The sequence below is a fragment of the Budorcas taxicolor genome, chromosome 1 (genome assembly GCF_023091745.1).
Source record: "Budorcas taxicolor isolate Tak-1 chromosome 1, Takin1.1, whole genome shotgun sequence".
Classification (NCBI taxonomy): domain Eukaryota; kingdom Metazoa; phylum Chordata; class Mammalia; order Artiodactyla; family Bovidae; genus Budorcas; species Budorcas taxicolor.
This window is the reverse complement of record NC_068910.1, coordinates 71,753,668-71,814,504: the sequence shown is the minus strand read 5'-3', so window position 1 is coordinate 71,814,504 and position 60,837 is coordinate 71,753,668. Positions and strand designations below refer to the sequence as shown.

Here is a 60,837-nt window from a genome sequence, read left to right as displayed (position 1 = left end):
ATAAAATTTGGCAAAGCCAAAAGAGCCTCCTGGTCCCACCAGTTAAAGCCTAGGATGGACACCTACCAGATTCTTCCATAAGACAACTCATTATAATAAGGGCAAATTGGTCATGAGAGAACACAGCAGGGGAAAAGAGAGTTAAGAGAGTTCTTGGACAGCAGAGGACATGTCTATCTAAGAAAAGTCTTAAAGAAGAATAAGACTAGAAGACTACTCACCTACTCTGCAAGATTAATTGTAAACCTATTTTTTAAAGAAAGAAATATATATGTAGAATTAACACAGATAAATAGACCAATGGAATAGAATACAGAGACTGGAAACCAATACACATACAACCAGCTTTGGTAATGTCAGTGAGGGGGCACTGCGAAGTCAATGGGTAATGGACAGACTGTTTAATAAATAATATTATGAAAACTGGCTACCAATATGGTGTAGGATTTCTACCTAACACTCACAAAATTGCGTTTCAGGTAAATTAGGTATATGTTGAAATTTGTAACTTTTAGAACAAAATATGTAATATATACATATATATTTTTAAATCTGAGGGAAGGGACCAGTTTTTAAAAACAAACACAGAAAAGCCTCAGTCATAAAGGAAAAGAATGATCAATTTGACTAAATTTAACAGAAAAATTCTGTATAATTACAGACAGTCAAAGACCATGTTAATGTCAAGCCACCTGCCAGAAGAATCCCTGTCCATAACGTGCAATCTGCAGGGAAAACACGCATATAGATAATATATTCACAAATAAAGACCAATAAATATATGGAATAAAGCTAAGATTCATGGTAGCCAGGGAAATACAAATGAAAACAAAGAGCTACTATCTCACAGCTCCGACTGGAAAACTTGAAAAGTGGTAAGACTAAGTGTTTTGGTGATGACGTGGGAAAACCAGAATCCTCTTGTATCACCATTGAGAGCACAAACTTACACGCCACTCTGGAGAGCAATCTGTCAACATGTAAGAGTCAGACACAACTTAGCGACTGAGCAACAACAACACAGTCACAGAGCACATATCTAAAATCAGAATATCTGTTACCTGAAATCCCATTTGGGGGCGTGTGTTCAGAATACCTAGCACGTTTCATCTGCGTAAGAAAATATTATCAAGAGTGTACACTGGCAGCGCTGTTCAAAATGGCCAAGAGTAACAACCGAAATGACCATTAGTGAGGGAAACGATAAGCAAACTGGTATAATGATACCAAACAGCAGTAATGTTGAACGGAAAGGGAAACTTACAAAAGAACACATCACAAAATTTTGAAAAACTGCTGTATTATTTATGGACACAAACATGTGGTAAAATATAAAATCTTAAGCAGGAAGGAGTCATACCAACTTCAGGAGGGTGGGCGAGCTCCAGTGAGGGAAGGGAGGAGATGGTCTCAGGGAAGAGTACAAAAGAGTAACATTTTATTTCTTTAAAAATCAGAAGCAAGTGTGGCAAAATAGTTTATGAAGAGTACAAGGGCATTTATATTATTATTATTGTTATGTATATTTGAAATATTTTGCAATTAAAAAGAATTTTAATGGGCACATATGGTATAACAATCAAATAATTATTCACACCATACAAACTCAAGTAATGACATTGCTTTAAGCCACAGAAACTTATATACATACATTACAGCATGTGATAAATAAGAGTTAAAAATAAATTCTAAAATTTGCAATTTACACCAGGGCTTTAAATTAACAATTTTGCTAATAGGCTCTGAATCTCATGCAATTTTAAAATGTCCTTAATGCTAGAATTTTTAGGGATGCTCTCGAGTTGTCAAAGCTATATAAACAAATTTAATTATAATGTGATATTCTGAATTTCAGTTTTATTTTGGAAAGCTTCTTCTTTAGTGTATAAACAATAACAAGCTTTACATTTGTATTTACAAGTCTCAAAGAAATGTGCCAAGAGTCCTAAGTATGACGAGTAGGCATTTCACTTAATTATACTGTTTCACGGGAGAACCTGATGCCCTGAAGAATAATGTGGAAAAACAAAGCTCCATTATTCCCTTTTCTTTTCTACTTGGGGTCTGGGTCAGAAGCAAGATGTACCACTACTGGAAAAGTTATAAACAAAGCCTTACTATAAAACAATTTTAAAGGAAAAGTGTGTAATTTTCACAAAGGAGTAACACAATCTTTTGGGTTTACTATGTCAGAGAGAGACATAGGAAAAAGAGAGAATATTTTAAGAAAGGGGTTAAGAAGAGGTAGTAGAATTTTGCTATCTGTATTCCTTGAGCCTAAGGCTATAAGATAATAAATACTACAGAGAAAATTTTAGGAGACAGATAAAACTGGGCAGGACACTGCATCTACAATACAACTCAAGATCTTTAACTCACACGGAATTCTTCAGTCTCCACTACAATGCTCTGACCACATTCATACTATTTCAATAATAACCATTTTACCCAGTAGATAGTAAGCAGTAATTTTATTTAACACGAGTTGCTTTTTGCCAATTAAACATGTGCAACAGAGATGATTAGCTGAGTCTTCATGTTACCTTCCTATGAGATAGGCTAATTATTTCCCATGTGATGGAAGACTGCAAAAAATTTATTCCAAGTTCCAAACTTTCACACTTTTATATTTTGGGCACAGTTTTTAAGGGCAGTAATGCTGTAGCAGACCTCACGTCTTCACCTACCCCATTTCAGCCTGTTATACTGAATTATACTTAGTATTAAAATGTCTAACTCGCACTTATGAAGGCTAGAAAAAATTAGCTCCCCTCAACTCTCTCTAATTTAGTGTAATTCTGACCAGTAAGAATAGCAAAATTTGCTTACAAAATTTAAAGCCTCCTACAATGTTTTTATATTTTTTGCTTTTTCTACCATTCTTAAGTTTCAGAAATAGCTCACTATTTCTTTGCTCTTGACAGAGAATAGAAACCACTCTGCTTCATGAATGAAATAAGGTGACTTCTGTTTCTCTCAAATTCTCACCCTCCGGAGACTCACTGCAACTGAGTAATAAATTCACTGACACGTCTGCAATCCAAATTTCACTAGCACAAGGAAATTCTCTTACAGTAAAAAGGTCAGTGTTCTGAATTTAATTTTCTGAATTTCAAAACCCTTAATAAATGGAGGCACCTTAAAGTTCAGTTTATACTCTTTTACATAGGCTTTCAGAGCATGCTTTAAATAGCTTAAGATAAGCTATATTAATAGCTTATGTCATTTTATCATTAAAATAATCTACAAATATCAGAATACTAATTAATTTTTTTGTTGTAACTAATAAATAAGTCTCAAAATATCTGTGGATGTATATCAACCCTCTCAATTCATTTACCTCACTCGGACTGTTCTAAACATAGATAAACTAACTGAATAAGTTTATCAATACAATATACTTGTGCAATGCTTTCACTAATTCCAACTCTGTACTTTAGGGTTTTTCCATATTTATTGTACAAAGTGATTAAACTATTAATATAAATATTTTTCTCTCCAATATGTAATATTTTTATGTAAAAGAAAAGGTTTCCAAACATTTACAAAGCAATCGAAAGATAAGTAAACCTGATTTTAGGATCGTTACATGAACCAAAATAATTTTCCAGAGAAGGCCCTATTTGAAAGTAATGCTCAGTGGCCTCCTCACATCAGCACTTCAAGATGAATCCAAATCCACTGCCTTTGCTTGAATTTCTTCAGGGATCAATTCCAATGAGGGGAAAAAAAAAATCTCAGAAAAAGGTCTCGCGACAGAGTGGACAAGTGGATTTGTTGCTGGATGTAAACCATTTGTACTGAAAAAGAAAAGTCTAAGTGTTAAAAACTTTTTACACTGCCATTTTACATATACGTCTAAAGTAACAATTTTTTAATATAAAAATTTACTTTATTAATTACACAAAATGGAAATTAAAGCAGACATTTCTTATCAAACTGGCCAAGTTGAAAAGACAGTATTATCTTTTTTAAAAAATAAAACAAGATGAATACAGCAATCCTTTATTGAACAATGATGCTCAGCTTTGCATATTCCATTTAAATAGTGGTAGGTTTTACATAAATCATCTTCTTTTAATCCTTTCAACAACCTTTAGAAAAGTATTACTATCTCCATTTTACAGATGAGAAAACTGGAACTCAGGTCAGTAAGTTGGTGCTTTGCAGACTAAAGTAACTTTAAAATGATTAAAGTAAGAAAAGGGAGACTACTGAAGTGTTTGTTCTTTGCATTCATCTCCAAATCAACACGGTTCAGTGTTCCTTCCAGAGGCCAGAGGTTCTCCGCACTCAGGCTCACGCTCACAAACACGGCGGTGTATAAAGAAACCTGCTGTGACGGGACTGAGCATAGTGAGACTTTCTTTATGATGTCTGAAAAGGGAAAAAAGCTCTGATGCCAGATGGCTCTCAGTTCCAATTTGTTCAGTCTCCTTTACGGTATACATCTTACAAAGCCATCCATTTTTTAAGTGTCAAGAGCTATTTTAGAAACTTCCATTTATTAAAGTGCTTTGATGCCACCAGTCTCAGTAAATTACTAATTTTCTTTTACAGATTTTGAAAAATCATTTTTAATATGTCTCCCATTAACCACAATTAAGAGTTTAACATCCACGGTTTTCCAAGGTTAGATATCATCCATATATAATATTAATATATGTATGATATAAATAAGCTAGTTTCTCTTTAGACTTACCAAACAAGCTGAATGGAACTTTTTTTTGCACGTTCTACAGGCTTTTTTGGGAAGAGAATAGTTGAAACCGTGAATGACTGAGAAACAAATCATGCAATCTTCAACACCCTCAAAACGTTTGTCTACATTATTTTTCCATAATGCTAAGCCTTCCATAATACTTCCATTCTGTAAACAAGGAAAAAAAAACCAATAAAGTTAATACACCCTTTAAATCACCAGTATCATCTTTATTCAATTTCACAAATGTTAAAATTGTATTATAATCTGGAGAGAAGAGAATCCGCTTGGCTATATTCACAATTCTAAGTTTTATGAATACTGGTTTTCAAAATGACCTCCCACGTTTTAGGAACCAGGTACGTTTCTTCATTAAGGGTCGACTTGAAAGAAAGGCTTCTGACCCAGTTTTCAATTTTTATAGTCTTAGCTTGTTATTTGATGAAACTTTTTAAATAATTAAGTTGTTTGGATCAGTTCTCCTAACTTTTAATTAAAAATGATGAAATTAACTATCTCACCTACTCAAATGCTGATTTGTTCCAGCTCTATAATACTAGTGAACAGACTTGTTTTAAAATACTTTTCCTCTACTGTAGAATGCCTGAGAAGCATCACCAGGTGCGAACAAAACTAGAGAAGACTTAACAATTTGTTTAAAATGCAAAAAGGTCTTTGAAAGTACTGGGATTTCTCTAACCACAGGAGGAGAGGTGAAACGTTAAAGTAAAAGTAGCTCAGAAGACATTCAGCTGTCCCGAGACTTACAGAAAGATTCCCTCTCAAACTTTAATACCAGGTATTGTTCTATAACATCTACAGGGTCAATGAAGAAGAGTCGATTCTTTTCAAACACAAGGGAAAAATGCTATAGAGCATTTTTAATTTTAAAAAATTAAAATAAGCTTGGCAGGGTCAAATCATTTAGACATATATCTGTTTCAGTTTCTGTTCAGTCACTCAGTCGTGTCTGACTCCTTGTGAAACTGTGGACTGGAGCACGCCAGGCTTCCCTGTCCATCACCAACTCCTGGAGCTTGCGCAAACTCATGTCCATTGAGTCGGTGATGCCATCCAACCATCTCATCCTCTGTCATACCCTTCTCCTCCTGCCCTCAATCCTTCCCAGCATCAGGGTCTTTTCAAATGAGTTGGTTCTTCGCATCAGGTGGCCAAGGGATTGAAGAGTCAGCTTCAGCATCAGTCCTTCCAATGAATATTTAGGACTGATTTCCTTTAGGATGGACTGTTTGGATCTCCTTGCAGTCCAAGGGACTCTCAAGAGTCTTCTCCAGGACCACAGTTCAAAAGCATCAACTCTTCAGTTCCCAACCTTTAGTTTTGGTCCAACTCTCACATCCTTAATGACTACTGGAAAAGCCGTAGCTTTGACTATATGGACTTTTGTCAGATTCAACAAAATATAGTAGCCATTTCTACTGAAGCAGAAGAGAGAAAGTTTCACTGCCCTTTCACACAGTAAAGCAGCGACTTCTCTCTAGTTCAGAAAGCCTAACAAGCATGTACATGGACACTTACTTGATGGGTGAGGTAAGTGCTTAGCTGAAGCATCCAGTTTCGCCACTGCTGCACAGCCACTCCAACTCTTTTCCCACTCTCCACTGTTATTGAGCCCAGTGGATAATTTGAAGGCAGCTGTATTATAAGTTCAATCACTATATCCTCAATGCTGTAAGTGGCCATGACTTCTCGAGTAGTAGCTCGAGCTTTAACCTGCAACATATGAAAGGTAATTTTTTTTTGGCCAATTTTCTTTTCCTCTCTTTTATTCAAAAACCATCTTGACAGGTTGACAGATAGCAGCCAGTCCTCATTCAAACAAAACACGGGTAAACATATTCACTTATCTAGTGTGAGATATTTAAGAAATAGGTTCAAATATCTGACGTGTTTCATAGTGATGTTATGACAAAGATGTTTTTAAAAGAAATGCACTGAAAAAGTATGTTTTGATTATATTAGGCTTGTCATATTGTAGTTTTTGAATAGAAGAGTATAGAATGGGTTATTATTAATTATCCCTTCTCTTCCAAAGTCAGTGTATCAAATATCACTTCTATTTAGATGTCTTTCAAGTTTTCCCTCGGAGAAGGCAATGGCACCCCACTCCAGTACTCTTGCCTGAAAAATCCCATGGGTGGAGAAGCCTGGAAGGCTGCAGTCCATGGGGTTGCGAACAGTCAGACACGACTAAGCAACCTCACTTTCACTTTTCACTTTCATGCATTGGAGAAGGAAATGGCAACCCACTCCAGTGTTCTTGCCTGGAGAATCCCAGGGATGGGGGAGCCTGGTAGGCTGCCGTCTATGGGGTCGCACAGAGTTGGACACGACTGAAGTGACTTAGCAGCAGCAGCAGCAGCAGCAGCAGCAGCAGCAGCAGCAGCAGCAGCAGCAAGTCTTTCCCTACCACAGAATTCCCCTGAGCTTTAGAACCAATCATCAACTGCCAGAATATTTATACCTGATCTTGATTTTCTTACTAGGATTGCAAACTCAATAGAGAATACAAATCACCATCCTTTAAAAATTTATTCTTCTGACTTTCATATTCTATGCTAAAAAGTGTAGCATCATCTTAAATTTCTTTCAGATATTAATTAGCTGTAAGTTTGGTTAAATCACCACAGAATTTCTCACATCCCTCCCCTTTTAAGTCTCACTGATACTGTTTCCCACAGGCCCTCCTCATAATGTCTACACATTATGAGCCTCCCTAACTGCTCACATGAACCCACGGCCCATGCCAACAGCCCATGCTAAGACTTCAGTCACAGCAATTTCACTGCTTTAACTGTGACACCGTCACTGCCTCAGAAGAAAAAATTTAGTGGCTACGCAGTACTAAATATTTTAGACTGTTAGTTGGTGCCTTTTCCAGTATGGATTCAATTCATCACAGAAGCAGTCTGTTCTCTATTTACCTTCATGAAAACTACTTTATATGAATACTGGGCTACTCATTATTTCTTAAGCAATCACATAAATTATTAATAGATTCTCATCTTCAAACTTTTTGCTTTTGCTGTGCTGTTTTCTCTATATTAAATGCTGTAACCCATAGGAGCATCCTGCCGACCTCAAAATAAACTGCCCCTATCAAGTCTTACGCAGGCCCCTAAGCCGGATGACCTTTTCCCACCCTAACTGCAGAACACTCTTCCTCTTAATGTGCCACTTTCCAGTTTCCAATGCAAAGAAACATTACCAGTATTACCCCTCTATCCTTTATCGGACTGCATGTTATTACACAACAGGAATGTGACCCTCTGAACTGTCTATTTTGCAGGTGACTGCACAAAGCACCTGGCATCTATACGTATTCCGATATATAATTCAAACTAATGAATGTTCAAAAACTAGCATAGGTAAAAGAAATTATAACATCACTTCAATCGATGCATTAATTTGAGATCTGATGTCCAAGAATCAGAAAATAAAGTAGACAATTTCTGTAATTTCTGAACCAAGAGCTACAATTGTGATCATACTCACTACAATGGATAGGCATAATCAATACTGAGACAACTTTTCCAGAAAAAAATTCAAGATAATACTAACCGTCATGCCATTAAACAGCTGTGTACTTGTTTGTACAGAAGATATTTCTTGAAACGAAAGAACACTGCTAACATACTTGCTGGTAAATCTATCTACGATATTGAAAACACGCTTCTCACTACTGTTCCACCACAGCCTAACCATGGCTGGCAAGTCTTTTAATGTCATGTGATAGACTGAACAAGCCAAGTGTGGAATATGGTAGGGAAGAGCTGAGGTATCTGAGGAAAAAACAAATTCTTAGTTAGTAACATGTATCTCTTACACAGAACAGACTAATATGAGTACTTTCCTTGGAAAATCACTTTCAATTCTTAACACTAGCACTAGAGCTCATAAAACAAATATACCAAGGAAACCAGAACTCTGTAGAATATTAGCTTTTTCTCCCACATTCAAAATGAACAATTAGAATGGTAGAAAGAAGATCCTGAAGGATACTGAAAAATCTGCCCCCAAATAGCACTATTTTGCAGGAAAGATCACAAATAAAATGAAGCACACACACTTCAAAGAGGAAAAATTAAAGATTCTTTTTCTTATGAAAGTGAAGTCGCTCAGTCATGTCCGACTCTTTGGGACCACATGCACTGCAGCCTATCAGGCTCTTCCATCCATGGGATCCAGGCAAGAGTACTGGAGTGGGTTGCCATTCCCTTCTCCAGGGGATCTTCCCAACCCAGGGATTGAACCCGGGTCTCCTGCATTGCAGGCAGACGCTTTACCGTCTGAACTACCAGGGAAGCCCCGAATTATGAAAAAAATATTGGTGGCCTTTAGTTTCCCCAGAGTTCACTGATGTGTTATACAGAAGTTCTAGAGTCCTACTGTACTACTCACAAGACAAAGTTCCAACCTCAGATCTCCAAGGCATTTAAAACAATTCCGATTCTCAGGATATCCTTTTTAACACTGAGGCATAGCTAGATGCATGCATTTCTACCCCTTCAGCTAAAATGTGAGCTCCCGGAGTGAAAAAATAATAAATTTTACTCATCTTCGTTTCCCCAACAGAAGACGATCCACAGGCCTACAAAACATTATTGTCTACAGAGTAAAAGATAATAGTAATCAAGAAACTGAGCTCCAAAAATTAATTAAATTCCTAAAAACTTTAACCGTAAGATCTAATTATTTATTCTATGTAGAGAAATAGGGAAAATCTGGCACTTCAACAATCTCATACAGGGGACCCACGTTTGGGGTTACTCTCCACGTCCTCATGGTAGAGAGTCATACAACCTGACTTGAGCCTCGTCCCCAGGAAGAAATACACACACACATCATACTGACCTCTAATACCCAACTGGAGCTCCTCTGTAAAGAAAGTTCGAGGGTCCTTATTGGAGAGCTCAACAGCTGTCTCTGCAAAGGCTGGATTTTCTGGCATAAGCCTGAACAGGTGATAAAGCAATTTATTCAAACTTTTTGTTTTTCGAAGGTACATTGAATACAGAGCTCGAAGCTGGTAGAAATGAGAGAATTTTTATTAGTAAACCCAATTAAATAGGACATTCAGCAAACCTGGAACGAATTAAAGTATAAAGTATAAACTTCCCTGGGGGTGGTCCAGTGGCTGAGACTCCATCCTCCCCATGCAGGGCGCCCAGGTGCAATCCCTGGTCGTGGAAACTAGATCCCACATGCTGCAACTAAGATCCAGCACAGCCAAATAAATAAGTAAATATTTTAAAATATATATATATTACCTATATATATAGTACAATGTATATATATGTGTGTGTGTATATACATATATAGTACAAGAACACAATGAAAAAATGCATTTATCTGAATACTGAGAATGACATGGAAGAGTCCTACAAAATACATCACACAGTGTTACTTTCCAGTCGAGTTGTCTGATGACACTGCTTCCCCTTCTCATATACTAGCAGAAGTTCTCACTACCCCTTTGTTATCAGACATATGCCTCTAACATCTTAACCAAACTGTCTCCTATTGATAAGTTCACCGCCACTTGGGAGTCTGAGCTGAGAAAAATCTATTTGCCACTGCCCACAGATGCTTCACTCCTTCTCCTCCCAAATCTTCCACACCACAATCTCTAATCTTTCAAAATTCTGCTCAAAACGAATCCCACTGCTATGGCTGCCCTCACCCTACACCAAACATTCCAGCATCCCTTTATGACAGCACAATCTGGCAGCTCAAAATGTCCTGGAGTTGTTTTATAAATCAAGAAATTTCACAGAATAATATGGCTTTTTTTTTCTGATTTTTTTCTTAAAAATAGGAAAAATCTGGCACCATGGGGTATACGACAGGTATCTACATGAGACATGTGCTTTAGAAACTCATTCCTCAATAATGTAGTTTTCATTTGTTCACATTTACCTTGCAGTTCTTTGGTATTTGTACCTGTTTTAAAATTCCTTTTTCCACTATGCCATATTGTCTCCTCAGAGTACACAGACACCGTTTTCTGGACACAATGAATGCTCAGATACAAAGATCAAGCCACAGGATCTGGCATTTGGGATTCTTAAAAAACCAACCAAAAGACCTTTACCATGAAGAAATCTGGAGGACACTACCTTTACCAAGTAACCAAACTTAACATCGCCAAATAAGAGGACACACGATATTTTGTGCTCCTAAGGTGACAGCGAGAACACAGCACCACCGTGCAGCAAATCCTCTTGCTGAAAAATAACCAGAATGTAACTAGGAGGAAACTACACACAAACCCCAACTGGAAGACAGTTTACAAAATAACTGACTTGGTGAATGACAAGTAAGAAAAGGAGAGGAATTATAAGCTAAAGAAATATGATAGACAAATACAAACATAATCCTTGACTGAATCCTCAATAGAAAAGGAACTAAAACTATAAAGGACATTACTGGGAAAACTGGGAAATTGTTATTTTTTTAGGGGGCACATTTTAAATACTAATAGATAGTATTATTGCATCAAAATTAGAGTATAATATCTGTATTACATTTATGATGAAACATGTTCTTATCTTAGGAGTTTAGGTGTATGTACATGGGTGCTTGGTTGTGCCTGACTCTTTGTGACCCCATGGACTGTAGCTGGCCAGGCTCCTCTGTCCATGGGATTTCCCAGGCAAGAATACTGGAATGGACTGCCATTTCCTACTCCACTAGATCTTCCTGACCCAAGGATCAAACCGAGTCTCTTGTGTCTCCTGTGTTGGCAGGCAGATTCTTTACCACTGCACCATCTGGGAAGGCCATTTCTAGGACATACATGTTTAAATACTTTTAGCAAAGCATCATGATGTCTGCTGCCTACCATCTCTGCAAATCTGAATATTTTTCAAAATAACAAGTTGGAAGGAAAGTAGAATTTTTTAAAAAATTTATTGCATATATCAATGGGTTTTTAAAAAACACATGTCTACTAGCCAGCAGTCCCACTCATAGTATACAACACAAGAGAAATTAAAATAAATGAACACACAAAAACTAAGGCATAAACCTTCACAGCAGCTTTATTCACAATCGGCAAAAAGTGGAAATAACCTAAACGCCCACTGGATGACTGGATAAGCAAAATGTGTTATAGTCATACAATGAACTATGTTTCGGACATAAAAAATGATGCCATACTAACACACGCTGCATTATGAACGAACCTTGAAACCATTGTGCTATAAGAAATAAGCCAGACACAAAAGGCCATATATGTGAAAAGTCCACAGTAGGCAAATCATAGAGACAGAAAATAGGCCAGTGGTTGCAGTGGCCAGGGGGTTTGAAAGGAAAAGGGACAGCAGGTGGGTAAGGGTGTCTTTTTTGGGGGGGGGGGGTGTTGGGAGGAGGGCTGGGTGTTGATGTGTGTGGATATTGAAAATGTTCTAAAATTAGATGGTAGTGATGGTGTACAATTCTGTAAGTACACTAGAAACACCAAACTGTACTCTTTATCATTTTTTTTTTGGCCACACTGGGATCTGAAGTTCCCCAACCAGGGATCGAATCTGCGCCTCCTGCAGCAGAGGCGCCTCCTTAGCCACTGAACCACCAGAAGAGCCCCCAAAGCTGCATCCTTTAAATAAGCAAATTTCTTTTTGATGGTATGTGAAATGCATCTCAGCAAAACTGTAAGACGCAGACACACAGACGTTTCCAATTCAATTTAATTCACTAATTCTTTTGAGACGAATGTTAAAACCAACCCAGATTAAGGACCAAAAATTTATTTAAAAAACGGTCTGTTTTAGGATTCTCCTAATTACTGTTATTTACTGAGTTATGATGGTTTACTTGTTGACAGCTCAGCTCAACTTCTAGGCTCAATAAATGCTCATCTAATTGTGCCCCTCCCCCACCCTGGCTTAATGAAAAAGATGATGTACTCATAATTTCTGAGTATAAGAATTATATAATTATTCCTAATTTCTGAGTATAACAAGAAACAAAAAAGATGATGTATTCCTAATTTCTGTATATAAGAATTATATAATTATTCCTAATATCTGAGAATAAGATAACAAGAACAAAATTCTTAGATATAAGGCCTCAATATGCTGCAATTTTTTAGAGATCAACAATATTCTAAGAAACAAATGCAGAAGCCCAACAAGTAGTTCTTGAAATATATAATCAGTGAATTAAGTCAAGCTCAAATCACAAATCTAAGTGGTAAGACTGAAAATAAGTAAAACAATCTGAACATCTAGATCAGTGTTGCCTCTGTGCTTTCATTTTCTCCTTAGATAAACAAATGCAAAAATGTATATGTTGATATATTTGTACCAAGAAATAGATTATTGAGCTTCCCTGGTGGCTCCGGGATAAAGAACCCGCCTGCCATTGCAGGATACATGGGTTTGATCTCCAGTCCGGGAAGATCTCCTGGAGAAGGAAAGCAAAACCCACTCCAGTATTCTTGCCTGGAGAATCCCATGGGCTACAGTCCATGGGGTCGCAAAGAGTCAGGACTAAGTGACTAAACAACAACATGGGTTATTAGCAACAACCTAAGTTATAACTTAAGGATTCTGAAAATCACATTGAAAATGAATGCCATGATATTTAGTCACACTTTAAATATGTAGTGATTTAAGTCTTGTTGTATTAACCTAACACAGAAGTGACCTACTTTATTAAACTGATTCAATGTTTGAAACTTATTAAAAGCAGGCATCTGTCTAAAAGAATTTTTTTAACTGGAACAGAGCTTTCCAGCTTCCTTCTTAAACGTGAGACAACAGAGACATCTAGTGGCTGCTAAAATAATTTGGGCAAAATAATTACTATAGGATATTTTCATTATTTAGTGATAACAGCTTGAATTACATATGGTAATATTTCATAGGTCTTTCTCTAAACAGTGATTTTCAAATAAGGTGAATTTCCTTTGATATTCCCACAAGAGTCAGTAGTTGACCAAAGGGAAAAAGAAAATAGCAAGATCTGGTTCTTTAGAAACTGTTATTATGATAGCACAAAAGTAAATTATAGAAACCTGGTTTCCTGAAATAAACAGACTTGGTGGATACATTCAGTCAGAAAAAAACTGATCCAAGCATAAAACTGTGGGAGGATGACAAAGTAGAGACAGAAATAAATTTAGCAGAATGTCTGTCATGAGCCAGATAAGATCAGATTAAAATGTGAGGCAAACCAATACAGTATTGTAAAGTAAAATAAAGTAAAAATAAATAAATAAATAAAGCTCTTCAACAGTAATAATGGGTAAATGGAATCTTTGGGAGAAAACATTCATTTATTGTCTTGGCAGTAATGATTTCATGAATGTATCCTTTTCCCCAAAGTCTTTGAGTTGTGTACATTACATACGTACAGCTTTTCACAAGTCAATCATCAATAAAATGGTTTTTAAATATCAAAAAATAAAATAAAATGTGAGGCATATCCTCATTTTTCTCCAAAAGGAGGGGAAGGAAAGGGTTTAAGACAGTAAGAGAGAAATACATATAGGACAGAACTGTCAAAAGTTGTCTCATTTTATTTACCTGAGATGAAGCAGCTTTGAAGAAAGTAAGTATTAATTTCCACGTGAGGAGGTACCCCAGAACATAACAGAAGTCTTCACTCAGTGGCTTGATAGTAACTATCTGTCCAACAGGAATACATCCCAAAACATTCTCTAGTAAGTCCTCTTGAGTGCTAAGAAGAGACATCAGTGCAGCTGGTGGCGACCTAAGAATCAACAATTAAACACCAGTTTTCTTCATGATTTGTCTCTTAACAAACTGACAGCATGTATAAATTTGAAGCATTTTAGAAATATCTTCCTCTTCCTCTATTTTCCAAAAACCATTTTAAAAGTTCCCCTTTATAGGTTTAATCTTGACCCCTAATTTTGTATAAAGGCAATTATAGAGTCTGAAAGGCATAAAGTGATATAGAAATATATACATATATTTTCATATTTCTAAATATGTAAGATATGCTATAAAATTTACTCTAGAAGTTAGTACTTAAAGGAAAAACTCTTCAGTTCAGTGCAGTCGCTCAGTCGTGTCCAATTCTTTGCAACCCCATGGACCACGGCACACCAGGCCTCCCTGTCCATCACCAGCTCCTGGAGTTTACCCAAACTCATGTCCATTAAGTCAGTGATGCCATCCAACCATCTCATCCTCTATCATCCCCTTCTCCTCACGCCTTCAATCTTTCCCAGCATCAGGATCTTTTCAAATGAGTCAGCTCTTCACATCAGGTAGCCAAAATATTGCAGTTTCAGCTTCAACATCAGTCCGGGACTGATTTCTTTTAGGATGGACTGGTTGGATCTCCTTGCAGTCCAAGGGACTCTCAAGAGTCTTCTCCAACACCACAGTTCAAAGGCATCAATTCTTCTGCGCTCAACTTTCTTTATAGTCCAATTCTCACATCCATACATGACTACTGGAAAAATCATAGCCTTGACTAGACAGACCTTTGTGGCAAAGTAATGTCTCTGCTTTTTAATATGCTGTCTAGGTTGGTCATAAGTTTCCTTCCAGGGAGTAAGCGTCTTTTCATTTCATGGCTGCAGTCACCATCTACAGTGATTTGGGAGCCCAGAAAAACAAAGTCAGCCACTGTTTCCCCATCTATTTGCCATGAAGTGATGGGACCAAATGCCACGATGTTAGTTCTCTGAATGTTGAGCTTGAAGCCAACTTTTTCACTTTCCTCTTTCACTTTCATCAAGAGGCTCTTCAGTTCTTCGCTTTCTGCCATAAAGGTGGTGTCATCTGCATATCTGAGGTTATTGATATTTCTCACAGCAATCTTGATTCCAGCTTGTGCTTCATCCATACCAGCGTTTCTCACGATGTACTCTGCATATAAGTTAAATAAGCAGGGTGACAATATACAGCCTTGACGTACTCCTTTTCCTATTTGGAACCAGTCTGTTGCTCCATGTCCAGTTCTAACCATTGCTTCCTGACCTGCATACAGATTTCTCAAGAGGCAGGTCAGGTGGTCTGGTATTCCCATCTCTTTCAGAATTTTCCAGTTTATTGTGATCCACACAGTCAAAGGCTTTGGCATAGTCAATAAAGCAGAAATAGATGTTTTTCTGGAACTCTCTTGCCTTTTCAATGATCCAGCAGAAAATGTATATTTCAACCTTTTGTTTTATAGATGAATAAAAAGCATATACCCAGAGAGGCTAACTGATTAGTCTGAAGTCCCTGCCTAGCCAGGGGAACAATTAGGGCTAACAAATCCTATCAGGTCCTTTATCAACCAACAAAGGGTTAGAAGATCATAAGACTATATTGTCTTTTAGCACAGTTAAAGAAATGTTACAGGAAACTTAACATTCATATTCACTCATGGCAATGTAAGGTGATTTTCTTCTTTATGGAAGTAGTGTACTTATTAACATTTTTAAACAAGCTTGTAAGAGTCTCAAGAAGTGAAATACTTGTGTGTGTTGTTGTTGTTCAGTTGCCAAGTCATGTCTGACTCTGCAACCCCATGAACCGCAGCACACCAGGCTTCCCTGTCCCTCATCATCTCCTGGAGTTTGCCCAAGTTCATGTCCACTGAATCAGTGATGCTGTCCAACCATCTCATCCTCTGTCACCCTCTTCTCTTGCCTTCAGTCTTACCCAGCATCAGGGTCTTTTCCACAGACTTGTGTATATCTCCAGTCAAATTCTCTCTGACATTCTGACTTCAGTCTCTTGTTTTACCTCTGTGATCTTTCTTTCCTTGTGGCCTCCTACTACCAGCCCATAAGTCAAAGTTCTCTTCAAGCTTCTGCCCTTAAGTTTTTACCTTCAGCACCACCATCTCATGTACCAACCCTTCTCCATTCCATACCAACCATCAGCAGATTTTACAAAGAACAACTCTCCACTTTACACACTAACCTCTATGCACTTTGGAACTTCTGGAATGGCCTCCAGCTCTGCTTGCTACCTGTTCAGTTTATGAATCAGCTGATGGTATCCCATCTTCTACCACACAATGCCCCACTCTCCAGAAAATGTCATTTTGAAGGCCCTTCATCACCCTCCAGCTTTATCTTTCACTCTACGCTCCCCGCCTACTCCACACATACTCCTTTATTTGGCTGCACTGGGTCTTAGTTGCAGCACGTGGAACGTCACTGCATTGCAGCACAGGGACTCTCTAGTTGTGGCACGTGGGCTCAGTTGTTTCAGTACGCAGGTTTAGTTGCTCCCCGGAATGTGAGATCTTAGTTCCCAAACCAGGGATCAAACTCACGTCTCCTTCATTGCAAGGCAGATTCTTAACCACTGGACCACCAGCGGAGTCCATCATTTATTCTTTTACTCAACAAATGAGGATTATTCATAATTACTTAAGGCCAACAACTGGGTGCTGGGGGTGGGGCGGGGGGGGAGTCAGGAATAAGAGACTAAAAGCCTCACAGAGCTTATATTCCAGTGGAAGATCTAAAAATTAAAAAATATGTCACATGGTAACAACTTGATATTCCCCAAGCATATCATGAGCAGTCATGCCTCAACGCCTTTGCACATGGTGTTCCTGTAACTTTCCCCTGCCTGCTGAAATGCTCCCTAATCTGAAAGGTCTTCCCTTTCATCAGTGTCTTCCCTTCTTGGCACAGCAGTTGTGTCTCAGTAACATCATCCTTTTTCTTAGCACTTGTCATACACTGTCTTCTATTATAGGGTGGTTGTTTAGTCACTCAATCGTGTCCAACTCTTTTGTGACCCAATGGACCATAACCCACCAGGCACCTCTGTCCATGAAATTTCCCAGACAAGAATTATGGAGCAGGCTGCCATTTCCTTCTCCAAGGGATCTTCCCGACGTGGAGATCAAACCCACATCTCCTACACTGGCAGGTGGATTCTCTACTGCTGAGCCACCAGAGAAGCCCACTCAGTTTTAGGATAATACGTCGAAATTAGATTATAAGCTCCTTAAGAAAACAGCTTACTTAGCACTATATTCTCCCCTCACCATTTAATTAACACTTGCACAAAGGAGTGCTCAATACCTTTTTGAAGGGGTATACTCTTTCCCCAGTTACTATGTGGCCAAAGAAAGTTTTACTGAACAGTAGCAAACTGAAAATGACTTAGAAACAATTAGAAGAAAGAGTAACTATCTCTTCAAGTGAGCTCTAAAATTCATTTATATCTTACAGATAAATGTACAAGATTTGTGGAATGAATGTATTCACTAAATTTAGAGCTTCTGCATTGCCTCAGTCTTCTAAAGTCATCATGATGGATTATGAGAATTTAACGAAGCAATCCAACTTACGATGGTTTGACTTCTAATTTTTCAACACTACAATAGTGTCAAAGCGATGAGTGTTCAGTAGAAACTATACTACAAATTGTGACCTTTTTTCAGACTGGCTATATGCAGAATGATACTCTCTCACAATGCTGGGCAGTGGTGGTGAACTGTAGCTCCCAGTCAGCCACGCAATCACAAAAGTTTAACAACCAAACCACTCACAACCCAGACAACCATTCTGCTTTTCACATTCAGTACAGTACTCAATAAATTACAGGAGATATCTAAGACTTTATCATAAAACAGACTTTGAGTTGGATGACTGTGCCCAACTGTAGGCTGATGGGAATGTTCTGAACATGCTTCAATAGGCTAGGATAAACTGATGTTCAGCAGGTTACATCTATCAAATGTATCTTTGACTCAACATGTGTTCAACTTACAATGAGGATGTAACCCTGTAAATTGAGGAAGACTTGTATTAAAAATAACTTACAAGGCTGGTTCTTCTTCTTCATCTCCATATGATTTTAGATTATCCTGATCATATTGTGGGAATTCAGGCATCAATCTGGAAGTCAGAATATTAAGTTACATGTTTCAATGCCATTCTCCCAAAGTAATTAACCTCCAATTAAAATAAATAAATAAATAAGAATATTAAGTTACATGAAATGGTTCATTGTTAAGTCATGCTTAACAATAGAAAGTCCAATACTTATTCTATAATGAGTATATCTTTTTACTGAGCTTATTCTGAAATAATCCACTATGGCCAGGACTATATAAATGTAAACTGTGCGTGGAGAACAGTGACCATTCCTGTTACTGAAACACTTAGTCAAGCTTACTCTGTTGCTGTTTTTACTTTGACTTTTTTTTTTTTAATTTTTGGTAACTTCTTTCTACTTTGACTTTTTTTCCATATGTGAAAGTCACTCAGTCTTGTCCGATTCTTTGGGACCCCAGGGACTATACAGTCCATGGAATTCTCCAGGCTAGAATACTGGAGTGCATAGTCTTTCCCTTCTCCAGGGGATCTTCCCAACCCAGGGATTGAACCCAGGTCTCCCGCATTGCAGGCAGATTCTTTACCAACTTAGCTATCAGGGAAAGCCAAAACTATATTTCATTTTTTAAAAAAACCACCACAATACTGATTCAACTGAAAGAATTCTTACTTGTATAGCATATGATAGACGGCAATTTGCACAGGCCGAGCTCTGTAAAGGAGTAATGGGGCTAATGTATTTAACAAAGTCTGGAGGTATTCTGGCAAGTTTGTTTTCTGACCAGCAATCAATCTTGCAGGGAGTTTCTGACTCAATAGCTGATCCTTTGGGATATAAGTTAATGTTTCACACATGGGCTTCAGCATTGCATTCTGAAATGATGTTTCAGATGTATCTCTGTTTTCTCCTGATGACAAAAAGGAAAAAAGAGTCATACCCCAAACAAAGTGAGTAATACAACTTGACCGATTCATAGACAACCAAATGTTATTTAAGAAAATGAAATAAAAACTTGACAAACATTAAAGCAGTCCAAATTAGAAGCATGAACTGAATATGTATTTCAGATAATCTCAACTATTTAATGACTTCTATTATCTTATCCTTTAAAAGAAAAGAAGTTTGAGTTAAAATAATTTATTCATATTTTCTGAATTAGTATGATTCTAATTTTCAGGGATCTTTAGGTATCTTGTGATGTTTCAATTCTTGTCTGTAAAGCAGAAGAATATACGATGATTCTGAGATGCTAAACTTTCTCTCTGGCTCTTTTACTATTTTGTGTTGTGTGACCTAAACATCCAAAGTTGATTTTGGGGTGTTTTGTGTTGTTTGTTTTTTTAGTTTTTCAAAATACGTTATTTTCAATGATTCTCACTATTACTCCCTTTTTCACTTGCCTGTAGCAGTCACCAAAAGAGGTAAAAGCAAACTGTGGATGCCAGGAGAAAAAAATTCTTTCCATTCACTGATTAGATTTACAGGAAGGCTGCCAGTGGTGCCCAGAGTTGTGGAATCAAAAAAAGCGCTGAGTTCACAGGCCAAATCACAGCTGACATAGGCAAACAGTTGTACAAGTGGAACAGAATACAGTGCCTGATTCTCATTTGTTGTCTGAGGAAACAAAAATTAAATAGGTAAGCAGACCTCCTGTAGAATATTACAAGCCAAGGCAATAAAGAGAAGTCCCTTTCATTTCTCTAAATTTGAAAATAAGAAACAGTTTGAATGTATATAGTCTCAGGAGATATTTATATATCAAAATAACATTTTCAGAATTAAATGTTAGGAATTAGAAGTAACCCATTTATCGTGAACTGTTCTTTTTCATTTCTGCAACCATGAAGGAAAATAATATCAACTACCATATACCAAGTTAAATATATTAAAAGCACATTTATAATCTCAGGAGCCCTGCTAATTGGGGATTATTAAGTTATTTTAAAATGAGGAAACTGAGGCTCAACTAGGTAAACTTTAATACCCTAAGCCACACAGTAAACAGCAGGCAGAGTTTGAATCTAAAGATTCAGACCAATTCAACACTAAAGATTCAGACCAATTCAACACTAACTGACTTGCTGCATGACTTTCTACCTAATACTCATAGTTATTACACAGCTGGTTACTTGGAGTCATAAAAAGAACTCTAATTCCCTCTGAATTTGTTTAATCTTTACTGCACTAGTCTGGCAATAATGAAACAGTACACAGTAAGAAGAGAAGCAAAAGACCAAAAACCTTGTCATGAAAAGATAAAACCTTAAAGGGCTATGCTACATTACACTAAAATAAGCTAATGGAGAGACCATTTTAAAAGCAGTTAGCAGAATGGTTACTGAATGATATCAGCAAACATTAAACCTCAATCATTTTACTGATCTGTCAAGCAGCAGTCAGCAAGGAACTTATCTATAAAGTGTTCAAATGTTTGCAAAGGAGCTAACTACAATCATTACTTAAAGAGGATGAGAAAATACTTCTGGCACACAGACATGCACAAAAGCTCAACAACAGTGATGACTCAGAAGGTTAATTTACCTCCAACCAAGCCAACATGGAACACATGATGAAGTCCCATTCGCTCTCTGCCAAAGGAGATGAGCAGTATTTCAGAAACAGGGAAAGGAAACGGATTATTTCTATATTTACAGCCAGTATCTCTGGACTTACTTCTGACAGATTACTGTGATAAAGACAAAAATAAAACATTGACAAATTATACAGACATTCACTGAGAAAAATTTAAATCTTATATACTTAGACTGACTTAAATGCCTACCATCCTATTATAACTCTATGAAATAGTGACTATAAGACACATAATCTGAGTCCAAATCATACACAGAGGGAAAAATATAAAGTATTACCTACCAACTGAAAAGAAAAATATCTTCGTGATCTTTTTTCCAAGTTATCAGAATTTTTAATAGACCATGTAATAGCTCTCCATCATCTATGCTTTTGGTCTGCAGACAAGAATTGAAAATGGCAAGATGTCCAAAACCTCCTATAGCAAAATTAAAACATTTTAAAATTGTATTGCTACTATAAAAAAAGAAAGCCTATGCTGAGATACGTTAAAGACTTTCTTCAAAAGTGTCCAGGTTAATAACTCTAAAATTAGGGCTTGTAAGAAAGAGTCAACAAATGAGCTTATAAACTCCATAGGCAGGGACCTGCCAACATACTCAGCCCCCAGCACAGAGAAGAAAGTGTGGCAGGGCAGGCAGAGGGAAGCAAGTGAATGACACTATGCATTAAACTAGCCTATGCCGTTTTTTCCTTTGTTTCCTTAGGTATAGGACTTACTCAGCATACCTACCTCTCAACAAACAAACAAATTTCTAGCTAGAGTACAAAGTTAAATAAAGTTGGAAAACAGAACATACTGTTTTGTAATTCATACATTCACTCGGTAAGCATCTATGTTGGGAAAGCTCGTGTGGGGTTCCCTATTCTTTAGACTCCCTGATTCCTCCTTATTCTTCAATTCTCAGCTTAAATACTGCCTCCACTCTGAAATTCCCAAGTACCTCAAGTATGCCCCTCTCCTCACTCCTCCAGTATCACTTGTTTGTTGCCTTTACAGCCCTAATGTTTGCTATTATCTCATCAGGAAGTAAGCTCCATGAAAGCAGGAACCTTGTCAGTTTTACTCATCACTGTTATGGCCCCCGAACACAATGCCCGAGATACATTTATTTTGACTGACTAAATAAAGAACGAATAAATGAATGCATACAAAGTACACTGCTAGACAGATACCTAGGAGAAAGCTGAACAAAATCCAGTCCCTGAAGGGACTTACTCAGTAGTACTGGCAGACTTAAAAACAAATTAGAATAATATGGATAAAAGCTGAGACCCAGAGCAGGAAACTATAGTGAGTCAGAAAAGGCTTCCCCAAGTTGGTATGTGAACTGGGATTTTCAAAAGATCAAAGTCTGCAAGACTAGGAAAGGGACGCTCCAAGGGGTGCTAAGGCACAAAGCTGTAAGAAAGTGTGGACTGATCAAAATTCATGACAATTTAGCATGGTCAGGGCCCAGAGTGGAAGCAAAAGAGGTGAAACTGGAGAAGTTGGTTGCAATAAGATTTTAAAACATCTTACAGGCCAAACTAAGGACTTAGGTTTTTATCCTGTAGGCAAAAGAGAACCAACAAAGAAAGCAAAAATTAATTAATTAATAACAATGTAGTCTTCCTTTAAAGGCAGAGGAAGAATTTTTTTTTAATCTTCCTGACAAAATATCAATAGAAAAGGCTTCAAGTTTAATCAGAAACAACTCAAGTTCTAATAACCGAAATGTATTCGTTAGCTAATTCTGCTTCATCACTTGGGCTAGAAGAGAAAAACTAATTGTCAACCCTTAAAGAAATACTCTTCATTTACAGATTATACTACCACCTACCTGACATGGACTCTGAAAGCAGTATTTCCATCTAGCCAACAGCCTACTGCTTACTGACAATCCCCATTTGAGTACTTGTTCCATAGCCACCTTAATCGTAATCTCATGTGTCCAAACCTTAACATCATCTCCCTGTACACTCCTTCGCCACCTTCCGTCCAGCTCGGAAGTCTCCGGGCAGGGTTTCCTATAAGGCCTCATGGTACTTCCATCTGCCCAATCCAGAAATATAACCACAGAACCCCAGCGATTCTACTTCCTACCTCTCTCAATTCCATCTCCACTCTTCCATCTGTGCCTAGACCCAAGAGTTCTTTCTTATCTCTCATTTTGATTATTCGAATGGCTCTCTATCTATATAGTCTCCTACCCCTAATTCCTCTCTTCTCCCATATCCACCCTTCACACAGCTGTCAAGATAATCCTTCTAATGTGAATATGATAGTCTGACTACTTTCCTACCTAATTTGGGCCACTAGTTCCTTACCTCCTATCGCTTAAAGTCCAAACTCCTTAACTGACAAAATAAGGCCTTTATGATCTGTGCCCTGCCATTCTCAAGATCCATATTCTTGTGCACCCTAATACTCTTTGTCCCAACTTTCTACCTTAAATCCAACCAACATGAAGCTACCTGCACTCTTCTAGTTTCTGTGTACCTAGAATGCCTTTCTCTAACTATAAGGAAAAGTACCTTTTACCACTACTAAAATATTTCTTTTTGTGAAATAGCCACTGCTATCTCAAAGGAAAGTGGAAAATCTTTTTATGCACTTCTGCACATAAGATATCTTTTTGCTATATCAGTAGTCATATAACTTTATATCTACCTTCTCTACAAAAGAGACTGCCACATGGTCAGGGCTCAATAAGTGCTTGTTAAATTAGCAAGCAAAGGAACTAACAAGAGTACAGAATGTCTGAAAAGTTTAAAACATAACAAAAGCTGTTTCCTCTTTTACTTTCGTAAGTTCACTCGTCGGTTGACTAGGGGGGAAATGATGTATAGCTAAGAAGAGCTACACACAGTACAGAAATGATTAGAGGGTACCTGTGGTTATACACCTTCCCTTAGGCTACAGTATTTCCATACTGCAAAGTAACAGTCACTCTCCAATGAATGACACTTACCCTATTGAGTCAACTTGTTAACGTAACAAGTATATTAACTAGGAAAAAAAGTAGCTATAATTTATCTCTGTCAGATTTGGATTTAGATGTTAAGAAACACTTCTTTCATCTCAAGCAATAATTAAATTAATGAAATATTTATTACCAAGTAACTAACCATTAATATGGCAAACATTTTCCTTGGTCCAGGCCAAAAGGGCAGGTATACACTCAGCAATGAATTCTTTCTTGTCTTCTTTTGACAAAAATGGACAGAGACTTTGAATAGTATGCATATTACCTTCTGTTAGTGGAAAAAAACTGTTTAAACAGGGGAGAAAAAAGGTGTGAATTATATTTATCCTAAATATTTAGTTATTTCAGAAAATTCCTCTTATTCATACAATTTAAAAAGACTAAAATTTCCACAATATAAAATAACTGAATAGAAAAAGAATAAAAGAAACTCTGAAAGAGGTTGACACTTGCTGATTCTCTTTGATGAAACTGTGGACAATTATTTTTTTCTGCTTCTCTTTCTTACATGTTTCTGATTTTCAAAAAATAAGCATATATAACTTTCCCCAAGGATGATTTTTTTAAATTATACAAACAGTACATGATTATGCTGTCATTAAGAGCCAATTAATTCAATTTAAAGAGGACCAGTGACATATTGCTCATATGAACTGATACTCATATATATGCATATACATACTTGGGTTTTATGTATCTAAATTTTATATTACCTGACACTTATATACTTTCTAGACCACTTTACAGCAGAACATAGAGGTACAAAGTATTCTATTTTAAAACTACATATCTAAATAAAAACCAAAACCAAAACATTTCATACAATCATAATTTAACTATTTTTCTATTAGTGAACATTTAGGTTTTTTCCATCAGATTTTTGCTCTTTACAAATAACACTATAATAATTGTCCTTGAACAAGTACTATTCTGTGTATGTGCAAACACCTCTTTAGGCTAGATTCCTGGACATAGAACTTCAAAATCAAAGGATCTGCAAGTATTATATTTTGCTAATTTCAAGTTTTTCTTCAAAGAAGAATAATCAATTCACATTTTCACCAAAAATGTACAAGTCTGACTTTTCTGCTCCACACCTATTAATTCTTTTTAATTCCTAGCAATAAGGCAGATAAAATATATACTCCTTTATATTTGTCATTATTAACAAAGCAAATCCTTTCCCAGTCCACATTTCATAAACGAATTACCTTTGACTGTGTCATCTATGAATTACCTGTTCAAGTCCTTGACACATTCTTCAGTTTGAATAGTTTAATTACTAGAAGCTACTTATATTATGAATATTCTTTATTAATTAACAAGTATTTTCCTCTATTTTGTCACCTATCCTTCATACTGTATTTTTATCATACAGAAGTTTTCTTTTTTAACTGTGGTAAACTATGTAAAATTATGTAAAATTTACCATATTATTTTAATTAAAAAAAATTTTTTTTGGTCATACCGTGCAGCATGAGGGGTCATAGTTCCCTGACCAGGGGTAGAACACACGCCTCCTGCATTGGAAGCATGGAGTCTTAACCACTGGACCATCAGGGAAGTCCCGCAGATTAACTATTTTTAAGTGTACAGTTCAGTGATGTTAAGTCCATTCACACTGTTGTGCAACCAACCTCCATAACTTTTTCATTTTACAAAACTGAAACTCTGTCCATTAATAAGAACTCCCCATCTTCCTTCCATTCAGCCCCTGACAACCACCATTCAACTTTCTGTTTCTATGAATATGCCTAAGTACCTCATATAAGTGGAATCATACAGTATTTGTCTTTTCATGACTGCTTTATTTCACTTAGCATAATGTCCTCCAGGTTCATCTACATTTTAGTATGTCAAAATTTCCTTCCTTTTTAAGGGAGAATAATACTTCATTATAATGCATACATTTTTGTTTATCCATTCATCTGTTGATGGACATAAAGGTTTTTGCTTTTACAAAGTCAGGTATCTACTGTTTCTTCTATGGATTCTGGGTTTGTGCTATGCTTAAGATCTTCCCTGTGCCAAGACTATACAGTTTCTTATTTTCCCAAATACATTTATAGATCTGTTCATTACATTTAATTTTCATCTGGACCTTACTTTCATGTATAACGTAAGGGAGTGGGTCTTACTTTTTTTTTTCAAATGTAAATCCAATTTTCCTATCTCATTGATCTGAAAGACCACCTGTATCAAAAACTAAATTTTCATTTATGTGTGCATTGGTCTTTGGACTCCATACTTTGATCCAAGGATATATCTATTCACCAATTTCATACTGCTTAATCACTGTGTTGGTAGGGCAAGTCCTTTTCATTTTTCTGTTTCATAAATTTCCTAGCTATTCTTGAGCATTTTTTCCTTTAAATGCATACCATGTTTAGAAGAGTTTGTGAAATTTTTCAAAAACTGCTGCTGAAATTTTGACTATCATTACACTGAAATTAGATACAACAATTTTTACAATTTATCTTCTCACTTTGTTTTGTGATCTTTAAGTTTTACAATTCAAATTTTTGTTAAATTTATTTCAAAGTATTTACAGTTTTGTTGTCAATTTGAAAAGAATCTCTTTTTTCCTATGCCATTTTTAAATTGATTATTACTGATGATAAAAAAGATACTGACTTTTGTATGTCAAGTATATATCCATCTCACTTGTAATTAGTTCTAGCAGTTCTTTAGTTAATTCTCTATGACTCATGTAAACAGAAAAAATTTTTTTAATTATGCTGAATAAAAAAAGTTAATATGAAAGGATCATATGCTGTATGATTCCATTTATATAACATTCCTAAAATGGTAAAAATTATAGAAAGAATAGATTTACTGGTTGCCAGAGAGGAAGAGAAAGGCAGGAGGGCAGGTGGCTGTGGCAAGAAAGCGTACCACAAGGTATCCTTATGATACAACTATTCTGTGTCTTGGAATGTGGCAGTAACATGTGATCTACAGAGTATATACGTGGATGCAAGTTAATTCAGTCAATGAACTATATCAATGTCATTTCTTGGTTGTGAAATTGTACAAAAGTTATCCAATGGGACCATTTGGAAGAAACTAAGTAAAAGGTACATAGAACTTCTTTGTGTTTCTTATAATTGCACGTAAACCTACAATCCACATTAACTGAACTCAAAACAGTAAATTTAAAAAAAATTAAGACTTAAAAATCAAAATTTAGCTTACAATTTTACTGTGCCAGAACATATATATACACCCACACATATGTATATATACACATATATATAATTTCGAAATTCTTCTTGATAAATCTGTAAATTCAAAATGGCTCTTGGTAAATTTCAGGTAAGTGTTAAATCTGAATGCTCAGCTTCCCTAATATAATCAACTCTAGTAAATCTGTAGTATGTCCAACCTCACTATCTATTTCTTTGCCTTAAGGAATATATTTATTGTCTTTTTAGAATTCACTTCAGTGGGATGATCCTTATTTTGAAGAGTAAGTAACTTTCTTATTATTTCCATTTAGCAAATAAAGGGATAGAAGGATGTTAGAGAGAGGAAAAAAGATTCTACCCGAGAGATTTCTGGGTAAAAGAGAATAAGCTTATCAAATGCTAATTATTTAAAGCACATACAAAATTCTTCAACAAAATGTTATAAGGTTAAAAACACCTCTTAAAAAAGTATGGGTCCTCAACCTAAAATGACTGGAACTGTTTTACACTCTTTAAGTCTCATATTCTTTCATTTAATTTCCTCATGTCCTAAACCTGTTTTCCTGATTCATTACACAGTTAGTCAAGGGTTGCCAGAGTGACCAATCATAATAAATTTCAAAGTAAAAGTATTTCAAATAAAAATACCCTTCTTTTCTCTTATAATGCTGTTTTACTTCATCAGATGAAACACTTCGGGAAAGGATCAATTTAGCAATAATGAGAGACCAAAGGGTGCCGTTTTTCCTGGATCTAAAAAAGAAAAAAAATTCTGTTTTGAAAGTATACTTAATGTTCTGAAACACTTGCTTACCTGGATACCTTTTACAGAACTAAATAAAACACCTTGCAGGGTATAAATTCACACAGTACTTTTGCACGTAAATAACTGCTGTTACCAAAAGGACTGGCAACTTAGGCTTCTGAAACTCCTTTACTGAGCTCTCATCAAGGCATTCTCAAAGCCCCTTAGTCCCAAAAGGGAAAAGGATCTTAAGGATTAAGCTGGAGGATCAGAAGCTGCAGCCGGAAAGAGGACAGAGAAGACCCAGAGGAGACCAAGGATTAGTGAAGCTGAGGAACCAAGGAGGGTATTAACTGAGGAAAGTTCTGCGAGTCAAGTAAGTGGACGGGGACTCGAGAGGAAGACCTGTTCAGTCTGAGGCCTCTGATACTGCAAAGCATACAAAAAATACTATAGGCAAATGTAAAACTCTTCAGGAGAAAGCAGTTCAACAGGACAATTTCAACCAGCTAAACATCAGACCACTATAACCTCTACAACGACTCTGTTTTCACACCTATTTCCTCATTAAGGGGCAAGGGTTTTGTGGTTATGATATTAAGACATACCTGCAATAAATAACATACAAGATAACGGGCTAAATTTTACCTTGGAAATTTTAAGTGGAAGGATGGGTCACATATGACAAATTAAAACAACTTCTACAGGACTCTCTCTCTTCCACTGTCATCTGCCCCTTGCATCATATTCATGGATTTAATAACACAGGCAAAGTACAAATATCTCCACAGAAGAAGAAATCAAATACTTAGTACCCATAAAGTATTTATCGTTAATGACTAGGATTAATTTAGCACAACCCTCTGATTCAAAGATTAGCATGAAGTGGGCTTACATTTTACAGACACAAAACCATAAACTAGCAAAACAGTCATGAAATAGAAATTGAAAAAAGGTTCCCACCTGTCAAATAACAGCTGCAGAAGGCCGGAAGTATTACCAAGTCCACATAAGTTATCATACGTGATATTCATTTTCTGAAGCATTTCACAAAATCCAGCTAGGAAAACAGGCGGATTGTCTAATTCTTCATACCACTGCAATGAATAGAGCAGTTCTGCAACTAACAGAATGGACAGCACATTATCGGGTGCACTCTGTGAACAGCACTTCCAGTTGCCCTCACTTGTCTCCCATTCTCTAACACCGCTGTGCCCACCAATTCTAAAATATCTATGAACTTATTTCCAGCTCCTTGATATACAAATATAATGAAAACTGAGCGTATCAGATACAAAATACCACTCCTCTCCCAAACCTGACTTGGTCCCTTTTCTGCTGAGTTAAGAAAGTGACAGGAACCGAAGTTATCAGAGATGCCAGAAGAATCTTCCTACTGTTTTTGCCACGAATGGTAAGAAGCTGCATCCAGGATAAACAACTAAGGGACCCAAGACCTGAGAAGTTCAAGTCAATGTGTTAAGGAAGAGAGCAGGACCCAGTACACAGGAAAGGGCCTCGGTGACAGACCAGTCTGGATTCAAAAGAGCTGCATACACTGTTATCAACCAGGATACGATAAATCTACCTCAGGGGACTGTTGAGAGAATGACTTAGTCTCACGAAATCTGGCCATACCACGGGTTCTTAATACATAATCAGTCACAACTCTCCAGGTATGGATTTTAGAGTCGAGAGACTTGAAACCTGGTTCAAAATCTAACCCCGTCCCTTGAAAGCTCCAGGTTAAGAAAAACAACAAAAATTATTACCCTAATTCCCAGTGTTGTTTTTGGACAAATTCACTGAGTAAAGTAAACAGCAGGCTAAGCTCCTTGATCTTAACTGCAGGTGGAGCTGGCTCACCGTAAGAGGTGTTTCCAGCTTTCTTTCACAGGCATATATTCTCTTCTGCTAGGAACCATACTCCACTGAGGGCTTACAACCAAGCCTGACACAGGAATTATTCAAGTCCTCCACCTTTCAAACTATTTTGTACAGGTCACATGGTTACCTACAATGCTATACCATTTCCTAGAACGGGAGGGATTTTCCAAATCTTTTTGAAATTCAACATCTGAATGACCACTTGCCAGGGAAAAAATTATAGCCCTATACAAAAGGACTGATCCAAAAATTAACTGAAAAAAAAATTAATTGAAAATTCAGAATCCCTGATGAAACACAAGACTTGATTAACCATTTTCCTCAGGGTTATGTGCTACAGGGCCTGCTTTTATTGACGTCATGCCAGCTAAAGTAACTGTGGTGGTGGTTTACTCGCTCAGTCGTGTCCGACTCTTTGCGACCCCATGGGCTGCAGCCTGCCAGGCTCCTCTGTCCATGGGATTTTCCAGGAAAGAATTCTGGAGGGGGTTGCCATTTCCTTCTCTAGGGGATCTTCCCCACCCACAGATCGAACCTGGATCTCCCGTATTGCAGGCGGATTCTGTACCGACTGAGCCACCAAATTCTGCTCTACTGATAACAAGACTATAGCAAGATTTTTTGGTATGATTCCATCTGATTTGCAATTTAACGTTCATCTCTTGAGAGGCCTCAATTTCTCATCACTAAAATAATTAAAAGGAGCTGGAGATTTTTCATTCTTTAAAAACTTAAAGTATAATCAAAATTATTTCAAAATTTTAATTAATTTTAAATTCAAGATTTTAATTAATTTAATTTTAACTAGTTCAAGACTTATATGTATTTATCTGAATGCTCATATATAATTACTTACTTATTTTCTCAAGTTCATTATTTTCTAGGGCTGTTTCCTTTTTCAGTGCAACTAATATCATTTTGCTCAATAATGCTGAAGTACACAAATGGCTGGGAAGTTTCTTTGTATCTTGCTCTTTAAAATCTGTTTTGAAACCCTCATAATTCAAACTCAATCTTCCTTCTAAAAGAGGCCTATGCAACCACTGTGAAAAAAAAAAAGCATTAAATTATATACAATATCATTCGACAGTCTAAATTATTTACTACCTACACAATTAAGGCAGGGAACAATGATGAAGTTAGTAGACTATCTTCAAAATGTTCTTAGAATAATTTCAAAAAGGAAGCTATTGTTAGTTTACTAGTAAAAGCACAGAAGCCTAGAAATTCGGTTTCTAGTAGCAGAAATTACCAACATGTATTTTAGGGTACCTTCAGGACAGAACTATGTCCTGTTCACTGTCAACTGTCATGTCAACTGCTGTCTTGTAAATATCAAATATCCAATATATGAGCATTCCAAGGCAGAAAGGGAAAGTAAGATACATATTTCATTTACATTTTTTCCTTCCCAGAATACAATTAAAATATTTAAACCTGTATGAAATACAAACTTCAGAATGATATGAGCACTCTCCAATATCAAACACACCTGAACGGGAAGAGACTGTCTCATTTTTTCCCATTCGCTGTTGTCTGGCATTACACTTCCAATATAAGCTCCCAGGAGATTGGCATCTTTACTCTCTAGAAGCACATTTAGCAAATCATCAACAGCAGACAAGAGCACCTGAAGACTGAAAATAAAGCAAGGAACTTAACTGCTGTAGTTATGCTACAACCAATCAGGTAACAGTTTACCTGAGCAAAAAGACAAATGAAAATAAAGGTAAGTGACACCTCCACCCTCCTCTCGTGATTGACACACAATCGAATAGGGGATTTCATCCAACATTCATAATTTGAAATTAAGTGCTGTTTCTATTTCAGAATGAAGGAGACCTATTTTAGATCAGGTATTTCTGAAATACCTCATTTCAGAGGTATTCAGCTGCTTCATTTCATGAAAAGAGCATGACACTCAGAGAAAGATTTAACCCAACCATGGCAGCTCTGGACGTGTTCTCTTAGTTTTCATTTTTTTATATATTTGTGGATTTAAGTACGAGATGTGAAAAACATCTGCAATTTCAACCACTTACAACAGTGTCTATCAGATTCCCCCCCAAGAAACCAACAATGAAGGACAGTCACTGTCTGTGGTGGCCATGAGAAGTTACAGAGTCACAGCCCACACCAGTGCAAGACCAGGACAGAAACCTATCACATCAGTGACCATAGTCAGGAGTTCAGCAGGGAAGCGAAAATAAATCATTCTTCAACAACCTGAGTTCAAACGCATGTTCATTAAAACAAAATCCTTTTGGAAAAACCTATTTGGATCTTCTCTTAGAATCCTGTAGGTTTCTTACATAACAAGTCATTTTTCACAGGCACTCACACTAATCATGAAAACTTATTTAAGGACAATGATCAGTTATGAAAGAGAATCTCTGCAACGGAGCATCAGAAAAAGGTTACCTTGTGACATCCAAAGTCGAAAACTGAACTTGGTTCTTCAGCCACAGAGCAGATAAACGTAGGAAAGTGCTCTGTTTAAATGTGTCGCCAGTTCGATGAACCAATAAATTCACACCAGAGAGCCAAGTATTTTTTAGTTTACTGATGATAAAGTCTAAAATCAAGATGTCAACAGTAATTTGTAGTCCCTCTAAACTAACTATCAGCAATACAAAATGCTTTAAAGCACTCACTGTAGACCTGAGATTTTTAAGGTATCATTAAGAAAACATAAAACTATTATTTGCTTGCCAAAACAAAATAACTATGTCATAAATATGTGATACAAGCTAGTTCATGCCATACAAATGTAAAAATGGTAAGAATCTCAATTTCATTCTAATATATACCAAGATTGAATGTTTGTAACTATTAAGAGACTGAGATATTAATATATCCCTTTATGAATATGGAAACTGAGGCATCAAGAAATTAGCAACTTGCCAGAGATACTGAATGAAGGGGTTAGGACTAATTCATCTATCACAGCTGCTTCTAAACGGTTCACTCAACATCAAGTCAGAACTTGAGACAAAAGGTCTACATTCATCTTGGTTTGGAAACTGGGTTTCTAAAGCTCAAAGTGTTTTAAGATTTGTAGCCCTTTACTTGAAATGCTTTCAACTCGCAAACACATTATGATTCAATTAATAAAGCCTGGGCACTTACACTATGAAGGTCAGAGCCGGAGAATCCCAACAAAACATTTGAGCAGTAGGCTATTACCTGGCAAATGTGTTTTTTCTTTGCTCTCAGCACATAACTGAAAGAGAGTTAATAATAAATCTTCAGATGATGGCATTAGCAAGCATCCTTTCGCTGAGCTGAAATAGTTATAGGCCACATCACAGATAAAAGACACTGATGAGTCATTATTTTCAGCTTCTGACAATTTCTTTGCTTTGGATAAAGTTTCATGAAGTTTAACAATAATTCTTTCAACATAAACTTCTCCAATCAAGTAATCTAGAGAAAAAAATTCAGACAGACAAAATATAAATAATATTAACAGTGAATTTTCTTTTTTTCAATCTTTGTTTTTCCTTTTTCAATCGGTGTATTTTAATACTTCACTTTGGGTTAACATTCCACCTTGTCTCTCCATGTGTTTTTTAAAAATCAGGGTGTTTATGTATTAGAAGAAAATTACATCAATAAATCAATCAGTTCTGTCACACATAAAAGCCTTCATATAAAAAAGTTTTAAATTAAGGAAAAAAGACAAAATTAGAGTGAACAGTTAAATTCAAATCCCTTTAAAATATAAAACGAAAAGCATTAAACATCTCAAATGTTACAAAGGAGAAGGGGACGACAGAGGACAGATGGTTGGATGGCATCCCTGATTCAATGGACATGAGTTTGAGCAAACTCCTGGAGATGGTGAAGGACAGGGAAGCCTGGCGTGCTGCAGTCCACAGGGTTGCAAAGAGCCAGGCACAACTGAGAGACTGAACAACAACAGGGTGTTTACAAGATTAAGATATTTGAATGAATTAAATCTTGCTATTCTCAACTAATACTATGCTAACTGAATAACATGGAATCCCCCCAAAAAGGTGAAAAAAAATGACTCCCTTCCTACTGAAAAAACAAGCCATATTTTTACCTACCATTTTTAACATGTTGGGATAACACCAAGCTTAAAAGAGTCCATCTTTCTGAGAAGTAAGGTTCAGAAGATACTGTGGATTCCAAGTCTTTGTTACAAAGATGCTCTGCCAAGGTTACCAATTTCTCTCCAAGGATATCTCCTTTGAGCCACGGTGTTACTAAAGCATGATTATCTGAACTAGAGCATGCCTAAAACCATAAAAATTGTAGTAAAGATTAGGATCAAGATTAAAAAAACAAAGTGTACCTGCCCAAAATATTACCTACACCTTAGTACCTCCCTTCATCAGCATGGACCCAACTTTCTCCCCCACTCCTCCTCCTCAAGTGCTAAGAAAGCTGGTATCTTCCCTACTCCCCACTAAGTCTCGCTTATGCACACTTCCATGCTTTGTTCATGCTAGCTTCCCAACCATAAATATTCCCTCTCTCTTTTATTTATCAAAATTACATCCATTACTATATTCAGTATAAATCCCACCTGCTTTGTGAAGTCTCCCATAACAGCCCATACTCATCACTGCTTTTCTCTGAATTTCTAGAGCAAATAATGTTTCATCTGTGTATGTCTTGTTTCCAATGAAACTGTAAGTTCCTTGAGAGCAGAGACTGTCTTTGATACCTGCTATCAACACTGTAGATATGTTCAATGAATAATGAATGGATGAACTTTAAAGACAGATTTTAAAATGCTCTACAAATATTAAATTGTTGTTCATTAACTTTGTTAAAATTAAAGAATAATTAACATATAACAGTGGAAATTACTTCAATATGAACAATGGGACTTATTATTTGCCCAAATTTTATGAAATAGTTACTGAAGCCAGATATCTGACAGCAACTGGTTTATTTTCAGGTGGTGGGGAAAGCAAGGAAAAAAACTGTAAATCCACCCCCAAAAGCATGGTGATCCATGTTCCCAGAGCTTCTTTTGGTATAAGGGCTGAGAAGAAAGGAATTTGCAACCTGGTTCATTTCAAAGCAATCTGGAAAAAAAAAATCCAAATGCAGATTGGGTAGTGTCTGAAAAACTATTTTATCTCCTTATTTAAAATATTGTAGGTAACGAGAGCTCTTATTTTAGCCCAAGCTTTATCACTATTCTGGCTTTATGACGTTATACAAAGCTCTTAATCAACCCGGACCTATTTCTTAATGAAAAAAATGAACATTAACTTAGAAAATCTCTAAGGTCCTCTCCAGTTACAAAATTCAGGTTTGTTTTTAAAGAAGTTGGCTTTAGGACTCTGCTCATAAAGTATGAAGTTGCATAAATACATAAGAAAAACTAGAATTTAGATGGCTACTAATATTGGCTTTCCTAAGATAGCTTACCAAATAAAACCTCTCTATGGAATTCTATAGAATCCAGAAAGTAAGCTCCTGAATAAAAAGTCTCTCAGGTCATCAAGACCTGAAGTCCAACTCCTCAATGTTTTAACACTTTCACAGAAAGAATCTGACCAGAGGATAGCGAAGCTAGTTAGGCATGAAGTACAGAGGCAAACACTGGCTATGAACTCCCAAACCCTGCCGAAGCCTTCCAAACAGAGATATCTGAACTATGTGGCAGCGACCTCCCTAAGGTGGACACAGATCTATCAACCTTCTCATCAAATTATTAACTACTTTTGCTCTGATTTTAGACTTTTCCAGCAGCTTTATCATAATTTGGCTTTTCATGTAGCCTGCCTATAGAGAAAGAGGTAATGGATAAAGTAATTCAAATGGTGTGCTGGATAAATTATATCTCTCATTGAACAACAGTAAATCAATACTCAGTGTTTACTTTGTAAAAAATAAACTGTTGGGGGAAATGGGGAGTTTTGGCTTAATGGGTATAGAGTTTCAATGTTGCAAGGTGAAAAAGTACTAGAGATAAGTTGCACAATAACGTAAATATTAACACTTTTAACACTTCTAATATTCACTTAATATTAACACAATACTTCTAACACTACTAAACTGTACTTAGAAATGGTTAAAGATGATAGAGTTTATGTGTCTTTTTACCGTAATTTTAAAACACAGGAAAAAAGAAAAATTTTTGTAAACTAGAGTTATGTATGTAAAATTTTAAAATAATGGAAAAATGTTTTTAAAAAAGGAAAACTTTTAGGTAACTAGTCATAATATTTCTTTGGTTGGAAAACTGTTACATTATATAATTTACAACTTCATTAGGAAAGAACACTTAAGTCATTTAGAAAATTTTCTAAATTGTTTATGTTCCTTGACTTCTTTTTATTATTCTCATCACCAATTTTCCTTAGTCAAATGGCAAGTATATAAAAGTGGGAAGACTTTAGTTTGCCTGTATAGTACTCTAGGGCAAAACAAACTTACTTGTGCGTTCTACTTAAAGCTAGAAACACTCAATCCATCTCTACAGATGAAAAAATAACTAGGGTAACAGAGAAAACCTTAGCTTAAAATATAAACTAAGATAAAAGATAAAGCATTTAACTCTTCCTTTGTTACCCACTAGGGAAGAAACATTAGATTTTCAGGAATCTGCTCATTCTTCCCTGATATTCCTAACCAGAAAAATAATTCTATAGAAAGGTGAACACCGTTAAGTCTTCCCAAATTATGAGAAGAAAGTTACAATAATAAGGAAGTTCTTTAACAGAGACACCTGATCACGTACTAGTACATGAATATGGCCGTTTTTTTTCCCCTACATCTATAAATACAGAAAAAGGAGAGTATCTCTAAGGTACCTTTTCAATGATCTGAAGAACAGAGTTCCACTTCAGCTCCACCTAAAAGAAGAAAAAGAGAAACAATCTGCTAGAACAAACAGTAACTGGAAAAACTGTTTACAAGTAAAGTGAGCGTGAAATCACTACAAAACTAAAATGCTTTTTAGCTAGTCCAACTTTAAAGAGTCCAACTTTAAAGACTGCAAGAACTTACCCTTTCATTACCAAGTTTTTGTCATCTTAACATATTTACTCTTCACTGGACAGCGACCCAGAAGTCTCACACACTTCTTAATCCCAATCAAGAAGATACTGTCGGCAAACTGACATTCATAGTCAAGAAACGATCCCAAATAACCCCCATCCGGGTCTCATTCTACTCACACGTTATCAGTGCACCAGTGTAAACCACTACAGTTTAGAGAGAACAGGAGCTTCCCAGGTGACTGGGCGGTAAAGAATCCACCTGCCAATGCAGGAGACATGGGTTCCGTCCCACCTAGGAGGATTCCACATGCCGTGGAGCAACTAAGCCCTTGCCCCACAACTACTCAGCCTGGGCTCTAGAGCCTGGGCGCCACAACCATTAGGCCCGTGAGCCACACCTACTGAAGCCCAAGTGCCTAGAGCCTGTGCCCCTCAAGAGAAGCCACTGCAGTGAGAAGCCCGCGCACCACTAGAGAGGAGCCCCCACTCGCCGCAACTAGAGAAAAGTCTGCACAGCAATGAGGACCCAGCACAGCCAAAAATAAATAAAAAAAATTTTTTAAGGTACAGAACAGAAATACCTCAATAAGATCATCCAGAATGGCTTTTCTTTCCACATTACTATCACAGCAACAGAGGGCACTGTACAGAATGTCCACCAGGAAACCGGCATCCTTCCTTTGATCTTCATTTAGCCAACCTGTTATTTTCTGGTATAGAAACTGTACCGCGGGATTTTTTTGTACAAGTTTGGCTATTTCAAGAGGCTTGCCTCTGACAGTGCTCTGTTTTTCATCACCTAGCAGCACTTTAAACACTTGGCTTGACGAGAACGAGTTGAGCAGGGTGGAAAGAAACCTGAGATGTTGCTCCGACTTCTGTTCATTGACGTAATTAATGCTCATCTCTGCCAATTTACAGACTAAGTCTTCCAAAGGTTTTTTCCTCAGCGGGGATATACAGTTGGAGCAACTCGGAGAGACAGAAGGTTCAGCCATTAACTCAGGGCCTTCACTGTTCTCTCCCTCTGAGGAGACACATTTTTCATTCTCCTTATTATTTTCAGGCATCTCATCAGCAAATCTAACCTTACCAACTTTTTTTTTATTCAACTTCAAGGAGCTCTTCGGCTTTTGAAGGACCTGCAATAGGTTAGAAACACCCAAAACAGACTTAACATCGGCTTCTGGCTCGTTGATTTTCTCAACACAGATCTCTGATAGTTTTTCCCAGAAATTCAGCAGCACTTTCTCCAAGTTGCGGGCTGTTTTATCATCTTTTTCCAAATCGGCTCTGGCTTCCCAGGAACTTAAAGTTTCTGCTAAATGGTTAAATAGCTGCCCATCTTGCAACTTTGGGTCTTTGAGAACTGCATCAATAAAAGGAATTAACTGAAAGAGAGGGCAGAAATATGAAAGTTCACTTTTCAGGAGAAATAAACTTTGAACCTTATTTGTAAAGCATTATAAATTTTCTTATTTAATAACTGAAAAACACGATTTTCCCCCCAAACTCTGACAAGAGTTAAGTTGAACTGGAAAATAATTTTCACATCATTCAAAGAGCCTAATGATTTCACTGTTTCTCCTGTGAATTACTTTTTATGAATATAACTGACCAAGATTCTTGGTCATCAACAAGTAACAGTTTTCTTTGTATCTTCTGAATTTACTCAAGTTTTTTGCTTTTCTCTGAACCAATATGAAAGAAATATAGGACCCACAGAATTCAAAATGCTTTCTCTTAAATTACAAAGGTAGGGAAAATTAAATATCTGAGATCAACTAGAACTGGGCTTCTATAATCACAGTAATTAATTTCCTGCCTTAAGGAACCTTATTCCAGAACCCGCTCTTATCACTAGTCCTAAAAGCTAAGCACAATTATTCACAAAAGGACAGATGTACTACATATTTTAGAGGGAACAAGATGATTATTATATAACTTAAACTAAAACACAAAAGACCGAAAATCACAATCTTCTAAATTGTTTTGCATTTCAACTCTCTAAAACAGGGTTTGCAAAACCAGAGAATAACTAGCCCTTAGACATTATGGATCATGCTAGTAACTAACAATACAGAAATTTTCATTTATCTGGTGTCAGTAATACACATTACTGTATAAAAATTTGCAAATCATAAAAATGAAATCTTTACAAGGAAGGCTAATTAATAAAAATGACAGAAACACAATGAGCTTGATTCTTTACACATAGTGTGCAAAGGCACTGATGAGTTTTACAATATAAATACCTGATCATTGACGAGCATCTCTTCTATCTCTTCCTCCCCTAAGTTTTGTTGCATTATAAAACGTAAGCATTCAAAAAAAGCAGATATCACTGCTGAGCACTCTGAAAAGCTGGTTTTGGTTCTTTCCGTTGATAGCCTAAGAAATAATAGATACGTGTGGCTTATTCTTTCATGAAAAAGAAAATAAGCAATTCAAAAACACCAAACTAAAGACATGGAAAACGATTTCTAAAAAATAAAATTCTTAAATGAAAAACTAAGGCCAACCAATCAAAATACAGCCCAACTAGAATATAAACTTGAAGAACTGAAAAAAAGCGTATTTTCAAAAATAGGTCAACAGAAGATAACATTTATTTTCTATTGATAAACGAACCCACCTGCAAATTTCAAAGAGAAAACTTAACCAAATAAAGATAGGAGTGTTGTGAAAAAAAATTTTTTAATCATTAATAAAACTGGGTATCTTTTACTAATTTCAATAAACACACCGAAATGACATTTTAAGTGTGAGTTTAAAGAGCTATTATATTTAAGTTAATGGAAAACCCGTCACCAGTTGATTTTCTGCATTTGGGCATTTGTATTTATCAATATACTGAAAAAAAGGGTCATTGACAAAGAGCCTATTCCACCTAAACAGTCTTACAATACTTTAACCTCACTTTCTGCTATAGTCTATCACTGCAGACTTGAAAGCACCATAAAAAAAATTCCAGTTGTTAACCGTCTGAAAACTTTAGAAGTGTTTAATGAACAGCAAAACAATTTGAGGAAATTTAAGTATGACAATAACTACGTCATTCTGTCCATTTATAAAAATAAGAAAAAAAATCTATTCGGCTTTAAAGGTCAAGAATTTAAATTCCTGGGGCTTCGCTGGTGGCTCAGTGGTAAAGAATCTACCTGTCAATACAGGAGACACAAGTTCGATCCCTGATCCGGGACGACCCCACATGTCGCAGAGCAATTAGCTTGTACACCACAACTACTGAGCCCACATGCTACAACTACTGAAGGTGGCGCTCCCTAGAGCCCAGGCTCCGCAAGGAGAGAAGCCACTGCAACAAGAAACCCATGCACCACGACTAGAGAGGAGCCCCACAACCAGAGAGAAGCCTAAGCAGCAGTGAAGACCCAGCACAGCCAAAACTAACTATAAATAAAATTATTTAAAAGCACACACACACACAAAACTTAAATTCCTTACCCTGCAACTAGCGAGGTGAGAAAATTCTTGAAGAAATCCAACTTTGGATCTGTAATGGACTGAGGGAGTTTGCTGATGAAGGGCAGAAGATAAGGATATATGACAGTAGCCAGACCCCGACCTCCTTCACGAACCACAGCTGACAGCTTGGGAAACACACTTTTTTTTGCATTTACATGAAGCCAACAGTCCTTAAAAAAAAAAAAAAAAGATTATAATGGTAATTAGACATCATAAACATAGAGAAAAGAAAAAAAAAGATTTAAAAAAATTATAATACAAAAGATTATAATGATAATAAAAAAATTTTAACGGTAATTAGAGATCATAAACTAGAGAAAAGACACAAAGACTCTCAAAAATAAAATTCAAGTATTTTACCAAAAGGGGGTAAAAAAATCTGTCACTACAAACTAAAAATTTGAAATTATAAGAAATTTATTACATATGGTAACCAAGTATCCAACATGCTTCCAGGACAATATGCATCAAAAATAATTATTTAACTTCAAAGATTCCTAAAAGAGCTGCTTTCTAAAAGTGACAGCAATTATTGTTGTTGTTTAGTCTCTAAGTTGTGTCCAACTCTTGCGACCCCATGGACTGTCGCACAACAGGCTGCCCCGTCCCTCACTATCTCCTAGAGTCTTAAATGTAAGATTCAGATATGTTGACTTCATTAAGCCATATAAGAATTGATACTGACTAAACTGAAAGCTGGGCTGGAAGAAGCACAAGCTGGAATCAAGATTGCCGGGAGAAATATCATTAACCTCAGATATGCAGATGACACCACCCTTATGGCAGAGAGTGAAGAGGAACTAAAATGCCTCTTGATGAAAGTGAAAGTGGAGAGTGAAAAAGTTGGCTTAAAGCTCAACATTCAGAAAATGAAGATCATGGCATCCGGTCCCATCATTTCATGGGAAATAGATGGGGAAACAGTGGAAACAGTGTCAGACTTTATTTTGGGGGGCTCCAAAATCACTGCAGATGGTGATTACAGCCATGAAATTAAAAGACGCTTACTCCTTAGAAGGAAAGTAATGACCAACCTAGATAGTATATTCAAAAGCAGAGACATTACTTTGCCAACAAAAGTTCGTCTAGTCAAGGCTATGGTTTTTCCAGTGGTCATGTATGGATGTGAGAGTTGGACTGGGAAGAAAGCTGAGCGCCAAAGAATTGATGCTTTTGAACTGTGGTGTTGGAGAAGACTCTTGAGAGTTCCACGGCCTGCAAGGAGATCCAACCAGTCCATTCCAAAGGAGATCAGCCCTGGGATTTCTTTGGAAGGACTGACGCTAAAGCTGAAACTCCAGTACTTTGGCCACCTCATGCGAAGAGCTGACTCATTGGAAGAGTCTGATGCTGGGAGGGATTGGAGGCAGGAGGAAAAGGGGATGACAGAGGATGAGATGGCTGGATGGCATCACCGACTCGATGGCCGTGAGTCTGCGTGAACTCTGGGAGATGGTGATGGACAGGGAGGCCTGGCATGCTACAATTCATGGGGTCACAAAGAGTCAGACACGACTGAGTGAATGAACTGAACTGAACTGAAAGTAAAATAAAAACTCTATTTCATTTTATAGTCAGTTTAAGATTTATACCAAGTTTTGGATTAAAGTATTTGATGTCCAAGAAAGCATTTTTCTAGCAAGTTTTAAAAATTATAACCTGATAGGCTCTCTTGCATGGTATGTAAGGCTTCTAAAACACAATTAAAGGAACTTCCCCGGTGGTCCAGTGGCTAAGACTCCATGCTCCCAATGCCAAGGACCCAGGGTCCCATCCCTGGTCAGGGGACTAGATCCCACAAGAGGCAACTAAGAGTTCACGTGCCTCAACTCAAGATCCCAACTAAAAGACCTCACATACTGCAACTGCAGATCCTGCGTGCACAACAAAGGTCAAAGATCCTGCATGCTGCAACCAAGACCCAGCGCAGTCAAATAACTATATGAAAAAAAAAATACAATTAAGAAGATAAGTATTTCCGGATATACTAAACGTACCTCTCTTAACTTACCTCAACAGTTGTAAGTGTATAAAGTACAGCTTCCCAGAGAGCTGGGCATACAACAGGGTCACTGTCATCGATGCTAAGAAGAACAGACGGGCTCACTTTGGATGCTTCATCTTTCATCAACTGTGGAATACGCTGGCACAAAGCAGAAACCAACTCAAAATAGGCTGAGCGGATCTGAAAGAAAAAGTGGAAAGCTGACTTAAAGTCTAGAAAAGATATGACAAAATTTTTTTTTATTTATGGCCATGGCAGGTAGGTTATTTATACTAACCTTCCATATATAAAACTAAAAGGGTTGGAAAAAACTTTTTAAGAATCTTAACATTAAAAAAAAAAACCTTAAGGACACCACATGGCTAAAAAGACATTAGGATTTACCAAGCCAAAATTGAAGGCACAAAGAATCCAACTTTCTTCTTCTTTGGCTCAAGCAAATAGAAGTCTTCTCCAGTCTCAGAAGCCTTCATTTGGGGACTCATATCCTACTAATATACTAGTCAGCACAAAGTTGAATACAGCCAAACAAAAAATAAGATACTATGAGCTACTATGAGCATAAACAAAAGATAACACAGAGACCTGAGACTTTAAAGTTTAGAATTATCTGTCAGTTACAAACTTCCTATCAACAACCTTTGTTACATTTAAAGAAACGAAAGTTTAAAGAAATTTGAAGGGAAAAGGATCTTAGAAAAAGCACAGCAGATCTAGAAAAGAACCAATTACAATTTCTAAACTAAAAGTAAATACACAAATAAATAAGAGCACAATTCGTAGTTTAAGAGCATCATGCCACCACCACTTCTATTCAACATAGTACTGAGGACATAATAAATACAGAGGAAAAAGGGGGGCAGGGAGAACTGGAAGTAACCCGTTACTATCTATAATCATAGCAAAATAATAGGCTATAAAAATATTAAAAAAATAATTCAAAGGCAAGAGTTGCTGGATACAAAATTAACAAAAGCACAGCATTCCTATACAACAGTAGAAACAAAACAGAATGTGGAATTAAAAATAAATTCACAGTAGTAACAAAAACCACATTCAGTATGCAGCATATTATAAAATATTATTCCAGGATGCCAAGGGCCTTATATAACCTAAAGAATTCTGAAAAAGAAGAGCAAAGTTGGAGGGTTTCAAGACTTACCATAAAACAATAATAAGAGTATGGTATTGGTATAAAGACAGGCATAAAATGTAATGGGAGAAGAGCCCAAAATTAAAATCCCACACATATGTTCAATTTAATTTTGACAAAGAACAGGGCTGGGGTGGGGGAAAGCAGGGAGTTAGTAGTCTTTCAACAAATAGATACCTATACAAAAATAAATCTGACTCTCACCTTTATGCCTACACAAAAATTAACTCTAAATGGACCTAAACTATAAAACTTCTAGAAGAAAATATTAAAAAAATCTTTGTAACTTTCAAGACATCAAAAGTATGAAGCATAAAAGAAAAAAATTGATAAAAGGACTTCAAAATCATCTACTCTACAGAAACCATGAAAAAAGTGAAAAGGCAAGCTATATACTAGAAGAACACAGTCATGATGTTTTATCTGACATCATACTTGTATACAGGATAAAAAAAGCACATTCATAACTCAAAAATAAAGACCAAAAACCGAACTTAAATAGGCAAAAGAATATGGAATAGTGAAATAGTGAAATTGATACACTGATCTTCCTGGAAAGAACAACTACAGACTCTATGAACCAGACCCAAAAAACTATCTGAGGACTCTGAGGACTGAAATACACATTTTGGAGGAGGTGACATCACTTGGAGGAAGCAGTCCACACATACTGAGTTCCCATTTTGTTCAGCTTTGCCCTGAAGGTGGCTACAGTCACCAGCACAGAGGCACAGGGGCAGCTACAGCTGCCTGAATCCTTCTGGGTGGAGGAACTGAAGTAACTAGGGAAAGGAGCCCAGGGTAACCAAGGCGGCAAGAGAGTGGCAGGGAACTACAGAGAGAAGACAACCCCCTCATTCTGAGTTTAAACAGCCCGAATCTACAGCTGACACTTGAACCATGCCCATTGCAGGCATGAGTTTGAGTTTGCTGTTTGAGTCTGACCAAGTTGATTGCCCACTAACACAAACATATCAACACCCTTTGGAGCAATGTAAAATAATCCTGTCTCCAAAACATAATATTCCAGGTGGTAATCTAAATATTTATATCCAAGATAAAATCTAACATCACTCAACATACAAAAGCCAAGGAAATGTGATCCCATCTCAAAGCATAAGATAATTAACTGATGCCAATCACAAGATGATCCCGATGTTATCATCAAGACATGGACTTTAAAGCAGCTATTATAACTATACTCAGCAAGGTAAAGGAAACTATAACAGTGAACGGAAAAACATGAGATAAATGTCATTATACATCTGTCCAAACCTACAGAACACACAGCATCAACATGAACCCTAATATAAATTCTGGATAATAATGATGTATTAACGTAGGGTCATCAGTTGTGAATAAAAAAAAGTTTCACTCTGGTAAGGGGATGTTGATAATGGGGGAAACTATGTATGTGAGGATCAGGAGGTATATTTGAAATATCTGCACTTTTTCCTCAATTTTGCTGTGAACCTAAAACTGCTCTTTAAGTATAAAATTTCATCAAAGAAACAATATAAAAAATCAAGTAGAAATTTTAGGTATAAAAGATACAACATATTAAATTTAAAATGAGCAAAAGGGTTAAAGAGACACCTCAAAAAAAAAAAAAGGAGGTGGGGGGAATTCCCTGGCAGTCCAGTGGTAAGGACTCAGCACTTTCACTGCAGGGGCCTGGGTTTGATCTCTGGTTACAGAACTAAGGTTCTGCTTTCCCACTTGCCAAATGATATGGCCAAAAAAAAAAAAAAAAGATATACAATGGCCAATAAGCACATTAAAAGATGTTCAATATCATTAACCCTGCTGCTACTGCTAAGTCGCTTCAGTCGTGTCCAACTCTGTGTGACCCCAGAGACAGCAGCCTACCAGGCTCCCCCGTCCCTGGGATTCTCCAGGCAAGCACACTGGAGTGGGTTGCCATTTCCTTCTCCAATGTGTGAAAGTGAAGTCACTCAGTCGTATCCAACTCTTAGCGACCCCATGGACTGCAGCCCACCAGGCTCCCCCGTCCCTGGGATTCTCCAGGCAAGAACACTGGAGTGGGTTGCCATTTCCTTCTCCAATGCATGAAAGTGAAAAGTGAAAGTGAAGTCACTCAGTCGTGTCTGACTCCTAGCGACCCCATGGACTGCAGCCTACCAGGCTACTCCATCCGTGGGATTTTCCAGGCAAGAGTACTGGAGTAGGGTGCCATTGCCTTCTCCACATTAACCCACATTGAGGGAAATGCAAATTAAAACCACAATGAAAAGTCTCTACTCCAGAGGTCAGCAAACATTTTCTTTAAAGAGCCAGAAAAGAAACATTTAAAACTGTGCAAACCATACGGTCTCTGTTACTACTTTGCTCTGCCACGGTAACATAAAGCAGCCACAAACAATACAAAAACGATTCACAAAAACAGGGCAGCTGTACCAGATTTTGATCCATGAGCTGGAAGTTGCTGATCCCTGATCCCACATCTGAGAGAATGACTTAAACCAACAGACAATATCAAAGTAAGGAGATAGAACTAAATACCTCATACACTGCTGATTAGAGTGGAAACAGTACAACCACTTTGAAATACTGATACAAGCAACAACAAAGAATCTTCAAAACATTATGCTGAGCAAAGGAAGCCAGATACAGGGAACTCCCTGGTGGTATAGTGGTTAGGACTCCAAATCCTCACTGCCAAGGGCCCAGGTTCAATCCCTGGGTGGGGGAACTAAAATCCAACAAGCTGTGTGGCATGGCCAAAAAAACCCCCAGCCAAATACAAAGTAATAAATAAATAATTTTAAAAAAATTTTTTAAGTGAGAAAGGACTTCATAAGGCAAAACCAGTGGTTTTGATTACATCGAAATTAAGATTTATAAATAAGAGAGGACACATGAAAGGTAACAGAATGGGAGATAATTTACAATGCCTGTAAGTGACAAAAGGACTAATACTGAAAATACACAAGGAACTCCTGTAGAAGAAGAAAAAGAGAATTCTAGTAGGAAAAAAAGGGAAAAAGATATGAACAAGTAGTTTATAGAAGAAACACAAACATTTCAAAAGCTTATGAAGAGATGGTAAGTCACCAGTTAGCAGAGTAATTAAAATTAAAGACAGCTTCATTTGATACTGATAAAAAAAAAGAAGTTGAAGGATGCCTAGCCCTGGCTACAATATAAGATACATATTAACAGTATTCATGACGTATTGCTGGTTGAGCCTAGAGCAATGCAGCCCATCAGGTGAGTACTCTGATGCTACTTCAGCAAATTAACTATGTATATACTCTCTGACTCAGCAATTCAAAAATTAAGAGGATTTCAGAAAAAGAAATTCTCACAGATCCAGGGATACATGAATGAAGATGCTAACTGCTGCCTTATTTGTGGGAGCAGGGAGTCCGAGGCAACCAGGGTGTCTATCACTGGGGAAGTGAACAGGTATAAAATGGAACAAATGCAAACTTGTGAATACTACCCATCATTGAGAAGCCATGGGCTAACTATACAAATACAGGAATGTGAAATAGTTCAGTACTTTTAAAAAAAAATTGCTAAGTAAAAAGCAATAAACGAGATGAAATATAACAGAAATCGTTCATGTGAATTAAAAACACATAGGTTGGGACATGCCTAACAAAGAAAATTAGATAAACGTCATTCAGGCATGAATGCTGTGTGGGAGTTCAAAGTTAGCGAACTAACAATATATGTTAATTAAGGTGTCTTTAAACAGACAAATATAAAATAAGGTAATGTACTGGCTGATTACCAAAACTGTTGTGATCAGAGACTCACAGGAACCCTAAGAGCAATGCTTCAGTATTTAGGGTTTGTGCATGTCACAGAATGTAATTATCATAAACAATGAGACAACTACACAAGCAAAAGCACAGAGATTAATCACATTTAGAATGGTCAGCTGGTGGAGGTGGAGAATGGAGAAAGACAAGAAGGAAAAAACAAACATATTAAATGAAAAAGCCTTACACACACACACATACAAGTTTTAAGGTGCCATGAACAGAGGAAGACGATGACTCAACTCTGCATCTAAGGTCCAAATAACTAAGTAAAAAAATGAAAATACAATTAACATTCTAGTAAGAGAGGCAATTCAGTCCCAGCACAAAAATGTGTTTGCAGAGTTTTAAACATAAACAATGAACATTAAGCATAAATAAAAACTAACAAGATAGGGGAAAAAAAGGAATCAGAGAAATGTCTTAAAACCAAAAGTTTAAGATACCTGAGGTATACTGTGTTTTCCATACTTCCAAAACTTATTCTGTGATAAAAGAGACTTAAATTTCTCCTCCAGAGAGTCAAGCTCATTCTCAGGTAACAGGCAAAGCAATTTCTTTAATGCCAATAAGGAACAAGTTACGACTCGGTAGAATTTAGCATCTCTCTCTTCCTCTGGAACAGTTCTTAATGTAAAAAGAAAATAAATATACATAAGGATTGAGGATAAGACAAGCTACATATGCAGCACTTCTATTTTAAATGTTTTATTGCTGAATATCTACCAAAGTTACTTTATTTCTATATTCATTCTCCCTGTGTCAAACCCTCACACAAAATACAAATACACATACAATTTTAATCACATATTTTTTGAATAATACCAGGTTGAAGCAGCTGAAAAGGAGTGGCCTGATATAAGTGTATATGTATACATCACTCTCAGCAGCAGTTAACTGGATGTTTCTGGAGAATAAATAATACTGCATCTAAGACTGTTTTCCCTTACAGACTCTTAATAGCTTAATTAGAACACAACAGTAAAAAGCAAATGGAACTTCTTAGTATTCTTTAAATAGAACTATTCACAGTTCTTCAGTTATTTTCATCCAGACCTTAAAATGATTCCTGCTATGACTGTCAAAAGGCAAACATGGGGGAAAAAAAAAATCTAAAAACATCTCTTCGTAAAAGAACCAAATGTGTGAGTTCCCAGATAATTCAAATTAAATAGAGGGACAACTTGCAAGTAAAAACACTTAAAATTGCACCTGGCAAATAGTATTGCATTAAATATCTTCATCTCTACATTCCGAATTCTTTTTTTTTAAGAATCCCTTTTTACATCACCACATTGAAATTATCCCCTTGTTACCTATGAGTACAACAGAGTTTCACTTAACCTGAGTCACATAGACACAATACAACTTACTGTGGGTCACTGAGGGTATCAGGTGTTTCTTTGATAAGATGATCCTGTAGCACCTACAGGGGGGGGATTGAGATCTTATTGAACTGTCAATGGTGAAGGGACAAGAGTAAAAACTACATCTTTCCTAAAAGTTCTTAATCCTCTTCCTCACAAAAGAAGCAAAACTAAAAGGTCTGAATTTCACCAATTTTTTCCCCTTACTAATTCCCAAGGTTGCCAGCTGTTAGGGTAAAGAACGATAGGGTACTTCTTTCAAACATCTCTAGTTTCTGCCAAGAGGACTTTCTCCCTAAAGACTCTTGTCCTCTTGCTTTTTCATTCCTCTTGGCACGCAGCAGTGAAGTGAAAGGACTCCTGATTAGCAGGTCTGGGACAGGATCAGGCTCTGCTTCCCTTGCCCCACTTTTTTGAGCACCTCCCTCCTCACAGGGAAGAACACACACTGTGTCCTGCTCCATCACAGAGGAAGGCCAAAGGTTCCAACTGAAATGCAGAGGAAGGCTGCTTATTTCTGGGGTAGAGTTCGAGCAAGTCCACTGCTCCAGTATCAGTCTTACCAGCAATAACAATAGCCCGCTAAATTTACTGAGCTTTTCCACCCACCTTGCATCCCATGCATTAATTAAATGAATCCTCACAGCAACTCAGTTAAGTACCCACTTTAACAGATGAGGAAATGCAGGCACACACACTCGCTGGTGGCCAAACACCCCAGCTAATGGCAGAGAGGGATGGGACCCAGTGGCGTGAGCCAGAGCCCAAGACCTCTGCCAGACACTATGACATTTTAATCTCATTTGTGTTACTCCTCTCTAATAAACTGATTCTGAACGCAGAAAGTTCAAACCGGTATCTGTATAGCTGTGACACGGCCAATTGAAGGTGAAATAATACAGCAACTAATCCACATATTCAATGATCAGTTATCCATTCATGACAAAGCCAAGAAGGAAAAAAAAAACTACGAAGAACCAAATTAATTGTCTCAAAACTTATTTTCTAAAACTCTTAAAGTGTCCAAACTCATGACACTTCACTCTCATAACATTTATGCTTGATATTTTAAATAAACCCATGATTCCTAACTTACAGTTGGGTCAGAGAACTCCCTTTGAGACTATGATTAAAGCTACAAACCCTCATCCTAAAAAAAGGACTTTGGTCCCCAGAAAAATAAACAATGGAAGAACCAAGAATCTAAATAAGGAGCTAGAATGCATATGTGTCCCTGTGTAAAGATATGCTGGGTGAAAAGATCAGATATGTATGTAATAAAGGATCGTGAAGAATCCTGCAGGCCAAGAGAAGCAATTTCAATTTGTAAGGGTAACGGGAACTACAGAAAGGCTGATTAATTTAAAGAAGGCAGGAAGGGAAGGAGGGAGGGAGGGAGGTAAGGAGAGGGGGGATGTTTAAGCAGGATTATACACGGGTGCTAAACAAGAGTACTAAATAGGGGAATGAATGAAAGCATGATTTTTTTTAAAATCTCATTTCTCCTCAATGGACTCACAGCTCACTTATTCTTACTTCTTGCTATAAAACTAACAAGTCTGGAGTTTACTTTTTCTAGTTCATATACTAGGAATGGCAAATGAGGGAAAAAATGAAAAAAAGACAGTATTACACACAAACTGGAAGTCACAAAAGCTATGGCCAATATCAATTTGGTAAAGGTGTTGGCCAAGTGTTGGAGAAATGTATACCTGTTAAGGGGAGTATAAATTTGGATGGCCTTTTGAAGGGCAATTTATCCATATCTATAAAAATTTTAAACGTCCTTATCCTTTGACCCAACATATTGAATTACTAGAAGTTCTGCTAACTCCCATCCTTACTGGGTATGAAGAGATCTATTCAAAAATGTTCACTGAAGCAGTGTTCGTTACCATAAAAAACTGGGGGAAAACCCCAAATGTATTCTAATGTGAAAGATGTTCAATAAACTGTAGTATATTAATACAAAGGATTATCAGGATGAAATATATCTGTATACATGTATTGATTTGAAAATATGGGAGAAAAAAAGTTTAGATTTAATTTTTAGATGGACTGTTTTTTTAGTTTTATATTACAAAATACCTCAAGTTTTTTAGACATGGTAAGTTAGATATTAAAATAAAGAAGGAAAAACCTAAATAATTTAAGACTGATCCAATCCAAAAAGTTTTTTATGTTTAAAAAGCCAAAATGGTCAATTTTGTTATACACCATTTAAAAAAGGCAATCTTCCACTGAAAATGTTTTCATTTCTCATTCCTTTACAATGCTAGGTGAAAGAGGTGCCTTTGTAATATGCCTCATATCCCTTAAATACTTTAAAAATTAGATATGGAATGGTTCCTAGGACTTACACTTGTGATTTCATCCTTACAAAATGCTATGGCTTCAGGTTGCTTGCTCGGAGGGAAAGCTGCTTCAAAGGCATCTTTTGCTGCAGAGGCAGCTGGTGTGTAAGTATCACACTGAGCCATCAGCCAATAACCCATTAAACTTTTTAAATAAGGAGCCAAGTGTTTCTTTACTTTAAGGATAAGTTTTTCAAAAGCTTGCTGTGTGGCTTCTCGAACCCGGCGGTCATGATCCTGTTGAAAACACAGTAAGGTTTAAAACAGTTCTAACCCATAAAAACAAATACAGACATTTCTGGGTATGCTATGAAGACCCATTAATAAGAACTCACCTATGTGCAGAGCTAAAGGAAAATCCATAATTACATAGAAAAATTGATTAATTCTTCCTTTTTCCCAATGAGATAAAAAGAACTACATTCAAGATGGAGTCAAGGCTACTTCTGGGATAATGAAGCAATTCATTCTCATTCTTCCGGAGCAAGTATACAAAGAAATTACATTGTCAAAATTTGTTGCTACTTAGTCACTAAGTCGCCTCCAACTCTTTTGCACCCTGTGGACTGTAGCCAGCTACTCCCCTCTGTCCTTGGGATTTCCCAAGCATGAATACTGGAGAAGGTTGCCATTTCCTTCTCCAGGGGATCTTTCAGACCCAGAGACCGAACCTGAGTCTCCTTCATTAGCAGGCAGATTCTTTACTGCTGAGGCACCAGGGAAGCCCTGTCAAAATCTACTATCACTTAAAAGTGTCTAGGGGGGCTTCCCTGATAGCTCAGTTGGTAAAGAATCCACCTGCAATGCAGGAGACCCCAGTTTGTTTCCCGGGTTGGGAAGATCCCCTGGAGAAGGGAAAGGCTACCCACTCTAGTATTCTGGCCTGGAGAATTCCATGGACTATAAAAGAGTTGGACATGACTTACATTTTCACTTTTCAAAAGTATCCAGGTAATTCTACAGTAACAACCTATTTTCTGAAAACACATACTCCTTTGCACAACCTACATAATCTAATCATACTGTATGACTGTATAACCATACTGACATAACAGTCCATAACCCTCAGCAAAAATGAATCATATAAATTTGACAGTCCTCATAACTTCAAACAAAAACAAAACATCAACACAACAGAAATAAAGTAGGAAAGTCTGAATACTTACAAGTGAAATTTTGCAGAAAATTCTTGGCCAGTATGGAAGAACCCCTTTTACAATTTCTGTGTCTCTCTCTGTACACATGGTTCCAAATTCCTGCATAGCCTAAAAGTAAATTATTAAAATCATTAGCCAATGAATCAACAGGCATAATATTAAATATTGATTATATTTCTAGTTTTTAAAATTGCAGAAATCTTTTATGTAACATGAGAATACTTTGTTCCTGTTTGTGCCATATAATACTAATCTTAAAGAGTTCCATCACAGATTACTACAGGAGAAACTTTTTCTTTTTATTTCCCTCTTTTTAAAAAATACAAAACATATACAAACAAAAAAACCCATTTACAATTATAGGGTCAAAATTACATTATCCAATAGGAAAAAATGTAAAGGCAGAATTCCAAAGTGATTCTAAAAAGTGCAAATCAACAAATTAATTTATAATCCAGAAGACAAGTATAAAATGTATCAGAAAAAAGTATAATTGTAGAAGTATTTATTAGTGGCAAATGATTTCACTGTTCTTTATATAACATATGCTAATGATGGGTATTCCCTGGCAGTTCACTGGTTAGGACTCCACGCTTCAAATACAGGGGTCACAGGTTAGATCTCTGGTTGTGCAATCTGGCCAGGGGAAAAAAAAACAAAACCAATGACATCTTAACAAAAAGATTTTCTTGATCATTTTAATGAAAACAAAACTTGCTTTTAGTTTTGTTGTGACATCTTTCTTAGAAAGTTTCCGCAGCACCATTCGGAAATCAGAATCCACAAGACTGTCTATTTCTTCAGCTCCTTGAATAGCAGGAACATAGCCTAGGTCACTGTGAAATGTTCCAAAACCAATAAATCCAGGCACTGTTCCCTGTTCCTTGGCAAGGAGTTCTGCAGCTCGGCCACTGTTTGAAGGCTGGTGAGAGAGTAGGGAGAAAAACAGTCAGAGTTCAGGAAGAGTTCAAAATTTAACTTTGAGTTCTTTAGAATAATTTCCTGACAATTCCCACAAGGAAGCAAACTCATTTGAGGACATTTTTCCCCTAGCCTATGCCTCTATTGTAATATTCCCCAAAGATGAATACTTCTGTTACAAATACTTAATGATCCTAGGAGCTATTTCCCAGTTTCCTAAACATCAGAACAATGTTTTTTAAGTTATGACTACAAGCCATTAGGGGCTTTCCAGATGGCTCAGTGGGTAAAGGATCCGCCTGCAATACAGGAGACATGGGCAGACGTCAGTATGATCCCTGCATTGGGGAGATCCCCTGCAGAAGGGCATGGCAACCCACTCCAGTTTTCTTGTCTGAAGAATCCCATGGACAGAGGAGCCTGGTGGGCTATAGTCCACAGGGTCGTAAAGAGTCAGAAACACTAAAGTGACTGAGCATGCACACACACACAAGTCATTAGAGGTTCCTGATATCAACTTAACAGCCTGTAGGTCATTTTAAAGAAACAGAACAAAATTTAAAATATCAGAATACATCACATGTGGTAAGAATAAGTACTGTTTTGTGAAATTTTTTGTTTCAAATTTTTTTTATAAATAGTATATATACACATATATGTGTGCTGTGTACTGATGCAAAATTAAGTCTTAAATGGATTGTATCTTTTCATTCATTCACTCATTCAAGAAATTACTAAGCAACTATCACAAGACAAGTCTAATGACAGCAACTTCTAGACCAAGAGTTCCCTGTGGGCAGACACACTCATTTCCACATACTAAAGCCTAGCCTAATGGGCTAAAGTGGTTACAAACTACATTAGTTATGGACATAAAAATAAATACAGTGGTCAGGATATAAGATACATTCTTTTGTTTTGAATGATAGTCAGTGGTTTGTTGGAAGGTACATAATATGGTAGCTTCCAGTAGGATTCTTTGTGACAGATACAGAAAATATCTAAACTGTTGAAAGAAATTAATGTATTCACTGTCATCTAATAAGAAAATGCCTCAGTTCAATGTCCAGGATGACATTACAACCCATCTAAACTCATGTTTATTTCTCTGTAAGAATGTCTGAAAATACAAATATGTGATTTAGCTTGCTGATACCTAGCAAAACTGTGTTTGGGAAACTCATTTATCAAGAAATTATCATCTGGACTACTTTCTGAACTGAAATGAATGACCAGAAATGAAAACGATGGACTCATTTTTTCCCCCAAAAACGGAATCATTTAAGACTAATTTCAAAAAAGGTTTTCTATTTTGAGACTTTACTAAAATGAACGAACATTATTCAGTCCACCTTTCTCAATACTGATACATGAATAAAGAGCTACAGAGGACTTAAGCATCCACCTGCCAGCGCAGGGACATGCATTCAAGCCCTGGTCCCGGAAAAGCCCACATGCTGCAAGGACACCACGCCTATGCGCCACCACTGGCACTGCAGTGAGAAGTCCACCCAGGAGAACTGGGAAAAGCTCGTGTGTAGCAACGAAGACCCAGCACTTTGTTTTTAGAAAACAAAAGTAATTTATATTTTAAAGGACCTACAAAGGAAGTCAGTGAAGTATAATTCTTTTTTTTTTTTTTGAAGTATAATTCTGAAAACCAACAGTGATGACACTAAGACATTGGAATTTTCTATATAATCTCATGAGTGAAGTTTCATTGTGAAACAGAATAACGAAATAGTATAAAAAGCTGAAGGAGTCAAGGCTGAACTGACCTTAAGATCAGAGCTGACAGTGCAGAAGAAAAGGTATCAGATTTCTAGTTTCAAAAATAACAAACTATTCTTAACTAACTATATCTTTTTCAAGGTCTACTTTGAATTTAAAATGTAGTTACTGTTTCTCATTACTTTCTCCATTGTGGATTAGCTACTTGTACCCACAGTTCAAAAATTAAGAACTTGGATTCTATTTCTGGCAGTTAATTTTCTTATACCACACCTACTTCATTCTTTGGTGTCCGGCTTCTAAAGGCATTTGAGGTGGCAACCCTGAGTCTACAGTTTAAAGACCAAATTCAGGACGACTTTCAAGATTTTCACCACCTGGACTCAACCTCTCCAGTCACCTTCCTGACACTCTTTTCTTCCCTCGTCCCATTACCCTCCTCCCCTCTCTTAATTTTGTTCCCACCATGTGTGTTCCAGACCCAAATTCAATACAAAGGTCCCTGCATATGTTATGCCTTTTCACAATTTGATCTTTTTTTTTCTTAACAGCAAACTTTTAAAAAAAAATTCTTTTTTATTGGAGAATAGTTGATTTACAATGTTTTGCTATTTTCAGGTATACAGCAAAGGGAATCAGTTATTCAGTTCAGTTGCTCAGTCAGGTCCGACTCTTTGAGACCCCAAGGACTGCAGCACGCCAGGCTTTCCTGTCCATCACCAACTCCCGGAGCGTTCTCAAACTCATGTCCATCAAGTTGGTGATGCCATCTATCTCATGCTCTGTCGTCCGTCCCCTTCTCCTCCTCCCTTCAATCTTTCCCAGCATCAGGGTTTTTTCAAATGAGTCAGTTCTTCGGATCAGGTGGCCAAACTATTGGAGCTTCGGCTTCAGTATCAGTCCTTCCAATGAATATTCAGGACTGATTTCCTTGAGGATTGACTGGTTTGATCTCCTTGCAGTCTAAGGGTTTCTCAAGAGTCTTCTCCAATACCACAATTCAAAAGCATCGATTCTTCGGCACTCAGCTTTCTTTATGGTCCAACTCTCACATCCATACATGACTACTAGAAAAACCATAGCTTTGACTCAACTCTTCGCGACTTGATGGACTGTAGCCTGCCAGGCTTCTCCATACATGGGATTTTCCAGACAAGCACACTGGAGTGGGTTGCCATTTCCTTCTCCAGGGGATCTTCCTGACTTAGGGATCAAACCCAGGTCATCTGAATTGCAGGCAGACTCTTTACCTTCTGAGCCACCAGGGAAGGTGGCTTAAAATGACGTAACAGTACTAAATCATTACTTAGGGTGAAGTCATGAAAACATAAAGTTTTCAAACTACCAAAATAATAATTGATTTCAGGAAGAATCATCAAAGGACGCTCAAAACCATTAAGTGATATTCTGTAAGAGGTTAGTCCCAATCTCAAACTACCATTCCACAGATTATTTGTTGTCAGTGGAAAAAGAAACTTATACAATGAACATCAGCTTAATCAAGTGATTAAACATACACCACCCATAATGGGACAGGCAGGTAACATGTGTCTCCATGGTGTGAAAAGCACTAAGAAAGACACATCACCAAAGAAGTATTTCTGTCAAAAACTGTTTAACCTGAATCTAATTATGAGGAACAATTAGACAAATCTAAGTTAAGCAAGTCAATTGCCTACATTCTGCCAAATTGTTCATGCTATAAAAGAATGCTCCTCCAAAAAACAAACAAAAAAAAAGGCACTGAGAGACTGCCTAGATCTAAATGGAATGAATGATCTTTCAATGGATCGCCAATGTTTTTAAAAGTGTTGTATCTAAAATAAAAGTTATAGAGAACAATACTGAGATGACTACAGAAATGTGAATATAATATTGTATATTATTAGATAATAGTATTATGAAAGTGAAAGTGAAGTCGCTAGTCGTGTCCGACTCTTTGTGACTCCGTGGACTGTAGCCCACCAGGCTCCTCCGTCCATGGGATTCTCCAGGCAAGAATACTGGAGTGGGTTGCCATTTCCTTCTCCAGGGGATCTTCCCCACCCAGGGATCGAACCCAGGGATCGAACCCAGGTCTCCTGCATTGCAGGCATACGCTTTAACCTCTGAGCCACCAGGGAAGCCCCCACCATATGGTTAAGCAAAATACATATATTTAGAAAGAGAAAGCAAACGTGACCAGATTACCAACTGGTTTGTGTGTGTCTTAAGCTACTTCAGCTGTGTCCGAATCTTTGTAACCCTTGGACTGCAGTCCGCCAGGCTCCCCTGTTCAGGCCGGAATACTGGAGTGGGTTGCCATGCCTTCCTCCAGGGGATCTTCCGTACCCAGAAATCGAACCCGCATCTCTTGTGGCTCCTGCACTGGCAGGCCGGTTCTTTACCACCAGTGCCACCTGGGAAGCCCTACCAATTGGTATTTCTAGGTAAAGAATTTATGAGTTGTTGCTCCAATATTCTTGCAACTTTTCCTCATATTTGGAATACTTCAAAACTAAACATTGAGAAAAATTTTTAAATAAAAAATTAAAATTAAATTAGGATGCAAGTAAAGTATTTAAAAGAGTACTGATACAGCCTAGTTACTGTTATTATTGTTGATATTATTAACCGCGAAAGAAAACTGACAGATCTAAGAAAACCGTAGTACTGAAATCACTAGAACTGGATCAGAAAGAAGCATCTTCATGAAATTAGACTGTACCATTAAAAATCTAAAGTACCATAAAAAAAATCTTTATAAAAAATACACCATTATGACATTCTCAGTCTTGTATGCTTAGTCCACACTGGGGTTTAAACAAGCATTTAGTGAACTTCTGCTATATGCCAGTCCTTGTTCTAGATCCCAAAGATAATAAATGGCAGCAGATAAAAACACCTACCTTCATAAAATAGTTATATCCTATACTAATATTCTAACCAAGCAAGACAGTAAATGAAGCAGGGCAATCAACAAATAGAATGTTAGAAGTCAGATATGCAATGGGATAAAATAAAGCAGGAAAAAAGAACAGGGAGCGGTGGGTGGAGGGGTGGTGGAGGGGAAGGCTACAACGGAAAATAGGGTGATCATGGGAGACCTCACTGAGATGTCTCGGGCAAAATTTGGAGCCACCTAACAAAAGAGAGTCGGGAGCCTGCCATGCAAGGTCAAGGTTCGGGAAGAGATCAGTTTGGCCTGATGGAGCGAGAAACAAGGAAGCTAAAGATGGGGTCGGAGATGCAAAGGGGCCGGAGCAGAGCCCATATCGTGTATATATATCATCGTAAGAGCTTTGCCTATACCCTGATGGATGTGGGGAGCCACAGATTTTTGAGGGAAGGAGCGACGTGATCAGAGACTCCGTGCACTCCAGGCTCACCTTAACTATCTCCCACTCCACTCCCTTGTTCACGATGCTACCCCCTGCTACCCTGGCCAGGTAACCTTCCAGGGGAAGCTGACACTGAACCAATTCTTAATGAAAACGGGGAGGAGTGGGGGGTGGCTAGGAAGTGTGCTCAGCTGGGGACAGCTGGACACGGTGACATCTTTTCCCTCTGCTTAACATCCCCATTCTGCTCAGAGATATCCCACCCCGCCCGCAGGGACGCACACACAACAGAGAGGTCACACTGGACACGCAAACACATGCCAGTCCACAGTCGCGCTCAACACAATCTCCGGCCATGCGCCGGGCAGACAGAGCCAGTCGCAGCGACGAGAGAACTCCCGCGCCTGCACTCACCCTCAGATTCCCCTTGGTCCTCTGCTTGTTCTTCCCGCCCATGGTCGCGGTCTCAGCCGCTCTCACAGCCCGAAGCCCCCGGGTTGACACAGCCGGGCCACAACTTCCGGCCCCTGCCACCGGAAAAGGGCTCACAGGAACAACCACCCCCAGCCCGCCCCTTCCGCCACCCACCCCGCCCATCTCCCGCCCCACTTCCGCCCGCACCTCCAGCGGCTTCCGGGACCATCCGCTGCGGGAAACGTCACACTTGGAGCCACGCCCATCCGAGTGACGTAACTCCTGCTCAGTAGGAAGCCACGCCTTGGAGACCCAAGGCGCCAAATGCTGCTTTTCTCGCTTTGCTAAGGCAGCATTTGTTCCCTCCTTAGCGATAGGAGAATTTCTAAAATTCCTGCACCTGTCCCCACTTCCTCTGATTCTAGCCAGTTCTGCATTTAATTTTCCTTTCTCTTATCTCCACCAGCTTCCTGCTTATTTAGAACTTGAAAACACGTGTTTCATACCAGTAGTCATGTATGGATGTGACAGTTGGGCTATAAAGAAAGATGAGCGCCGAAGAATTGATGCTTTTGAACTGTAGTGTTGGAGAAGATTCTTGAGAGTCCCTTGGACTGCAAGGAGATCCAGCCAGTCCACCCTAAAGGAGATCAGTCCTGGGTGTTCGTTGGAAGGACTGATGTTGAAGCTGAAGCTACAGTTCTTTGGCCCCCAGATGCGAAGAGCTGACTCATTGGAAAAGACCCTGATGCTGGGAAAGATTGAAGGCGGGAGGAGAAGGGGGCGACCGAGGATGAGATGGTTGGATGGCATCACCGACTGGATGGACCTGAGTTTGAGTAAACTGTGGGAGTTGGTGATGGACAGGGAGGACTGGCGTGCTGTGGTTCATGGGGTCACAAAGAGTCGGACAGGAGTGAGCGACTGAACTGAACACTAAAGCTAGCATATAATAGGTCCTATTTATGAGACCTGCTGATTGCCTTGTGTGTACAGTTTTAGGACATTTGTAAACGTCTCGTTTAATCTTTCCAGCTTCCTTTGAGATAGGCACGATCCCATCCATGTTTATAAACAGAGAGTCGGCAGAGTAAATCCTCTTGCCCTGGCTCCTGCTGCCAATGCACAGTGTAGACAGGACTCGAACGCAGCTTTTTCTGACTCTGCTCCTAGATGTTAACTACCTGCACCGTGTCCCAAGCAATGCAGGGCTGAGAGCCACTCGGGCTTGCTTGTATTTCCAAGTGGCCTCACATCATAGTGGCGGAGTTCACTCTGGCAACATCCACTCTGTAAGGATGTGTTCCTTCCCTTTTTTCCTTTTGCTTAAGCAAAGGAAGCTGCTAGAGGAGAGTCTGAGCCCTTGATCCTCCATAACTGCTCACTTATAAGTAAAATGAGGGCTTTCCTCGTGGCTCAGCTGGTAAAGAATCTGCCTGTAATGCGGGAGACCTGGGTTCAATCCTTGGGTTGGGAAGGTCCCCTGGAGAAGGGAATGGCTACCCATTCCAGTATTCTGACCTGGAGAATTCCATGGACTGAATAGTCCCTGGGGTTGCAAAGAGCTGGACAGGACTAAGCAACTTTTCACCAGCAACAGGAGATTGGCCTGAGCCAAATGGGAGGTATTTGCATACAAGGGTAACAGTAGAATGACATGGTAGCGGCTGAAGGAAGATGGGAAAAATGTTCAGTTCAGTTCAGTCACTCAGTTGTGTCTGGCATCAGGGTCTTTTCCAATGAAAATTTTCCATTTTGAAAATGTTAGACCTTTCAAAATGCGATTATCACCATCTCATCTGGATGTTTCTTAGAAATGCATACTGTCAGGCCCACTTTGGGACTATTAAATCAGATTTTGCATTTTTAACAATGTTCTCAGGTCTTGTTAAAATTTGAGAAGGACCAGAGTGATTAGCTATGCCCGTTTACTAAATTCTACTTATTCTTACTTCAAAATAACTAATGATTTTATTTCTATTTCCTTGACACTATCCACATTTCATAACAAGGATCCATACCTCTTGATGTGGACCTTCAAACTATTCCAAACCACACAGGTCTTTGTTTGATTTTCCTAAAGCCCCATCTTATTATTTTTGAGCGTTTGAAAATAGTCTCCATTATGTAACAGTTTCCAGTGCTCGTCTTTTTCAGCATTACTTAATCTTTTGAAGATAAGACCCTTTTAAAAAAGAGTAATCTAAACAGTCCGTACCAAAAGAGATAATATTATGTCATGGTCAGTCATTTCAATCATGTCCGGCTCT

General features: G+C 37.6%; 1 protein-coding gene across 1 annotated transcript; it reads right to left on the bottom strand.

Moving 5' to 3' along the window:
* Nucleotides 1-3,644: 3,644 nt before the first annotated feature.
* On the bottom strand, nucleotides 3,645-58,750 carry LTN1 (listerin E3 ubiquitin protein ligase 1). Its single transcript, XM_052642763.1, has 30 exons — nucleotides 58,568-58,750; nucleotides 52,900-53,103; nucleotides 52,191-52,289; nucleotides 51,031-51,261; nucleotides 48,677-48,729; nucleotides 47,750-47,930; nucleotides 42,366-42,539; nucleotides 40,334-40,524; nucleotides 39,124-39,259; nucleotides 37,450-38,259; nucleotides 36,680-36,721; nucleotides 33,953-34,142; nucleotides 33,066-33,305; nucleotides 32,301-32,454; nucleotides 31,372-31,516; nucleotides 30,736-30,922; nucleotides 28,956-29,115; nucleotides 27,896-28,000; nucleotides 24,202-24,344; nucleotides 21,373-21,508; nucleotides 21,040-21,184; nucleotides 19,899-20,112; nucleotides 19,168-19,405; nucleotides 18,483-18,557; nucleotides 14,257-14,443; nucleotides 9,578-9,749; nucleotides 8,285-8,505; nucleotides 6,242-6,436; nucleotides 4,703-4,870; nucleotides 3,645-3,800 (listed from the first exon to the last, which is right to left on the bottom strand). The coding sequence occupies exons 1-30, from the start codon at nucleotides 58,748-58,750 to the stop codon at nucleotides 3,738-3,740; spliced, it is 5,442 nt and encodes a 1,813-aa protein (XP_052498723.1). The 3' UTR covers nucleotides 3,645-3,737.
* Between the last annotated feature and the right edge of the window lie 2,087 nt (nucleotides 58,751-60,837).

Bases quoted from the DNA above. Each gene is read 5' to 3' on its own strand.
- LTN1 (XM_052642763.1), bottom strand. From the start codon at position 58,750: ATGGGCGGGGTGGGTGGCGGAAGGGGCGGGCTGGGGGTGGTTGTTCCT. The intron at 36,722-37,449 runs GTATTTCTGTTC...TTCTTCTTTTAG, and splicing joins TTCTGGATGATCTTATTGAG to GTGGAGCTGAAGTGGAACTC. The intron at 34,143-36,679 runs GTACCTTAGAGA...TTATGGTTTTAG, and splicing joins TTCTTCAGATCATTGAAAAG to GCATGCTCTAGTTCAGATAA.